This window comes from Phymastichus coffea, unplaced genomic scaffold (genome assembly GCF_024137745.1).
Source record: "Phymastichus coffea isolate CEN01 unplaced genomic scaffold, Cenicafe_Pcof_1.1 PCOF00078, whole genome shotgun sequence".
Classification (NCBI taxonomy): Eukaryota; Metazoa; Arthropoda; class Insecta; order Hymenoptera; family Eulophidae; genus Phymastichus; species Phymastichus coffea.
Genome location: NW_026706889.1, coordinates 857816 through 918763, shown reverse-complemented (window position 1 = coordinate 918763; position 60948 = coordinate 857816). Strand labels below are relative to the sequence as shown.

General features: G+C 37.0%; 7 protein-coding genes across 15 annotated transcripts in view; 3 read left to right on the top strand and 4 right to left on the bottom strand.

Moving 5' to 3' along the window:
- Positions 1-1862: 1862 nt before the first annotated feature.
- On the bottom strand, positions 1863-9647 carry LOC131668446 (sodium- and chloride-dependent glycine transporter 1-like). Of its 3 annotated transcripts, none has more exons than XM_058942623.1 (10): positions 8972-9647; positions 7253-7505; positions 6415-6573; positions 5595-5808; positions 5198-5369; positions 4339-4695; positions 4068-4277; positions 3645-3986; positions 3090-3285; positions 1863-2041 (listed from the first exon to the last, which is right to left on the bottom strand). In XM_058942623.1, the coding sequence occupies exons 1-10, from the start codon at positions 9023-9025 to the stop codon at positions 1869-1871; spliced, it is 2130 nt and encodes a 709-aa protein (XP_058798606.1). In that variant the 5' UTR covers positions 9026-9647; the 3' UTR covers positions 1863-1868. The 3 variants fall into 3 exon arrangements, with proteins under 3 accessions (XP_058798606.1, XP_058798603.1, XP_058798605.1); XM_058942620.1 differs by having other exon boundaries at positions 1863-2059; positions 8978-9647; XM_058942622.1 differs by having other exon boundaries at positions 8978-9646.
- Positions 9648-15541: 5894 nt separating this feature from the next.
- Positions 15542-20642, top strand: LOC131668542 (ubiquitin-protein ligase E3A). Its single transcript, XM_058942832.1, has 11 exons — positions 15542-15860; positions 16684-16819; positions 17037-17217; positions 17822-18187; positions 18267-18577; positions 18646-18846; positions 18919-19218; positions 19317-19517; positions 19596-19873; positions 19946-20395; positions 20511-20642. The coding sequence occupies exons 1-11, from the start codon at positions 15811-15813 to the stop codon at positions 20629-20631; spliced, it is 2595 nt and encodes an 864-aa protein (XP_058798815.1). The 5' UTR covers positions 15542-15810; the 3' UTR covers positions 20632-20642.
- A 1312-nt stretch (positions 20643-21954) lies between these two features.
- LOC131668543 (uncharacterized) lies at positions 21955-22910 on the bottom strand. The gene is made up of 3 exons (XM_058942834.1): positions 22766-22910; positions 22314-22451; positions 21955-22248 (listed from the first exon to the last, which is right to left on the bottom strand). The coding sequence occupies exons 1-3, from the start codon at positions 22818-22820 to the stop codon at positions 21971-21973; spliced, it is 471 nt and encodes a 156-aa protein (XP_058798817.1). The 5' UTR covers positions 22821-22910; the 3' UTR covers positions 21955-21970.
- Positions 22911-23025: 115 nt separating this feature from the next.
- On the top strand, positions 23026-35895 carry LOC131668495 (cyclic AMP response element-binding protein A). 2 transcript variants are annotated; one of them, XM_058942717.1, is made up of 7 exons: positions 23026-23071; positions 26250-26506; positions 30832-31111; positions 32597-32958; positions 33232-33522; positions 33619-33762; positions 33851-35895. In XM_058942717.1, the coding sequence occupies exons 2-7, from the start codon at positions 26432-26434 to the stop codon at positions 34028-34030; spliced, it is 1332 nt and encodes a 443-aa protein (XP_058798700.1). In that variant the 5' UTR covers positions 23026-23071; positions 26250-26431; the 3' UTR covers positions 34031-35895. The 2 variants fall into 2 exon arrangements, with proteins under 2 accessions (XP_058798700.1, XP_058798699.1); XM_058942716.1 differs by lacking the exon at positions 23026-23071 and adding an exon at positions 24651-25218.
- A 970-nt stretch (positions 35896-36865) lies between these two features.
- Positions 36866-39861, bottom strand: LOC131668533 (protein amnionless). Its single transcript, XM_058942809.1, has 6 exons — positions 39583-39861; positions 39051-39358; positions 38862-38988; positions 38552-38786; positions 38335-38488; positions 36866-37232 (listed from the first exon to the last, which is right to left on the bottom strand). The coding sequence occupies exons 1-6, from the start codon at positions 39859-39861 to the stop codon at positions 36908-36910; spliced, it is 1428 nt and encodes a 475-aa protein (XP_058798792.1). The 3' UTR covers positions 36866-36907.
- Positions 39862-40002: 141 nt separating this feature from the next.
- Positions 40003-46365, bottom strand: LOC131668479 (helicostatins-like). Of its 4 annotated transcripts, none has more exons than XR_009302272.1 (5): positions 46142-46365; positions 41595-41837; positions 41278-41452; positions 40715-40909; positions 40003-40534 (listed from the first exon to the last, which is right to left on the bottom strand). XR_009302272.1 is itself a non-coding variant. In XM_058942682.1 (5 exons), the coding sequence occupies exons 2-4, from the start codon at positions 41823-41825 to the stop codon at positions 40767-40769; spliced, it is 549 nt and encodes a 182-aa protein (XP_058798665.1). In that variant the 5' UTR covers positions 41826-41837; positions 46142-46365; the 3' UTR covers positions 40003-40534; positions 40729-40766. The 4 variants fall into 4 exon arrangements, 3 of the variants coding, with proteins under 3 accessions (XP_058798665.1, XP_058798664.1, XP_058798666.1); XM_058942682.1 differs by having other exon boundaries at positions 40729-40909; XM_058942681.1 differs by having other exon boundaries at positions 40003-40909.
- A 10330-nt stretch (positions 46366-56695) lies between these two features.
- Positions 56696-60948, top strand: part of LOC131668483 (uncharacterized) — a 9465-nt gene continuing 5212 nt past the window's right edge. For all 3 annotated transcript variants that reach the window (XM_058942694.1, XM_058942693.1, XM_058942692.1), the window contains exon 1: positions 56696-57059. In XM_058942694.1, coding sequence (XP_058798677.1) covers positions 56963-57059 — 97 coding nt within the window. In that variant the 5' untranslated portion in view covers positions 56696-56962. The remainder of the gene's footprint in view (positions 57060-60948) is intronic.

The following is a 60948-nucleotide window of genomic DNA, read 5'->3' as shown; positions in this document are numbered from 1 at the left end:
AAAAACTTAGTTATTTACACTCTTGCTAAAAAAAATACATCTATCATGCACTTTCATTTATCTATTGTTGAGCGAAAAATAGAATCTCTTTTTAGCATAATAATTCTATACTATTGTTCGATCTACAAGTTTTTCATTAAAATAGAAATATAATTCACGACTTTGCTAATGTAAACGTGTACAAATATGAAAATCAAGCTTTGTGTCGAGAAAATACAAAGTCAAGCTTGATTCCTTTCCAAGATAGACGATTTACAAAGTTGTAGTACGAGAAAAATAGTTGTCAAATAAGTTTAGGAACTTGTATCTATCAGCTAAAGACTTTCAGATTTTCATAGTTGAAATAACACTCTAGCAAAATAAAAAACATATTTAAAATACTACTCGTAGAAAATTAATCTAATGAAAAACAAAAAGGCAGACATCGATGGACGTTCATTTTTACATGAAAATTGTTCTGTTTCAGAGTGCGTGTGGATGATTTTAAAACGAGAGAGACAAAAAAAAACATTTGAAAAAAGTCATTGTTATTTCTAAATGACAATATGATTTACATATTTCACATGAGTACAAACAATTGTTCATTTTATTTGTCATAGCCATTGTAATAACTGTTTTGTATATAAACGAACGAAACTAATACGGAATCTAATAATTTTGCAACGTCTATGCACATTGTACGCTAGTATTACAGATAATAACAGACGCGAATACAACCTTGGAATCCGGTATTGTATCCTATTTATTTATTTGTTTGTTCGAACACATACCTAAACATTTTTATGTCTTCATATATTATATGTATATAAGTACCCAGAGCAAATGCTAACGGTTCACTTTGACAAACCAATAACATCTTCAACGAATGAGAGATCATGGTTCTGTTAAAACGGTTTCATTTCAGTATTGACTATCGACATTGAACAATGCAACTCATTTTTTGATTTATTTATTATTTTTTCTCTACAACTCTAAATATACAACATTAGCATAGTATTCTTTATCTTGCGTGTTTGTCATTGTGAATTGTAATTGCAGCTTAACCACCACAGCCCGATGAGTTTTGCAAAAAATTTATTTCTATTTTTTGCATATTCCAGGAGAAAATAAAACATTTACAGTTTTTTTTCAATACGATCAAGTTTAACATATAAATCTCCAATGTTCACCTTATATACGTAAACATACATTTAGCTATCTCATTAAAACCATACCTCTAAAGTAAACATTTATCAAAAGAACATATAATCCCCTCCTAAAAAACTACTACAAAAGTCAGGGTAATGAACTTTTATCCCTCAACATTATCATCGACTATAATAATTCTTTAACATAGCAGCAATAGACTCATTATAAATGTATAATATCTTACTTTTTGTTACTTCAAAGCTTCTTTGTTTATTTACAACTTTAAGCCAGTTTCCCTAAAAAAAGTCAGTTTCATTAATCTATAGAAAAAAATTGTCCCCCATATTATTACTACGAAAGTTACCCAAAGAATCATTAATAATCATTAATCATTATTACTATAACAATTGAAAGTTACTTTAATCAATAATGCCATTAAACTTTTGCACATAATAATAAATAATCTTAATAATTGTTACCGCATAACGAAGCTGGAAGCAACATTTTATAATCTCTACGTATTTAATCAATCAATCAATCAAGCAATTAAAGTAAAAAGACAAGCGCGCTTCTCCATCAAGATTATCAAATCAGCAATGTTCTTCGCTCATGCTGGCGATAGTGAAAGACGTATTTTTTGTAAGACTTGTCGTCGTCGGCTGGTTATCGAAAGGCAGCGGGCGCTAGAAGCCAAAAGTACTGAAGGTCAGGCCCTTGGAGGGATAATCGTCGTCCTCTTGTCAGACTTGTTGAGAAGTTATCAAGTCGGTCTTGCTCGAATTCTTGAGTATCGATGGGCCCGGTAATTTTTGCGATGAAGCTGGATTGTTGACGGCTGCACCCTGTACCGTCATAGGCTGACCATTTACCAAGACTATTGTGTCGCATACTGACTCATAACCGCAACCACCTCCTGCGGATATTGTTTTCACTTCGCATGTTTCGTATTAATTTGCTTGCACACTCAAGGATTTGTTGTTGTGGTTTTTCATTAGATTTGTTGTTTGTGTTGTTATTTACATGTGTCATTGTTTTTAATCTTTTCCATAACTTGCAATTTTCAAATTTATGTTTTTTTTAATTTCAATTATCTGTTTATATCTCAATCTCAATAAGTAATAAAAATTCTTATAATAATGACTATCCACATGGCCTTGGTAAGTAAAATACTAATATCACGAATGTAATTTAAACTTTACAGTATAGTATGCTAAACTTCTGAATAGATATCTAGGATAACTATCAATAGTTAAAATATGTAGAAACTATTATTACTTTCTATTTAAGTGTTATACTGAGAGTTCGATATGGAAAAGACTGATGGAGAGAAAGAGTTCAGGGATAGATTCTAGTCATGCCCGATGCAATCACACTTTCTAAGGTTCTCTAATATGAGTATGAAATTGGCATGCGGGAAATCTTAATGAAATGAATGTAGTCAGTAAAAAAAAGAACTGCACCGAGGTCACATATACATTCATTCAAACGACTGCAGTAATTAACATATCATTACTTGGATCTAAAATATTTTCGCGAGGCTCACGAGCAAAATGATAACGTCATGGACGAAAAAATTAGTAGAACAAAAAAAATTGCACGTTATCTGTCGGCGATGTAAGCATACACAAAAGAAATCCGTGATAATCATAACAAAAAATATAGTGTATGTAGCATTGATTATCACGTCAACTTCAACAATGTCGCTGCATACATCTGTTATACTGAGCTACGCAAATAAAAGTGAATTTAACCGACCACGCAATGAGAATTGTCAGTCATAAATCTGCGTGCACATAAAAAACAGAAAAACTTTTTCTCCCTTCAGGCTCGTCGTCGTAACTTTTCTATCCCCCTTGTATACGACAAAAAGCGGTCACACGCATTAATCTACGTCGGAAGGAGAAAAGCTGAGAATAAGCAATGGATGAGAGTGAAAGTCAAAATGGACGGTTCATAATTACCGGGTGAGGGTGTGTGTGGCAGCGTCCTCGACGGCGTGAGGGGATTTCGAGAAGCAGGACCCCAATCCGAAGTCGGTTGTAAGAGTTTTCTCGCTCGCTTCCACACACTTTCCGAAGCATTACCACCACGAAGGTCATCGTTCTCATCTTCGTCCTCGTAACCTAGTCGTTGACGTTTGCTTGCTAATAGTTGACTCTGCGGAAGTAGAAAAGAAATAAAGAGGGCCCAGGTTGAAATTTGATATTCATGTCTCGTGAAATGTATACATATATATCCAAATATGTTGCACTTGTCATGTGTACTTGATGAGAAAATCGCTGATGACTCTTGAGAAATATATTTTCTTTATATTTCAAATGATGTATATCTCCGATGACTTATTATATTTGTAACTACTGATCCACGCAGAATAATACTCGAAAGAAAATTATATGGAAATGTAATCCAAAAAATGGAAGGCTAGGATCGATTTAATATTATATTGATATCTTTATATATATCAATATAATATAACGTACAAGGTATGACCATCATAATAAATAAAATATACTTACAATAGCAAGGCCAACAATGACAAGAACAGGCACGAGACCAACAGCCCATCCGACGGCATCCGCCCATCTTGGATAGATATAAGTTCCATAAGTGAGTGGTTCGTATTCCACCCAGTTGAAAAACAATATAAAGAATAAAGTCGCTGGTGTGACGATCTTCCACATGGACTTCCAAAATATTCGCCAACAGCGCCCACGCACGCCAATCATTTGTTGCACGTCGTCCAGAAAACGATCAGCGCCATACACCCACGCAACCAGAATACATTCGCTTATGGCAATGAGAAGAACCGACCAATTTGCTGCGTACTTGTCCATCAATTGTAACCAATACATGCCAGCCTGTGGATTGTTAAAAAAAAACATTCTTACTTTCGTTCATTGAAAAAAAACAGAGATCATAGACGTAGTGATGAATTATACGTTGGTAGTAAAGATGAGTCCACCAGCATAGCCGAAGATGGCACAGCCAAGGACCACCCAGAACTTGTAATTCCTAAGAGCTGGTATTCCGTCCAAGATAGCAGTGGTTACAGTCTCCATTAGGGCAAACTGCGAGTCTAATCCCAGAGTTAGCAGCATCACGAAGAACAGCACTGACCAAAGTGGTGCTACTGGCAGTCTTGACACGACCTAACAATATTTAACGTCAGCATTGGTATTCAAAAGTAGAGATCAACATTAATACCTATACCTCGGGATAAACAATAAAGGCAAGCCCAGCGCCTTGATCGACAACCTGAGCGACGGGCACATCCAGTTCATGTGCGAGGAAACCAATGACGGAAAAAATGACGAGCCCCGCGAAGAATGAGGTGGCGATATTACTGATTGCCACGATCAGTGAGTCTTTGTAACAATTATTGGTGAACTTGTTGTACGAGCTGAGTGTGATCAAGCCACCCCAAGCTGGGCTCAACGCGAAGAATATCTGTACGGCGGCGTCGCCCCATACTTTTGCCGAGGCAAGTCGCTTCCAGTCGGGTGTCAAGTAAAACAAAATACCCTCATTTGCGCCGGGTAGCAGTATACCTCTCACGAACAGAGCGATCTACACAAAGTGAATAAAGGCGTTTCGCTTGAAAAATACTTACTTGCAAAATGCATGAATTGCCGACTTAAAAGTCAATATTTTTTATTACGAATGAATTTAGCGTTTATTATATGCAATTTCTCGGACATTCAAGCTGCAGTTACATTCGATAAAACTGCGTTTTTTGAGCGTGCAAATATATTTCAAAGTGATGCCGCGGCCGAGAGAGTATTTGCAGTTGAATCGTAAACCATTTAAATTCGCCTACGTTTATTTCAACGCTCATGCTTGATGTCTTATTTTTTATGTAAAAGTGCAAACAATATTTGCATATAATGGAAAAGTATTTATAAACAAATAATGAAAGACTTGTTTTGATAAAAGGTAAAAATTGCTGATATAGGCACTCTCATCAGTTACAAATTTTTTGCGATCACTCTGCTTCTTTTTACTTAGATAGTTATTTATGAAGGGAAGTGCGTGGGGGTCTCAAAAATGAAGTTCAAAATGGAAAGCTTACCAGAACGACGTATGGAAAGAGAGCTGTGAAGTAAACTACTTTGCCGGAGCTTTGGACGCCCTTGCTTAAGCAGAGGAAGACGATAACCCAAGCAAGAAACAAACAACCAGCCATCTTTGGACTTATTGTGCCGGTTTCTTCAATTCCACGGCTCAGCCGAAGCACGTGATTACTGTAAAAAAGGATTACAGTTTTACGTCATTATCATTCATCATGATTCAATCTCTCATCAAGACAATGGCTGTATTCAAGTTTTAATGAATGAAATGCCTCAGTAGCCAAAGTATGCACAGAGTATTTTTGGCATTCAAGCTCGTCGAATTTGAAAGGGCTTAAAATTTTCAAAGAGAACTCCACTGAAGCCAGCAAAAGAAGGAGAAAAAAGTCGGTACTTTACTTGAAGTACTCCTCTGCGGGTGGCTTCCTGACTGCGTGGGCGTGGGTAAGATTCACCTCAGTAATCCCAAGAGTCGCTAATTGGCTGGAGTTGAGGCATTTTCGCTCGTAGTAAGTCATATTCTGACTCATACATTGCAATGCGACTTCGGGCATGAAACACTCCAGTGTACTCCATTCTTCCTCGCATTTGTTCCACGGCAACTCGCCCATCTCTGTGGAAGAGGATTTCTTTGTTGACAAGTCAACTTTTTTCTTATCTTCGTTGTCACCCGGGTGACAATAAGAGGGGATATTATTTGGCAAGTTTGATTCGAGGGAACGGAAGATCAAGAAGTTAGACACTTTTTCAAGAATGTTGGATTTGTAACCACCAGCATTTATTACGTTCACTTTTGGTTATTTCGAACGAATATTAAACGAGAAGTTATTCGTGCTTATTATATTTTTAATGAAACTTTCCAACTGTAAAAATGTAAAGCTTTCATATTCCTCTATGTCCATATAAACTGTCTGCAATTGTTTACTATCACAAGCAATGACACGCGCAATAAATTACTATTTCCAAAAAATATATATAAAAACAAAAAATCTGCTTTCCGAGTAATGTTTATTAAAAATTTCTACGGAATCCTGACAATACTGGCACTTATATTACTCGATCGTCTCCGTTCCATAAGCAATAAGCAAATACTGCAAAGCGGTAATATTTATTTTAAAATCTCGATTCAAGATAATCCACTGGAAGTCGAATGTTACGTCAGTCGATCTACCATTGAATCTCTCGAAGGTAGATGATATTGAAGAGATCGAAAACTCACCAGCAACCGAGGCGAACATATAGAATAGAGTCCATCCGATGATGAGATTATAGTAGAGCATGACCACCGAGCTGACAAGTACCATACCGTAACCGAGTCCACGTAGTAGCGGGCAGAATCTTTTGTAAGCGGCCACTGGTCCTAAACTTGCATACTGACCTATATTAACAAAAGCATAGACTCCGCTGAATTTCAGGAAAACGAGAAGACTTGCACGATTTTAACTGCAACTAAGCACGCGATTCATGAGCGATGAAGGACTTACAACGGCAGTCGCGCGTCACGCAGAAGACGACAAGACCCCAATTTAGTATACAATGACGATGCGGATACATGTATTATTCAAATATTTTAAATGATTGATGATTATGTTAGTCGACACTTTCGTTTGATTTATTGGCGGGGATTTTCGGCTTTCCGATTTTGGGGGGAGACGTGTCAGTTGGTATGATAGGTAAATAAATACATTGATGAATCTGCCTGATTGATTTGTAAATTTTCATGTAACATATGGCTAATTAATGCCGCGGATCAACGACTTGCGCGGGGATATCTGTGATCAAATCTTATTACCTCACTAGGATTACGAGAGCAGTTGCTGTTCATTTGCAATACAATGTCGTTTTTATAAAAAATGAATCGATCTAACAAAAATTTTATACCTCTACAAATATTTATCTATTCAATAGATAGCTATTACATGAAATAGTTACATTGCAATACTCTAAATTATTTAATTGTTTACAAACAGTGCGTACGCATGCGCGTAGCGCTTTCTTTCTACAAAAAATGTTTCATGATAAAAAGTTCACAGCTCGTAATGATTAGTGAAACTTACCAAGCGACAATTCCATAAACATTAAAGGCAGCCCGGCAATGACAAGCATGACGGTAAAGGGTATGAGAAAGGCACCACCGCCGTTGGAGTAGCACAGATAGGGAAACCTCCAGACATTACCAAGGCCGACACTGTATCCGAGCAATGACAGTAAGAAGTCAAATTTGCCGGTCCATGTGCCACGTTCTGGATGCTCGTCCTCACCAGCCTGTAGAGGAGCTTGGCTATTTGCCACCGAATACTTGTCCTCGTTCTATAGCACCAACCAGCAATAAGACAGCATGTTATGTCAGATTCAAGTTAGACACACGCACGCGCATCGGGAAAACGATTACGCATGCCAACTCTCGTTGCATCACGCGAGTTCGCGCGCAAGGGCGTGTATACAAAAACCGCTTTCTTTTTATGATCTACTACTATCACTCGGTGATAATTACTTTGGTAACGCAGAGACTTTTTTCCTTCAAGAGGGGAAAAACGACGCGTCAACTTTAAAACGAAGAATAGAACAGTTTTTTTCTTCTTCATTTAGTCGACGTCTCGGAAAGCTTTTAGAGGGGCTGTTACGAAATCCTTTCAACGCGATGACAAGTTTTTTTCCCTCCCTCGTTTCTCTCTCTCTCTCTCTCTCTCTCTCTCTCTCTCTCTCTCTCTCTCTCTCTCTCTCTCTCTCTCTCTATATATATATATATATATATATATATGTGTGTGTTATATATATATTCGCGTTGGCTATGAATGCCTTTCGCAAACTACTCACGGTGTACAATGCACACTCAATTTATCGTAAGCCTGCTAATTTTAAAAGCTTCCTTTCGCGAAAACGTAAAAGAAGGTTTTACGTCTTGTTTCCCTTTGCATCTTTTGTGTGGATCTAATTGACTTATAATTCAACACGTGGCGTGTGCATCAACTTGTCTTTTAATAGGCGAGAGTAGTTTTTTCGATAATTTGTTGTTTATATCCTCAGAGCGTTGGGTAGTACAACTTTAAAATGCTTTTCTTTGAGAAATAGATTCGGGCACCAAGTAAAGCCAAGCTACATGATAAACTAGAAAACTTTGCTATAACTAGTTTTAACATAAATACGTGCTATCTTAGCTTGATTCGTTCAGTGCACATACTCTGATTATTACAACTTTTTGCAACAATATCGAATTTCGAGGTAAAGAGGGAGTGAGAGAGAGAGAGAGAGAGAGAGAGATTTTGTTGAGTCAATCAATAAATGAATTATTCGTGAGGCAAAACTCAAACAGCAATAATAAACGGCCAATTGCAAATACATTATTGTCGCTTGCTAAAAAATATTTTATAGGGAACGACTCATCACGAATAGTTTTCATTAATTTGATTCGTGCGTAGCATAAATAGGCAACTATTAATTAAGCAAAACATTAAGTGCCCCCAAGAGCGCGGTTATTACATAATCATCGTCGTTTTACAGATCGTCAATGAAATGTATCATACAGTACCACCCTCGCGGGACTACTAAAATACAGACGTCGATAAATTTTCATTAATGAAACTTTCACCGCGTCGCAAGCTCTCACGTGAGTTAATCGATACGATCGTTTTATAAGCTCTTCCGCGCAAGTAGTAGCATTCGAGTTTGCTCGGGCAAAAAAAAAACCATGTCACGTTACAACTGTCATATACGTCATTCACGCGCACGAAACTTATTTACACATACACTCTCAGGATGACGACGATGATAGTTACACTTACGTCCCAGCAATCAAGGTAAGGGCGTATCCTCGGCGATGAATCTTCCATGTTAACTTGTCGCGCTTGTTTGTGTAGTGTGCGTGTGCGTGTGTGTGTGTGTGTATAATTAAGGGTGATCGTCAATGTGTAGCAGTCTTCTCCTTTTCATCTCTCGCCCAGCGAGAAAGTCGACTCAAAAGTAACGAGAACAGTAACGTCAGCTTCGCCGTATTCGCCGCACATCCTTTGCGTTCGACGTTAAGAAAGATAGGAATGTAGCCAGCCCTCGAGGATGATGGTGATGCTACGTGTATATAGCTGACCTTGCAGAAGGCACTTCCATCGCGACCTTGAATGAACCGCTGCGCGCGCCGATCAGCTGCTGGCCGGCCGGTTGTGTCTCTCTTTTCTCAACAGTGCACTTTTTCTCTTTTTCGTATCAACACCACTTAGCTATTTATTTGACGCTCGCACTAGCACACTTCGATGACGACACATGCACGTTGTCATATTAAAACGTACACACACTTGTAGCAAATTGAAGAGTGTACAAATGGAGAGAAGAAGGAAGGAAAAAGTCGCGCTCGTGCGCCCGGCCAAGCGCCGACTGCGAGAACGAGTGAAAGCTCGCTTGGTGCTGGCGCGCCACGGAGGTCGATCGATATTACTGCTCCTGCCGCTGCTGCCGCCGCTACGGCCTCCCTTCTCCGTCTCCTCCTCTTGGTTACTTTTGCCTTCAACTTGCACCCACGGCCATAGGGGTACAAAACCTCCCCTTCTTTTACTGCGCAAGCTCGCGCATTTTCAGCCTGGGGGCTGCCGCCGCTTCAGAGATTTATGCCTCATTCAGCTAACGACGTATCTTCCAGCTTCCGGCTTTTGTTATCTCTGTACATGCATGCGTGCTCCTGCTATGCGATAGATATAAACATCGGTTTTTGTTTTTTTTTCCTTTTTTTCACTTGACGCATATGACGCATCGTCTATGTATAACTGCAGACAAGCTTTTCATGCAGCTCTTTATTTTTTTTCCTGAGATCCGTCTGAAGAGTTTGAGAGTACTTGCGAGAGATGGAGATAATAGACTTGTAATAAATGGACTTTTATTTGGACACTTTTCACATTTTTCACTCTATTCTTTTTGTTTTGCAACTTAAGACTTATTTTTTCGATTGAACGATTATTCTTCTTTGGGTATTTCAAGATGAATAGTTTTCAACTAAAATAGTTTTGAAAACACGATTTTATTTAAAATGTTCAAGCTATGATTGTTCGATCGAGTCGTGAATGCAGTTCAGCTTTTATATTTGAAATATTTTAACGATTTCCAAAAATAGTTGAACGCTATATTTTCTTCGCTAAATGATTATAATGAAAGTACTGCGATGTTTTTTTTATAAAGGCATAAGTTTAGTTGTTAGTTCCAAAAAATGAAAAATCCTAGCTCAAGACGATTGCAAGAAATCACAGTAGTTACAAAGTAAAAGTCAAACTAACCCGATTCCTGAACTCAGCTCAAAGGCTTAATTCAACTTAGCAATATGGTGAATCGCGCGGAAATACTTTCCATTTGTATAATGTAAAATGCCGGTGACTTTCCCCTCGTTGCCTTTAACTTCTCCAACTTAGAGGTTTGCGTTCGCGATTTAAGAAGAAGAGAGGAAAAGAAAAAAAAACACTACAAATGCCACGTAGGAAAATTTTTTTTAAGAACCTCCGTAAAGTGTCCTATAAAAAGATACCCCTTTGATCAGAGAAAAAAAGTAAGAAAAAGAGAAAAGAAGAAATGGAAACTAAGTAGCAAGGATACAGACAGGCAGAAAGGGGGACAGAGGGCGCGTGTTGGCAACATCGATCAGACATGACTCCGACTAAGCGGGAGGGGTGGCGAAAGCAGCAGCACGCCGCTGCTACTGGGGGCCAAGGTGTATTGATCATTTCCAGATAGGCGTCCGCGTCACACGCGCGCGCGCGTGGATTTTCGGCTGCTGTGACTGCTGCACCTATATCTATATATGTATGACTGTATCAGTAGCTACCTCGGTCTACCTCGAATTGAATGCTACTTTCACATCATCCATAGCTACTTTTTATCAGCATTATTCTCTAATTTGTATATTTTGCCTTAAAAAGAGAAGATATATACATAGCACTTGTTATGCCTGACTATGCACGAGCTTTTCTACTTTTCTTTCGAAAATCTATAATTTCTGAATTTTTTTCCCAAGCAGTTTGTTAGCATTTGTGTTTTTAGTCGATCAAGATATTGCGACTTTGACAAAATCATAGCTAGTACTATTCCCTAGCTAATCTAATTTTGTACAAAAGCATTAACGGAAAGCATTACCTTACAACAGATATTCGTCCTGACTTAATCAAGACTATCCGTACAAACAATCAAAACTCAGAAATCCTATATCCCATCATATAAATCCATCGCTAGCCAATTTTCGAGCACGCGCGCGCGCGACATAGAGAGAAAGAGAGAAAGAGAGAGAAGCTTTGATATATAATGCGCGAGCGTTTCCAATCCAATCATCACAGCTGAACGAGATAAGGAATCACGCAGTAGTAGCGGCGCAACGTAGCTAACGAAGGTGAAGGTCGGCCTCATTGTGAAAACAGCCTGGCGTGTTTTATTTCACAGCTGCTGGCTAACAGCGTATACAGTTGGGCAAAATCCGCGGTACGAAGCGTGTACGGCGTTGCCAAGTAGCACAATCAGTCGTTTTACTTTAATGTCTGTGTCTAACTGTCTTCCTATGTTTTGATCATTCGCTCCTGATGCTACAGGCCTGAGAAATAAGTTGGCCGGAGATATCCGATATATTGTTTTCGGTTTCATTATCTTTCGTTTTTTTTTCTTTTACGTAGCTTTTAGAGGAGATTATTAGAGTTTGCATTTCAATATTTTTAATTTATTTGTATAAACATTTGTGAGCTTATAGATGTTTTAAGAAAACAAAAACAATAATATTTAGTTTCAGATGGTTTATTCTCGCGACTTGTAAATAAAATAATTTTTTTATTAGAAGTTAAAACGGAAATTGTAGCTTTGCGATTTTATTGATGTTTGCAAATTATAGTTTGCATTTTAGAGCTCAGTTATTACCTTTAAAACTTGGACGCGTTATTGATTTTCATACATCCTAGATTCATATAGCTATTGGTTTAGTTACGATGGCTATTAAAGCCTTTATCGGCTTTAAAGTATAATGAACCAGTGAGACCGTTATAACTTTAGCGAAATACTATGTCATGAATCAATTTATCGATTCATAAAATCATAATACGAAAAGACAAGAGCTATTATAACAATTAACAAGCTTACGCACTCGCTTGTCTTTTTCTTAAAACACATCTACGCACATGTTAACAATATCAATTATAACAATAACAGCATGCGTGCATGTACACACCAATATCCAGTGATGGAATACAATGTGCCTGACCAAGCATTTGCTTATCTACTTACGAGGAGACCATTAGACAAGCTGATTTTATAGCAAATGAATAGGTACAAGTTTTTCATTTTAGTTTATATCTTTTTTTGAAACTTAATTCAATATATTGAAAAATCAACTTCTTTTTTTAACCTTAAGTCATCTTTACAGAAATCGTAATTTAAAGCTCATCAATAGAAAACCGAGATCAAATCCGTCTGTTTAAAACAAATTATTGGAAAAAGTTGAATTATTAAAAAGATACGCTCAAATAAACTTTTATTTAATATTAAGACAATTTTCTAATAGCAGAAATTTTTTAGGAATTTTATTACCAAGTTAAAAATGGCATGAATTTTGAATGATTTGACCTTTTCTAATAATTCTTAGCTAGCGAAAAGATTTGATCTTTGTTCTCTTGTGATGACCTTTGAATGGCGGTAGACTAATTTCTTTAAGAATTATTTAAGATTAAAGAGGATGATTGATTATTTCATTATAATAAATATAAGGCTTAGTCAGGTGCAAAAAAAAAAGACTTATGAGCTATAGCTTAAAGACACGTGTCTTTTTATAAAAAAGAAAAAAAAAGAACGACAATTTAGATTCTCGTCTTCGATTTTTATGCACGTGGCAAGTATGAAGTTTCGATCGCCCGCGAGGAAGCAATACAAAAGAGAAAAGAAGGATGCTTAGGTCGAGGCTCATTTTCTGTCTTATCAGCGCTTCTTCATCGTCGGGGGGTCCTCGATTAAGGCTTGTGCGCTCGCCTCGCTAGTCAATTTTCTCAATTATATTCGATCCAGCTTCTTGTGACTACGTATTCGTTGAATAATAACAACTTCAGCTTCATACTTACGGCTAATTCGACGCTTTTCTTTTTTTTTCTTTCTGACTCGGCATGATAGCAAGACTGTACTGTATGTATTTCATTTCATTATTTGAGCCCGAACGATACAACTTTTATTCGTGGCTCCCTGATTCTGCTTGACGTTTTATTGGATTTTCCCCCTTTTTTCGACTAACTTTTTCTTGCTCCCTAACTTTATGCTTGAGATGAAGCCATAATATTTCCATCACCCAAACCCCAAATGACGTGATTTCTTTTTGCTGTTCGGTTATTCTGAATCAAAAGGAATTGCACGGGTATTCGAGATATAAATTTTTGTTTGCAAACAAAATAAAAGTATAGGCAAATGAATATTTTCGACTGCATATTAAATAAAATGTATTATTTACATTTAACCCTCCCCCCATTCTGTGCACTAGATTAAAACTTTATTGTATCGTTTACACTTTTTGTTGGTAGGTGGCAAATGAATTAAAACTCTGTTAGAAAACATTTTTCCTCGTGCAGTACAAAAGGAAGAATCAACTTAAAGCTCATTAATATGAATAAAAGAATTAGAGAAAGAATAACCCAGTTATGTAAAAATATTATTTATACAATAGTCGTTCAAAGGAGCAACTTTTTTTCAAATAATTTAATCCTCTTAGCTGCACGTCTTGAAAATACACGATAAATAGCTTGTAATCTTGGCGTATGTACGAAATAATACATCTTCGAGGCTTTCACTCTATTCATTAAGCTTAAAGTCGTCAAATATTTATCGGTGCGAGTAACAAATTCTCAAAGGATATACAGATATACCAACATCCGGCCAGGATGATCCAGTTTTCTGTAAAATAGCCCGCGTTGTTTTCAAGAAGAATGTTACTAATATACATTCACATGCAGGTGAAGTCATCGCCTTGTTGGGTCAGGATGATTTTATTACCTATAGTTTTATATGTTTTCGCGCGAGTATAAATATTTCATCTCTGATTCGTCGGCATTCCCAAATAAAGTTGATGAGGGAAAGAAAAAATGAAGCAGTACGATGCTTTAGACAAATGAATGCAGACGATGTGATCGTGATAGGTCAATTTTGGCGCCAGTTCAAGGGAAAAATCCATCATTATCATTTACGTTATACAGACACACACACACATACACACGCGCGCGCGCATGCACACACACACACTCTCACACACACGCATTATATATCCATCATTTCAAATAGATGCATGGCTTGTTTAATAGCATCAGAATGAGACTGACAAATTAATTGAAAGTACATGCATTGATATGAATCAGTGTAAACATATATAAAACGTAAACTTCAATATGAGAGTTTTCGAGCTTTATTACCGTGTTGTCGTCGGTGCATTACATTCGATTGCATCGAATATTTCTAAATTTGCAAAAATATGTTTGGAGTATTACTTTTTTTGTAAAAATTATATTTTGCTACTTTGAAGCAATCTAAAGCAATCTTACAAAATCCAATCGAAAAGTGAACTTGAATTATTTATCTAGTCAGTAACGCTTGAAAATGCGTTCACATTTCTGAGAAACCATTCGATCGTACTTATTATTTGATAAAGTTACAAAATATAAATATAAATATGTTATGTTATTGGTTTCCCTTTCTTCTCAATAAGTCACCCTTTCAACTAACCCGAAGTTATAAATATAGAATCCAAAATTAACTTTGGACAAATATGTTGTGATTGAAACGCATATCAAGAAGAAACAAAATTATTTGTTAATCAATTACATAAAGAACACAAAATTATTTAATATTCTAAATGATACTCATTTACGTTTTACAATTCAGCGTAACACAATCAATTGTTGGAAGTTGCAAAAAATGTAATTTAAACACATTCAAATAAAGCTCAGCTTTCATATGTACTGTTGATAAAGTAATTTCCTGCCATACACAGCTGTCAGCAAAATGTAAACAATAAAATATAAACAATATGAAAAGTATCAAGATACAAAATAGTCGAAAGTATTATCAATTAGCTAATGCAGTAAGAATCTCGGAAATTAGGTAAGATAAATATCTAGGATCCTCATAAAATTAAAAATTAAACGATAAGGTCATCAATGGCGACAGCATCTATAAGAGGAGCACGCAATTAAGTAAACAAACGATAAAAATTCGCCGATCGAGCGAGCAAGCGAATGAAAACACAGATGAAACGGTAATAGAAGAGCGAGCGAGCGAGCGAAAGAGAGAGAGAGAGAGAGAGAGAGAGAGAGAGAGAAATCAGCTCTTCGTGCGCGCATACGGTTGCGCGTACGTCAGTTGCTCGTATGTGTACCAGATGTGTACATGTGTGGTTTCCGATCGTGGAATAAAAAGGAACTGCATGTAGCTCGGGCAGTGTCGTGCAGTTGATTTGTGTGGTGTTTGGTCCTCCAGGTGTTGTTTGTTTGATAAAAAATCATACTTGAGATTTTGCGTGCTTTGTCCTCACGAGGACGGATCTTCCCTATCAACACATTGAACAAACGAGTGTTTAAGGGTTTCGTCGTTGCATATTAGCGACGGCCGAGATCACGAGGCTGAGGCACGTTCTATGAACGCCAAGAGCCAAGGGGACCCTGGAGAAGATCGCGCATCATCCAGGTGTGTAATACCTAGCACACAAAATATCATCCAACAAATATCACGTCAGCAATACAAAGATAATTATGTAATGCTTTGTTGACAACTAACCTCTTTCAAATAAAAAAAACAAAAATAGAGAACTATACCGATTGTGGCGCTTTTTTGGATTAATTTTCCTACAGAAATGTTTGCAGACGATGCGCGTTATGAGAGGGGGGGGGGGGGGAGGGAGAGACAAGCATTTAAAAGCGGCTGCTCGTGCTGCCTACTGCTTCTGGCGTTTTACGTGTCTTTGTTTACCTTTGCATCTTCGTTTCACATTTAAGTTTCCAAGCGAATAGCCGTCATGAAAAGGAGGTTAATTTGAAGTTTCTTTTTAACAGTTTAATGCCGTTGTTTTTTTATTTCAATAGGTTAAATGATTTTATTTTAACAAATCGCGTTAATATATTGCAATGACTTTTCAACATTTCTATGTGACCTTAAGTTTATAATTAGTCCTGCTTTGTCTACGCGCTGTATACGTAGGTCCTCTCTTCTCTCTCCCTCTCTTTCTCTCTCTCTCTCCTTCCCTCTCCCTCTCTTCCTCCCTCTCCTCTTCTCTCTTATCCTCTTTCTCTCTCTTTCCCCCTCCTCTTTCTTTCTACTGATGTTTATTTTTATCATAAGAGAAATCTTTTGCCAAAAACTACTCTTCCTCTTACTATTAATACATTGTAAAATCGGTTCAATAATCTCTTGTGTTTTAACTGAAGAAAAATTTAGCTGAAAATAGATGTATATATTCAGATTTTAGATGTTCGGTGTTTGTGTTCACTGAATTATTTGTGAACATTTTTAGGGTAGGAGCAGAGAGCCCTTGCAACGATATGAAGCGAGCAGCTGCCAAGAAATTAATTGAACGCTACTTCTATCAGCTGACTGATGGTTGTGGCAATTCTAACTGTGACAATCAGCACTGTGCATCGAGTGGCAAAGTATGCTCATGTTTGACAGTGTACTTTTTCAATTGGTTAATTAACTTTTAGTTTATTTTGTTAAGTTTGAGTGAATGGTTATTTAAATATACAATGACAATTTCTCAAAATACTAATTCACAGATAATTACTTAGATAACTCACTGATCTGATGGAACTGATTTAATTATTCCATCATGACGTCAAATTTTTACTGTTTATTATTTTCTTGCTTCAGCTTCCAAATCTCACAGCAAACGAAGCAGCAGCACAGGCAGTTCTCTTATTTGCACAAGAAGCACGTTTGTGTGATGGTGTGCAGCCCAGTAAAGTAGCACGAACAACTCTGGAGCCAGGTCCTGCATCAGTAGCCAAAAGCCTACCAAGCAAAAATGTTAATCCTGCATGTTCTGTTGAAGGTAAGTTGAAAAAAATTATATTTACATCATTAATTTATTTTCAAATATTTTTGAAAATATAGAGATAGAAGCCACTAATAACCTCTTGCCAGAGGAGTCAAATGCTGTAGATTCAATTGTTGATTACTCTAGTGAAACTGATGACAGAAGTATAATACTTGATTTTATAAAACCTCTTGATCAAAGTTTGTTATCAATTCTTTACGATCATTTTGTGCATTTTTCATTTTCAAATGTTTCTGAAAATTTTAGATTTATCTGATGCATATACAAGTAAAAATAAGCAACGCAAACAATCAAGTGTTTCCAAGAAAAAAATTAAAAGAATAAATGCCAAGCTTCATAAATCTTCCAAAACATCTAATAACAATGATAATTCACTAGTTCATAAACTAATTGTATTGGCTTTGTATCTGAGATACGTAGATGCAAAAAATGTGATTAAAGAGTCAAGAGCCAAATGAAATTTTAGTTAAATTCAAAATTCATTGTTTGCTAAAAATTAATTGTGCATGTTAAAAATTGTGTTTGCAATAAATTACAGAAAAAGAATTTTAATATTTTATTTGAAAACAATTGGTATTCTTTATTTGTTTGTTTGCAGCTAAATCAGTGCCATACCTCACAGAAACCAAACTCTTGGATATTATAAAAAAATGCAAAGTGGAAGAAACATATTCACTTCTTATCAGAACATTAGGAGAAGTCTTTTCATCAGCACAAGCTTTGAGCCAAAGTTTTTTAAAATCTGAAAAAGATGATTCTCCTATAACAGCATTACTTGATAGAGCACCAACATCTTTGCTATGCCCCTTAAAAGAAATGAGCAAAGAGGCTGTTCGATCACTTCAAGGAGAAGATAAAGAAGAAGATAGTAGTGATCCTACCCCCATAGTTCCTCAACTTGATGATACAAATGTAGATTTACCAGCTGTACGCAGAGCTTTTGAAACACTTTGGTCTTTACCAGGTATATAGCAGATCGACTCAAAAGATTTTACAGTGTCAAATATGAGTGGTCAGTTATTTATAGATACGTGATATTTCAGGAGAAGCATTTGAATCAGCATTGGTACATGCTCTAGTCACATTGGCAGATAACATAGAATTGGATCTGCGAGTATTTGGTGGTAATTCTGCTGACAGCACGGATAGCTTGTTGAACGTCTTTTTAATTGTTTTCGAAATACCTGTACTGGGTAGCAGCGAGTATTTGGAAATGGCATTACATATGTTGTGCAAAGCAGCGGCATGTCTGCCCGTCACGGCTCAGGCCAAACTTGTGCGAATTTGGGCTCGTCACTGCAAAAATCGATTGCCAATTCTACTGCAAGCTCTTCAACAGCTTATTACTATTAAAGTAGCTCACTTTTCACATAATTTATGTCCAAGTTCGTGATATTTTATTAACATAATCGTGTTGTCTAGGTGATTGGTGGTATCTTTACTCGAGACTATTGCGTTCAAGATGCAGATACAATCACAGCCCCAACAAAAGTAATGAAAATTTTGTACTATGCAAGCATTATAGCTGGTGAGCTGGATTCACCAGAACTTTCTTGCGACGAGGACGACGGTGAAGCAAACGCTGCTGAAAAAATTAGCCAGAAAACAACAGCAGCTTTTCAAGTACATAAAAATTAAATCACCAAATAAATTATGCAAACTTATTTTTTTATTTACGTTGTGACGTCATTTCAGGATCCCTTAGCTGTTGAGTTGGGTATCTCTTCGTTAGATGCTCGTAATCCACTGATATCTTTTGTAGACTTTTACAATGAGCCTTTGAGCGATGCTGTTGAGATGGATAAAGACTTTGCTTACTACAAGAGTGAACAGCCAAAGAAATTTAGCTTTATGAATTATTCATTTATATTGACTCCCGCGACGAAAACGCTTGGGTTGTATTACGATAGTCGTATAAGAATGTACAGTGAACGTCGAATGAGCTTTTTACAAACAGTTGTTGGACGCCCTACGAATCCTTATCTTAGAATAAAGGTAAAAATCCATTTAAATCTAATAAGTTTTTTGATATAACATATGTTCTGAACTCGATAAGATTGAATTATTCTTATGTATACAATTTTTATTATTAGGTTAGAAGAGATCACCTAATAGAAGATGCTTTAGTCGAATTAGAATTAGTTGCTATTGAAAATCCTTACGACTTGAAAAAACAATTAGTAGTTGAATTTGAAGGGGAGTTGGGTGTTGACGAAGGTGGCGTTTCAAAGGAATTTTTTCAATTAGTAGTTGAAGAAATTTTCAATCCTGATTATGGCATGTTTACTACACAAGTATGTTTTTATAATAGATATTATGATATTTTTATTGCATTATAAAAAAATGTACAATACAAAATGACTAAATTACAGGAAGACACCCAGACTATTTGGTTTAATCCAACATCGTTTGAAAGTGACGCACAATATACTCTTATTGGTGTAGTTCTTGGATTAGCAATTTATAATAACGTTATTTTGGATATACGTTTTCCCATGGTAGTGTATCGTAAATTGTTAGGTAGAAAAGGTAGCTTTTCAGATTTGGAAGATTGGAATCCAACGCTATATCGCACACTGTTAGAAATGTTAGAATATACTGCTGACGATATGGCCGACACGTTTATGCAAACATTCAAAGTTGGCTACAAGTAAGTTTGTTTTAATGATAAATTTGTTTGGTCTTGAAAATAAATTTAACAAATGGTATTTAATATTTCCAGAGATGTTTTCGGCTCGGTGTTGTTTCACGACTTGAAAGAGAACGGTGATGAAATTTACGTAACACAAGAGAACAAAAAAGAATTCATGGATCTTTATGCCGATTTCCTTCTCAATCAATCTGTGGAGAGTCAATTTAAAGCGTTTAGACGAGGTTTTCAAATGGTTACAGATGAAAGTCCTTTAGCTTTACTGTTTAGACCAGAGGAAATCGAACAGCTCATTTGTGGTAGTAAAGTTTTCGATTTCTCCGAATTGGAAGCCGCCACCGAATACGATGGTTATACAGCAGAAAGTGATACAATACGAAATTTCTGGCAAATTGCTCACTCTCTGTCACCTGAAAGTCAAAGGAGACTTCTGCAATTTACTACTGGTAGCGATCGAGTCCCTGTAGGAGGCCTTTCACATCTCAAATTGGTGATTGCTCGACATGGACCGGATTCAGACAGGTAATGTATTGTTTTTTTTAATATTTTCAAAATTTAAACAATTTTCGTTTAAGTTTATGGTTTTTATCATTGTCATTATTTATCATTATTAATTTTCTATAATATGCCATTACAGATTACCAATAGCTCATACGTGTTTTAATGTGTTATTGTTACCAGAGTATAGTACATTAGAGAAATTGCAAGATCGGTTACTCAAAGCAATTAATTATTCAAAGGGCTTTGGTATGCTCTAAACGATATAAAGGCTTATTTCCCTCTCCCGAACTAGCTGTTACGCATTTTTTCAGGAGAAGAAAAAGCAATCGTCTTGTTTCAGATTTTTATTTATTCTGAATGTTATGCGAATCTTCCTCCTGCTTGTAAAATTATGTAAATTCGGCAATTTTTTTACAAGCCCGTGCTTGCGAATTGACAATTTCGAGTAGTCTCTTTTTAAACGAAGCACTTTAAGATTTTTGAAAGGTGACTGAAAGAAGCTATGTTAACATTTTTATTTTTTTCTATCTCGATGAAAATGAACGTGAAATAGGCAAGCACACAACGAAAAATCTCGACCCCCCCTCAAAAACAAAAAAAATTAAAGGAGTAACTGTGATGCGAGTATAAATGTCGAGCAATCGAATAATATGTACAGGATTTTTACATATGTACACGATTTTTTTCTAAGATGTATTAAACGTTTAATTTTTTGTGCATAATATTAACAAGTTAAAAAAATCTGCATAATAATGTTTAGGTTTGTAATATCTAATTTCAAACTAAAATTCAAATAGAAAAGAATCCCATTTATTGTTCAATATCTACATCAATTGGCTCTAAATTTACGAAAGTATATTAATAAGCGTTCTATATGTGTACATATACTTATAAATACAAACTCTCAAACAAGTAGTTTATTATAGCAGCACTTGAATTATGATAAGCCGAAGCGTGACCATAAGGTACACGAAATTGATATAAGAAATTATTGACGGTTAAGGACAAAAGTACGGAATTATTTGTAAAAATAAAATCAACTTTAATATATCTTTACTGTAATGATTATTATTTAAGCATGAGTCTCTTTATATGTTTTTACTTATATCAATATGAATGACAAAACAAAATTCTATACAGAATTTGTACTAACATTAACATATCTCTTGAGTGGTCAAATTGGAATTTAATATTTGGTCTTGCGACAATAAATCATTGTTACAATACAAATAACCTATTTACTGCTTATTAAAAAAATATACAAGTCATTTATCAAAACATTAATATCAAAACTTTACTATGCTATAAAGAAATCTTACTCTGCAATATCTTATTAAGATAAAGGCAGTGAATCTATGTTAATATTTTTGGTTAAACCAAAACTATACTTGAAATTACAAGCTATGATATTCCGCCTGTAGATTTGAATCAATAAATAAACGTTTTCCACTTTTGTGTAAAAAATGTATATAATTATTTGGCATAAAAGCATTGTGCCGAGCATAGGACGGAATGGTAAATACTAATATCACTATAAATTGTGATATTTTAAGATTCTTAAAGTGTAATTGACAAATGTCATTCTTTTTTTGTATATTAGGCAAATAACCTAAAGGTAAAAATGCTAACTATCAAGAGAATAGACATTGTTGTACTTGAGGCACTGTTACACCTATGATCAAAATAGCAGAAACACCATGTTGTCTCATCATAGTAATCTCTATGTATATCTAATTGTATAATTGAATTGTTCACATAATGCCCTAATCTAACATCCTTGGCGGCTGGTCTGCACCCTTCATATTTATCTGCTGGAATGTCAGTTCTGAATCCTCTCACAGCACTCAAACACTCTCGAGTAATAATTGTTTCAGCTATAAATAATTCATTTTAACATTATTTTGCAAAAGCCTTTATTTGAAAAAGTAAATGTATTTACCTCCTTTTCTTTCAATAATCTTTACGCATTTGTCATCGAACTCTGGACAAGTTTCTCCCCAATACCATAACCAGTTGAAGGGTGTACCACAGCCTGGTTGATTGCTATTACAGCGATAGCAGTATAACCATGTATCTCCTGGTAATAATATATTTTTGCAAATGTGTATTAATTGAAAACCATAGTAAAAATGACAGTATTTTAACATTAAAACTGAAGGCAATATTGAAATAATGTTATTTATTCTAATGTATAACAGCAAATCCATGGATATAATTATGGAAAAAAATATCGTTTGAATAAGTAAAGGATAATAGGTGATTCATAATTTCCGAAAAACTGAAGTCAATTGTCAAAGAATCGATTTGTTTACAAGAGCCACGCCCGTAATGGAAAATTGGTTATGAACGTACGACTAATATCACTAACCCCTAACATATTATTCAACTCACCTTGTTGCACAAAAAGTCCATATAGTAACATAAGGCACACTATGATTTTGAACATTTTAAAAACTCTGATAAAAATCTATTTACAAAACTATTTATAAAAAGCTAAGAAAACGCGCTCCAATCGTGCAGCGTTGTTATGATACTGTATTCATTTCCACCATTCAGGTGGTGATTACTCATAGCACGAAAACCACGATCGGTAAAACAGAGTATAGATCCTCGCTCACTTCGGGTTCAGCCGAGTGTGTGTTACATTTTCTTGTTGATCTTTTTTTCGATAAATAGAAGATATCACTATTATCTCAGGTAAATACTGCCTCATTCACAAAACATTAATCATTGTTGAAGTTGAATTAGCATAAATGCGAAGTAGTTTTAACTTTATTCAACCTATACGTTGGCAAGTGCTATGACGAAAGCATATTTACTTCTAGCTTACTATATAATTAGCAGTCGTCGTTTACAAATACAATCACTACCAACGATTTCTAATTGCAGTTTATTTTAACATTAACATCCAGCAACGTCGTTTTGTGAATCATAGTATCGATATCTTGTCATAATTTTGATAATATCTGCTCGTTAAAAAGCCCATTTTCGAGGTACTTAGCAGGCAGTAGCTTCTGTTTTGTTACATTAAATCTGTATTCGAAACCTTACGACTTGTAAAGATGGGCGGGCACACGCCCCTTGTGGCTCGGCCGAGCCGCGTAAAAATTCAGATTATCTTTCCTGACAGCATGCTGACCCGCATTTACGATCATCTCTACTATGTATACCCGTATATAATACTTGCATCAAAAGTGTGGTATTTTTTGGAATTAGACATCATCAACTCTTTTGTCAGAGCGAATTATAAACAGAGATCCTCTCGAGCAGACGCGCCTGCTTACGATTGCTGCCGTACGTGTGTTTAGTCTGCAGAACTGTAGACGCTTTTGCCCATCTGTTTTTCAATGAAAATGCTGATCGTTCGGGAAAATTTTTCGCTGTGCCTTACGTGTCGATGTATAATTATTACAATGATCATTCGTGTTACTGCCACCGGAAAAAAATAGCGGTATTCGTACTTTCACTCGAGGATGACTTTGAAGCAACGAAATTCTTACCGTTCACTTTTTGATTTTTAACTTTTTGCCTGCGGTAGCCTACTTATAAAAGGGCAGAAAAATCATTTGAATATAATTCGAAAAGCGAGAAACGCGCGTGATGTTGGAAAATGATTTCGGAGCAATTTGACCCACTTTATCACTAATCAAGATTCTGCAATCAGTTCTGCCAGTTCTTCTAGTTTCCAACTCGATTGCAAAGCACTAAGAACGGCAGGCCGACCGCTAATATCAAGCAACACAATAAGGGAAATAGTTTTCGGGACGATTTCAGCGGAACACATTGAGAGTGGGAAGAAAATGGCGAGCGCACGTGTCGACCATGCGTGGAGAAAAGAGACAAGCACCGCGGAAAAATCATGAGAATCGAGATTGCGTAAATCTGTCTCCGCGTGCACAACTGCAGCGGCCTGGTCAGCAGACAGCAATGCAATTCTCGGTGAAAGCCATGTAAATCGTTCTCTTGAGAAGCGCCTGCAGAGCTTACTCGTTGAAAGTTTCGTCAGTGCCATATGCGAGGCTCGCGAACGTGCCCCTAGTCTGAGCCAACCCGCATCTCGCGATGAGAAAGCACACGCACACGAAAAGGCGCATGATCTTGTTCACGGGCAGTCCACGGGCTCGCGAGCATGGCGCTGCCGTTGGGGGGCGTTTTCCCCGTGCATCCCGCGGCTCGCGGCTCGCGGCTCGCGGACTCGCAGAGACGCAGAGACGCAGCGTGAGAGAGAGGCGGAAAGAGCCGGCATGCAGGCGGCACGGCGCAAGCATAGCGTAGCGGCCACATGGAGATCGATACAGTAGCAGTACACAGAGTCGTCGTCGAGGCGCACGGCCGTATGGAGGCGCTTTGAACGCCACAGCAAGTCTCCGCTAGTAACAGGTGGTTCGCGTTGGTTGGTCGAGCGACTCGGCGGCTCGGCATTTTCTCTCCGCTCCGTCGTGTGCGCAATCATAGCAGCCGTGGGCCGCTGAGGCAAAGCGCCGCGGCAAGCAGCGCCAGGAACCGACGACAAAGACTGAAGTGCGAGTTAGAGCTGGTTCAGTGCGGCCGTAGTCCCACGTGCGTTCGGAGCTGAGGCTTCGCCGTTGTCGAACGATCGACCGTCGCTGCTCGCTCGCCGTTGTTGCTGCTCCTCGCCGCTGGCGGCTCGCCTCCCACTTCTCACGCGCATCACACAGGCGCGCGCGTCCGCCGCGGCTTGTTTTCCGAGCCGCCGCGAAAAATTCGAAAAGGACAACGCCCAGTGCTCCTCGGTCGCGCGAGTGTGTTGTGATCGACGCTGCCAAGAGAGTGCTTCGAGCTCGCACGTTTGCCGGCGATTCGGCGAAGCGCAAGCGTCACAGGTAACGTCGCCCATATGGCAGCACAACATTGCTTTCCTGCCTTCGCTGGTCCGCGCACGATCACGTGTGCGCGCGCGCGCGCGCGCTCCGCAGCTGCCGCGGATGCATATGTTTGGTGATTGGCGCCGTGCTTGCGCCCGAGCCCCGAGCGCCTCCGACCGGTCAACCCCTATCGACGCCCATTGTCCCCGTGCGCATGCGAGGCGACGGCCGACGCAGTACCAGTGACGACGGCTAATCGATTGTTTGCAAACAGAGCCTGGCGAGCTTGTTATTGCCGTGCGCGATGCGAGTGCCCTGTGTGCGAAAAAGGAGTAAAGCACGTGCTTGCGATCTCTCGTTCCAGATGTTGTACTTTCGACGCGGATCCGCGCGAGAAGGCGAGCCCCGCCGGCGCCGAGCACGAGAGCCCAACCGGTTTTTTTCGCGCAGCCTTTTCTTCTTTCCAGCGTCGTCACAGTCGCGCGCGCGCGCGCGCGATGCACAGCGCCCGAGCGACGCGCTGCTTCCGCTTCGCGGTCTATTTTCAGCGAGCGCGCTCGCCGAGTCTTATATGCATGCGAGCAAGATCGTCGTTGCCAATTGTTATTGATTCGCGTGCAAGTGGATCTCTGCGCGCTCGCGGCACAAATGGAAACGGGTTAACAGTCTCTGCGCGATAATCAGCTCAAACTTGACGCTTTGAATTAAGGTCGAGCGTCTTTTCCGCCTTCTATCTTTATAGCATTACGAGCTGGCTTATCTCCATTCCGCCGCGCTGTGCTTGCTGGCGAGAGACGACTCGCAGGCGCTGGCCATCTGGATGAGAGCCTTGTCGCCAATTTAAAGGGATACGAGCCTGCAAGTCCATTGACCGGTCTACCGGTGCGCACACGTGCCTGCTGTGCAAAAGTAGGCCGCGATCGAATCCGCGCGAACCTCTGTATTCGCTGGTTATAAATTATGACAAAAACCCCCGCTCTAGAACCCTCGTAACCCCCTTTTTCTCGGCACGCCAGTGTCATCGTGTATGTCGTATGTGCACATTGCAGTGAAAGGGCTCTCTCTCTCTCTCCCCACGATGCTGCGCTACTGCCGCTGTTGAAACAATCCGAGAAAGACCGCCGTTGAGCGACGATTGAAAGTCAAGAAGCAAGGAGAGGACGGGAGGGAAGAAGCCGGTTACATTGGCCGTGTGAGCGGAGCTTTTCAAGAGTCATAGACAGAGCAAAGGATGATGGAGTATTATGACGCTGGGACAAGCGACCTCAAGGAACTTTGGGGGGACTACTCCTACTTTGTCGACACGGTAAGTTCATGTAGATTTTGCGTGAACTTCCACTTGTAAGCCCTGCGCAACGTATTCGTACAGTTGGCGAGATAAGAGGTCTAAAATAAATCGAGGAAAGCTCGCGCGGTGCGTTACACTTTTTTATTGTTCAGCGTTATTCATGACTGCGGAGACGAGGCGCCTCGATAAAACATTCATTGCTCGCGTCGTCGATCGATACAGCATGAACATGGTGATAGCTTTGCACAGGTGCTTTGCTCTTAGCTGACTCCTTATCGCGAGCGCGAATATAACGCAGCAATGACCCGCTTCTAGCCGTCGGCCTTCGGCAGCTTTGGAAATAGAACAAACGATTATTCTTCTTTTCGGACTTGGCGGTCTGTAGCTTTTGCACGCAACGTGCTATTGTGAGCAAATAAACAAGAAACTTAGGCGAAGTTGTCGCCAGGCTATCGCAACGAATCGTCGATAAAACACGACGCAGCAGCTTTTCCGCTTCCGAGCACGATAAATAATAAAGCTCTCGTGAACAATCCATCGGAAGCTGCCTGCGATAAGTACTACGTGCGTCTCTAGTCACCGCTAATATTATGCGAAAAACCGACGACGGATAATTAATTGATCTTACGCGAGCCAGAAGCTTATCAAGAAAACAAACAAAAAGAAAAAAAGAGAATGATTCAGGTCTGAAGCTACATTTTATCTACATACGATTTATAAAAACGGCTCTTCATTTTGCGACACACGTAGACGATTCGAAAAAATAACGAAAAATCATATTTTATACGCGACTTTTCGTTTGCCCGCGCATTGTCACGAATAAACGTACAAGATAAAGTTCTCTTTTGATCATTGGAGCTTTTTTCGGAAAGGGGGATATCCGCGCCATTTGACACCGCGTAAACAGGCATTTTAGCTGGTGTAAGTAAATATTGCGTCATGACCGAGCTCTACGAGCAGCCGATAAATCAATAACTTCATATGGACTTCGTATGGACGCACATCCTTCCGGCTTTCTTCGATCATTGGCAACACAAATGTCCAAGTGGAAAAAGCAAGAAGTGTGGCATTACACGCAGTGTCTTTGGCTACAACGCGTGCGTGCAAAGGCGTTACAGTTAACCCACGCCGGCTCTTTACAGTTATGTAGGCGTCGTGTATACATACACACACACACACACATAGGTGTGCATGGTAGAAGCCAAGTGGTGGCGAGCTGCTGCTCCGTCGTCGCGGCCTTGAGCTCGAGCAATGCATCGCGCGCATACCATCGCAACGCGAGGATTTTTATGTATCGGTGAAGCAGAGTCTAGTTTTTTCAGCGCAGGGGGAAAAAATACAACGACACTCCAAGGTCGCACGTGTGACGCGGTGACGCGGAGCTTTCCCCTCGCCTATGTTCCGCGGACGTCGAACGAACTGCTGGTTTTCTGTTAATGTTGCGGAATTGTAATTTGTATTTTTATCAGGACATTCGTGAACGCTACTTTTCCGAAGGTCGAGAGAAGAATGCTCGTAGGCGATTGGAGAGAAACAATGCGCAACTATAGATAATTTATCTGCAAACACGTTAAAAAGCAATGAAAAGTAAACGCATTCTACTTCCACAACATAGTAGCCTCAAGCTAATTATTCTCTTTCAGAAGTTACCTCGCCGACCGTTCAAAATCCAAATTCAAAGGGGGTTTCATATTTTTTCTAGTCCCAACATCACCCATCCTTATCGCCACGTTCATTTCGACGCACATACGCTTTCCGCGATTAAAACGTTTTTTTAGCTGATATCTCCTATCAGCGCTGCGTACACTTTCTAAATTAGCAGTTGCATCACGACTAAAAATTACATCATCCTTTCCTTCAATTGATCAATACACGTATAAAGCCCGAGAATTGCGATGTTTGCCAGGCGTGGCTGGCATCGGCGCCCCTCTATGACCAACAACGAGACGTTTACAAACCGGTAGCGCGGCCATCTTTCTCTCTCTCTCTCTCTCTCTCTCTCTCTCTCTTTCGAGGCGAGGCGAGGCGTCCGAAAATCGTTTGGTCAGGTCCCTCGGTCTACATAAACCAGTTTCACACCGCATATAAAAATCCCTCGCATATACACACCTGCGTCTTGTATTCCCTTCGAAGCTGGATCTTTTTCAAGAAAAATCGTCGTGGAAAAGCTGTCATGCCGGCTCCCTTATTGGAATGCGTTTCGTTCCCACTCCTCTATTCACGATGTTTCAGCGTTTCGGCTGTCGAGGCTCAGCCCCCCCTCTTTTATACGTCTATCTCGACAATGGCATGCCGCGACGAGGAGGACGTTCACCTTTTTTCGTAACTCCGGGCAAAGCACCTGCCTGTGACTCGCGCTCAGCTTGAACGCTTCTCCACTCTCTCTCTCCCTCTCTTGACTTCCGCCCAAATAGAGTCCTAGCGCGTTAGTTTTATTTGTTGCCTTGATGCTAGGGTGAAAGAACTCCTTCTTCCTCTGCTCCTCTTGTCGAGACTTTTTTGGTAACCTCGACGCAAGAGAGAATTTGTTCTAGCCATGGATCGTACCGCAATAATCCAGTAATGTTTATCAACACCCGGCAATTGTATAAGCTTCCTTTAATTGAATCGGCAAGCTTTTGATTAAAAGTCGCCGAGGTCACAGCCGCAAAGTGAAATGACTTTCTTAGTTTTAGGGAAATTTGTCGCTAGAAAATGGCAGAAGCGAAAAAAATTGAGCGAGTGAAAGGAGGAGGAGGAGGAGGAGGAGGAGGAGGAGAGGAGGATGATGGCGTTTCCGGCGGATGCTCGCTTCTGGGCCGGGAACCTGCTGCACAAGAGTAAGCCTCTGCAGGGTCCAGTTGATAGGAGGTACAACAAGAGTGACCAAAAAAGGTTTCACGCCGCCGCGCGATAGCGCGCGGAGAAAGTGTCGCTTTATTTCTGTGGTGTAGCGCTGCTCTTATCTCGAGCTGAGACTATCATTAGGCACTTTCTACGAGGCTATTACGAACGTTCGAAAAACCGTTTTCATAGCCACTGTGAGAAGCTGCCGAGAAGCTGCTGGCATTTTTTTCTCCAAAACTAATGAGTTTGTATTTCCACATTCTCAATTCTCAAGGCGAGCAAAAGCTTTTTAGGCAACCTGTCCTCCAGCAAACGACACGTTCGGTAAAAATTTTGATTCGACAGCTCGCACAGGCGAAAATTACCATAAAAAGAAGAAGGAAGGATCGGCGGCTGGGCGTAACCGGTCTCACGCGCACTGCGTACATATAAAAAGTCGATGTTCCGAAAGCTCTGCTCGCGGGAACTGGTATACATGTGCATGTGCACGTACGTAAGAAAAGGAACGTTTCGCCGCGCAACTCACTTCGGCAGCCACAGCAAAGCAGCGACGCTGAAGCAAAGCAAGCGGTGCGGCACGCACGCGAAGACCTTCAACTTGACCGCGCGGTCCTTGACCTCTCGATGTAGCCTGCGTTCGCCGGGTACCAAAACTAACTGTGATCGGAAAATTTTTTTTCTCTCCTCTCCGCGCGGCCACTTTCAACCAACGATTTATCGCTTTATCGCTATGCCCACGAGTAGTGAGTTGGCAACCTGTCGCTGTGTAGACGTTGGAGTTTTTTGGCGAGGCGCGCTGAAGGACGACAAAATACCGCATTAAAATGCTGAATAGGCATAGTGTGCTGGAATACGAGACTCTTTCCGACAACGTCGGCGGAAAGGAAACGAGCGCGAAAGGCGCAACATGACTCAACCGCTCGCGAGCGGCTATTGCGAAAAGCCTGCCCCCCCTGCCACCCCCCGCCCCACTGCTCTTTCTTTCTCTCGCCTGCTATGCCTGCGCCTCGGCATTTATTTTTTCATTTTATCTACGTCAATTATTTCCTACTGCTCTTTTTGCCACTTCAGGCGCTAAATAAACAAATAATGCGCGGACATTTTTCGACCAAGTGATCTTTCTATTTTCGGTGAACAACGTTCCTTCGATTGCGCCTGTGTGTCGATTCCTGTAATTGGCATTTCGTCACCTCTGTAAAATCACACAACTCTGATCGAGCAGAAAATCATTTCTCCTCTGATCCGATTATACGTTTCATAAAATTCGTTAAACAAACGTAGAGGAAATGTTCACCAATCATTTCCTCTAATAAGAACCGCAAATTACATAGTTACGCGTAACACATTACCGGCAAATTACCGATTCACGAAAGCAACCATAACGACAAAAGAGACGACGCGCGCTCAACAGGCACACATGTGCATACATACTTCCACACTGGAATTCCGAAGTCCCGCTAGCAACTGCGACCCAAAGTAATATTAACGCGTTGGAATTGTTTGACTCTTGTTGTTAGAGCCTTGGTCAAGATGTGTTGATGTGCAAAGAAGACGATTGGATAATGGGACTCCGTGACAAGTCATCTTGTGGTGGGGTTGTACTTCGAGATCGACTGATGACCGATGCCGCACTGGGTGGACCAAAACCAATTAAAAACGAGCACAGCTACAGCTTACTGGCGTCCAGTCCACCGCGAACAAATGTCGAGAGCAATGGACCAGCGGTCAGGGTACAGAAGATTAAACAGCCACACCATCAGATTGTCTGTTCCACTAGTGAAACTAGCAGGATCGACGGTGAGTCTACTTTATCAATGCGGGAAACTCTTGAGTAACAATTTCAGACGGGCAATCCTTTAAAATTAGTTTGAGTGGTTGTAACACGTTGTATATTTTAGTATGAGAAACGATTTTTTCCATTAGACTATCCAATTCTATTAATTTTCTGTGATGCAAGCAATGCTTTTTTTTCGATCGTGAATTCTTGCCATGATTTATTAGAAAGAAAACGCGGTATAGTATTTTGAAGCAAGTAGGCTGTCAGTGTTATACGATATATATTTACATTAATACCAGTAGCTGACTTGCGTAATTTTGCGTATATTTACCTTGTTAGCACGTCGTTACCTACGAGAAAAGCTTACGCATTGATGTTATAATAATTCTAATATTGTAGAGGTTCAAGTCAATATTAATGTAGGCTTAGCATTATAATATTCTTTATTGCTTCCTGAAATTTTCCTAGATATAATATTCAATGGTTAATTGAAAATTTTACGAGATACTTTCTATTCTATTTGTATAGTCAATGTTCACAGTTAAATACCTTATGCGAGACGGTTTATAAATACTTATTTTGTGAATATAAAGTCTCAAAAATTAAATTAGACTTTATCAATAAAACGTAAAAATTTCAGTTTTTTGAAAGTTTACAGTACAAGTATTTACAAAAGATCTAAATTGTTACTATCAATTGAATTCTATTCAAATAAAATATAACAAGGAAAAAAGCTTTCTCGTCGCTTTCTTCGATGAAAGAGTCAGAGTACAAATCACGTACGTGTATAGAAAGTCACTTGAAAAAATGATCGATATCTAATCGATCCTCCTCCGCTGTTATTTTCTACAAGGTCACATGTATCTCCAGAAAATATAATATTCAATCGACAGTGTGATAATTGAAGTCGGGCCTCTTACAATACATCGTGGACTTGGAAGGAATTTTTTGGTCGATAGATCATTATCGATTTGCTCGATAATCTTCGGGAGATTGAGTAAACAGGCGAACTTGATTAAATGTCTATCTGTCTGCGTGCGAGTAAACCTCGATTTCTAAGTTAAAACTTACCAACATACAAACATTGCACACGCTGGTTAAATAATCAATTTAGTAATAGCGTGACGCGTCGAACCGGTTATTTTTAAAATAAATAAGGTTGTGTTACATGATGCATACAAAATTACCAGTGTTGATAACGAAAACGATCGCTGTGCTCAATTTCCAGTGTGAAAATGGGAACAGCAAAAATATGAGTAACAATACAACAGCAAATACGCACTAAATAATCGTCGATGACACGCGACGCAGCTCGTTGCCCGCAGATGCATTGTAAGAAAACCGAATGCTGCATTTTACAATAATCTAACGATCGTGCCATTATCGCAGCCTATATATAAATTCATATCCCGCGGCTGAAATGATCGCGCGATTTCGAAAGTTCCTATGAATCACTTGCGGGCTATAGGTCATGACTAAACGCGTGTGCATGCGTTGTATTGCAGTGACGGACATGGAGGAGGAGTGTTTCCCAGCAATCTCGATGAACACGGCATCTGGTAGAGATTCATTGCGCTCGACGCCGGAACCTTTTCATACGACGGAATGCAATGTCAGGCAGCAAGAAGAGCGAGAAACTGCCGATGCTGCCGGAGATGAGGAGACAAACGAGGCAACAACAGTAGTCAATTGCTCGGCCGTCAAAGGTGAACCACTTAGCGCCCCTTGCAGTCCTTGCGCCTCCGATCCTGCCATGCTTCTCGAGGAGAAGAACACCGTTGCTATATCGCCTCACAGTATACACCTTGCTGCTTTCGCTAACTCGCAGAGTAGTGACAGCGAAGAAGACGAAGAGGAGATGCCGATGGTGAGACACGTTTGCTTGCACGCGTCGCATATTTTTTCGAGTGAAAATTTTGGGAGCATAATTTCTTTATCTCGCTCAACAATATCACTTTGGATTAAGCAAAGCCATGTAGTTTGTAATCCAATCGGCCAGGCGAACGTCATTCGAAGCATGCGTTGTAGCTTTTTGCCCGCGATAAAATCGTAAACATCATTATCGAAGTGTCTCGGTATATAGGAAGCCAGCTGAACAACAACATCGCGAGCTTGAGTCTACAGAGTGTCAAATTTGTAGGAATTCAAAGTCGAGGATTATCACGTGATGGGTTGCGAGGACGACGCTGTTGATCAGACGTCAAACCAAGAATTGCCACCAACCCCACCAAGTAGCGCAAGCTCGGATAGCGAGGGTACGGTCTCGGCCTCGTGTTCGCCCGAGCGAAGGGATTCTCATGGCTCTGTTCACGTACAAAATCTCCGTGGCTTTCTACAGCCAAGGCTATATGTCACAGCCAGTGGCACTATAGGCCAACATGCCACTAGCACGCGTCAGCCGATACATACTCCACTGATTTCCTGCCAGCCGGTAAGATACCTCAGCTTTCCTGATTCGTCTTGCTCAACGGCTAGATATTGTTTTACAAACTCACTTTTGATCCGTCAATTTCCTTCACCACACTAGAAGGGTTCCACGGGCATCCTCGTGTTGACCGAAGAAGAAAAGAGGACACTGATAGCCGAAGGATATCCCGTGCCAACGAAATTGCCCCTCACCAAGCAGGAAGAGAAGTCCCTAAAGAAAGTACGCAGAAAAATAAAGAACAAGGTCTACATACTAATATTTTCTCTTTTGAATTTGAATCTTGAGTTAATGCCGATACTCATCTAAGCAAAACATTGCCATTCTCGTGCAGATATCCGCCCAAGAGTCTCGTAGGAAGAAGAAAGAGTACATGGACGGTCTCGAGAGGCGAGTAACGCTTCTAACAAACGAGAACAGCACCTATCGAGAAAAGTTGTCCACCCTGGAGAATACCAACCGTCAGCTTATGAAGGAGCTGCAACGCTTGCAAGCGTTGATCCAACGAAAGTGAAAGTCTTCCTAGATAACATGAAAATAAAAAAGAGCAGCCCCCGACGGTGCTTGTGAGCTTGTACTGATACGATAATAATCGTATACAGACTTGTTTTGTGGCCTTCGTAGTAGTAAACGTGTGCGTACCTGCCGCCCCAAAGAGAATGTACGTTTCTTATTAAAGGACCTAAAAAACAAATAACAAAAAAAAAAAAGAAAAAAAAAAAAAAGAGAAACAGAACGGCGAGTAAAACTCTTTCTTTTTTTCTCTTGCCATACATGGCGTTTTTATTAGTTAGGGATTTAAGGGTCCGCAAGGTATGCTCTTACGTGCGCTACAATTTATACGTAAAGATGATATAGAAAAAAAAGGGACGTCCGTTATTAAATTTTTTCTTAGTGCTAAGCGTAAAACTTTTTTCTTTTTCTTTTCTCTTGTCTCAAAATGATCCAAGCATTTTTTGTTGATGATCGACAGATGTTAAAAGAAAATGTTGCTGTTCAAAGTATAATACAGAAATGATGTACATAGAGAGTTTGAGAAGTTATATACAAGGCAACGAGTGTTGAAACATTCTTATCGAGTCATGCCTTATAATATAGCCCTAGTTTTGCTGCGCGACCAACAAACTCACGTCGTCATTAATGTCTTGATAATGGACTGTTGCCAAATCGCCCGGGAGTCGTGCAAAAGTGATTATCATTGTTTTATTGATATTGTTTCATCTTTACACATCATCCATTTATTCATTCCTTCTTTACTATTAATTTTACGATTAACGATTGTGTGATTAAAAAAAAACGCATTTAATTACTTGTTTACTTTTTTCTTGACGGAAAAACAGAATAGAGACAAGAATATAAGCTTCATATTAAATATAATTCTAACTGTTCAAATTTTGTCAATTTTCCTGTCCACATAATCTATATCGAAGATCTCGGTGTACAACATTATATAAAGATATTTATGCAAACAAAGCTTTTTGATATTTTTATCATTCGGTATTTATGTGTACATCTTTTTTCCACGTAATTGTGTCAGGAAAAATGCATTGATCTTTCATTTCTATATTTTAACTAAGCATTTGACAAAGTTTTTCGAATAGTTATGATTTTTTGTTTTAAAACAGGGCTGATGCTAATAGTATACAATCTACAATCTTAAAGACTTAATTTGTTGTTTGTTTTTTGAGAGCAAAAGACGAAATGAATATACATAAAGAAAAAGATAAATCATATATTCTATAACGAGATTTTATAAAATGTAAAATTATATTTGCGCCGCATTTTAAAGATATATTTCATATACATAATATATTTCACTTTACGTACATGTTATAGCATAGCACTTATATATATTTTATATGAACGTATATAAAATATATATGCAGAACAGAAAGATATATGAGTGGTTATATCATCAATTTTCCGATCTAAACAAAATTACAAGTCGTGTTGTTTTGTGTTACTTGTTGTAAACTATCGCATTAAACGATAATTTTTTTTCTTTTCTCAAAGAAGAACGCGTGTACCCAAAGCGTCCAAGCACGCGTCGCTCATATGCGCGTCATAAATGTTAAATATTTTATTTATATACTATAAGAGCGAGAGATGATTTAAAAGAAGAAGAAACGGAGAAAAAGTATATTATTACTATAAGCCGTATGCGAGGTGAATATTAAATTGTGTATATTATGCGAAAACTTTCAAAGGTTAATTAAGAATCTGTTAACGACATTTTATATGTTTTCAAAGAGTTATTTTTGCTGCATGTATGCTTAAGCGAGTAAATGATTGTCATAGCAACATACTACAACTTTCGCATACATACCTCACTGAATAGATTGACTGGGTGTTGTCTGACAATAAAAAAAATAAAAATCGTGTGGCTTAATATGACGTTCGTTTTATTTTTATTTAAATCCTGAACCCATTTTTTGTTGATCCAGATATAATCGTAATATTCAAAAGAATTGTACTATTTTAGTAAACTCTTACGTAATGGATGATCATAAAGTCACTTATTAAATAATTAAAAAACAAACACGGTTTTTAACTACGCTACTCAAATGTATGCAGTTAACCGATTACGAAATGATTTTTAATATAAATAAATTGATTATCATCGGACATGTTTCATTTTCAAATTAACATTGTATTGGTGAACACTACAATTGCGATTCGAAGGCAGCAATGATCTTCAATTAATGTCAATGAAAACTATCGGAGACGTTTGCAGAATGAATCGAACGACAACTACAGAAATAGCACGCGGAGGATCTATCCTGATTAAAGGGGACTAGAAAAGGAGTAGTTGACTTCGAGACGCTTAATCAAAATGAGCTTTTCTTGATTGTTTACCATTGCACGATCGACGGACGATCTTTGTCGAGTTTACCCTTTGTGTCGTTTATGTTTTACGGGTCAACGGATGTAGAATTAGCGATCTTTTTTTTATTTTTCATTTTAACTGAATTTTTTATATATTTAGAAGAAAGTCCTTGAAAACCGATAGATCATTTTTTAACATATTGCATAAATTATGCTTTAATATAACTAGATAAAAAAATGGGTAATTTATAATTTTTTTAATTGTAAAAGCTAATGGTAAATAAATTAATTCTTAATTTTATGCATGAGGAGCAAAGCCGGTAAAGCAGGATGCCGAAGGAAAAGATGAAGTTATTCTCTTTAGACATAACAAAATAAAACAAAATAAATTTTAGAGAGAGAACAATGGATTTTTATCATTTTTGTATGAGAAAAATTTCGCTTTCTCGAGGAATTTGTTTTAAATCCACGTTATCAACTTATGTAATTTAAGGAATCAGTTTACATTAAATTTACCATATAGAAAGCTAAACAACACTATTACAAATCCAAAATAATTATATTTTCACAAATTTTCAATATCCATCTCAATTTCCTCAGTATTATCTGACTCAGAAGTCCGTTGCAATGCCGCCAAACTGACTGGCTTCTGCAAGTCAAGTGATTTCTTGTCTTGACCTTTGCTTCTTTTGATCGATCTATACAGTGGATTTTCAAATCTCTCACCGCTAGTAATCGGATGATGAGTTTCCTCGCCGAGATGGACATTGCCTTCAGATACGTTCTCAAAACGTGCAAAAGAAAATGATTTCTTTCTAATATAATTACTGCCGTTTACTCGCTTATCTAAGAATATAACTGTAAAAATTTCTTGAGTAGCTTCCCATATTCTGTAATTGTGAAATTAGAGTGTTTATTACTATAAAGTCACGGGAATAAATGCACTTTTAATGGACATGGAGAATTAATGGCTGTTTACGGATTGTCAACGTTTAATTAATTACAGCACTTCTTTTAACGTAATAGTCGTTCTTTCAAGTTCAAGTGCTGATGGCCTTTTCAACAACATTTTTTTGAAGTCAAAATAAGCAAAAAATTATTTTACAAATAAAGTGAGTAATAATGAAACGTTGTCAGTGTCAATGCAAATCTCAACTAGGTCAACTACACTGCAATGAAGAATAATTAGCGTCACATATGTCCCTGAAAAGCCGAACCTGAGTTCACGGCATTTCGCAAGGCGCCATTCTGGAATATGAAATAATAAACACTCAGTTTAGCTGTGCGCACGAATTAATTAAAACGTGAACGCGCGATATTCGGAAACTCGAAACTTTAACTCGCCGGAGAAAAATGACAAATAAACGTAACGCGAGCTGCAATCTCAGCCGTTATATTCTGAAATTAAAATAAATCCAATCTTATTTTTCGTACAGGGTCGGTTGCGCACACCAGGTTTGTTTAATAGGCTGATTCGATACCCTCTATCTTTTTAAAGATGGATGATTTGGTACATACACACATATATTGATACTAACGTTTTTCCGTTATGTGAACTCGTAGGAGATTTAAAGTTATCCAAAAGACAATTTGATAATTTTGCAGGCTTGGCGATATTTGATTTATTTTTGGAAGATATACCTTTTTATAGATGTTTGGAAATGCTTTTTAGACTGCGTTATTGAATGAGAAAGTTTTCTTCGACAAGACATCACGATTACGTAAATTGAAAATACGTATACATCAACTAAATGTTGAAGCACGCTGATAGAAAGCTCATTTCACAACAGGAAATCGAACGTTTTCCGTGATGTACGTAATTAGCGCTTTCATTTGCTTTTTCTAGCTATAGATATGCAAGTCCCATGCGAGAAAATGTCTCGTATATCAAGAGTTCCGCGTTTATTCTCTACTTGCGAGCTTTCATTACTTTCCCTCGACGCATGAAACTTTTGCCGTGAATCCTTAAAATGTTTTATTCGCTATACTTACTGTGAGAATGAATAGCCAAATAAAATGCAGATGAGTAATGTTAGACATATTATTGCTAGAAATCCACCCAAGAATGGACCCAAAGCATACGCCAGTCGATTATCGTCAAGTGGATCGCCCGAATTTTCAATAAGTAGTATCTCTATCGATTGCTCTGTAAAACACAAATAGTATACTATTGTTGTAGTAAATATGATTTGTTTTGGTTAAAAATTACCTTTAAGAGCAGTTTTGAGCTCATCAAGAGCCAAGATGACATCGACGCCTGCATATCGATTTCGCTCTGTAACGAGTATTTCTTTATGACCTGTAGATGTGATTCTCGTATGCCAGTAGACCGACGTCGAGAAAGAACTGAGTACTCTGTCTGTTATTTTACGCGCAGCGCTAAGCAGAGCCTTCGCTGAAAGTGTGATTCTACCTCCGCAGTAATAGCAACAGTGACCCTCTACCTGTTCATATTTATTCGCAAACAATTAATTTTTGTCAACAAGTAATTTTCTTCATTTATTCTAGAGAAATATAACCGTCAAAGGATATTCGCAAGCTGGAATTTCACATCTGGGTCGCACGACGTCGCATATCTCCTCCCAATACTGAGTTATATCGCCTTCCTGGCAAGGACAATTTTCGCACCCATTAATCGGACTATATCTACACATAAAAATGTTCAAGTGAGTAATTAATTTTCCACAAAAGGTCGAGATTGTACTCACTCGATGGTAAACCTACTATCGAGAAATTCTGTTCGATCTCTCATCTCGCTCCATTCCCACCTTGTAAGACTTGTATTCTTATCGGCTAATCTTACTGACTGAACTTCAAGGTTTCTGGAAGCTGGTAGTCGTACACTAAACACTTCTGATTTTTTAGGCAGAACTACGATATCGTTTTGGCAAGGTAATCTTTCCAGATACGGTACTGCTTCATTCGTTACGTTCCACATGCGCGGCTCTACCCACAAGAACGTCATCTCCCAACGCCAGCGCGATTCAATGCTTTGATCAGAGCTCATGGAGCTTATCTAGTTAATTAGTTCATTTATTATATTGACAAAAGAATAGAATTTTGAGGCTTTCACAGATTTATTGTATTCATATGAAATGATGAATATCACAATAAAATATGTCAATAAAACGTAGAATGAATTTAATCATTCTGACGATGGAAAAAATGTCATAATCATGCATTTGGTTATTGTGGAATCAAAAAGAAAAGTTTAAGTATAACAAAACGTTTGATACTAACGATAAGACGGCCATTTTCAGGCAGAGCTACGAATCCGTTAGCTGGAAATTGAATTCCGCTAAATCGAAAGTGTCTGGTATTTGGAAGCCCAACAGCATGTCGCATCTCCGCCGGAAATACTATAAAATCATCTGATTCCGGTACTCGACCTTCGAGCCAGTTGTTTGGATTCTCCCAATCTACAATCCAATCGCCAGTCCATTTTTTCACTGCACCGTGGACTTCTTTAAAGCTTATTATTGTCGTCAATAAAACGATAACTTTACAACGGAGCTCCATGTTCACAACTGACTAAGTGACTAGAGTCAAGGGGGCGTTTACGTCCAAGTATCAAATATCATTTACTTCGTAGGTTGACAACTCGAGTATTCGAAAAAAACTTAAATATGTGTGGGCAATAATCAGATAAGTTTGTCAATCTGTATTGGAATTTTTCTTTATTCAATCAATTAATTTCTAAATATACATTTTCATTGTGGAGAAAGCGATTTGTAATCGAAATAAGACCAATTGAAAAAAAAATGTAGTACATCTTATCTAATTTACGATCTCAAGTGTTCTATAATGTACTGCAATTTTATTGATATTTTATGCCCTCATAACATCATGTAAAAGGTGATCAGCCAATGGAATTTGTAATGCAAATTGATCTAAAGTGGATTTTATCGTAAAATAACATTTAATTCGACAAGTACCATTAACGAAAATTCATAAAGCTTGTAGAACGTAAAACGCGCAACTACACTCTGTAATGGCAGCGAGATGCTGGAATAATAAATAAATAAACAAATAATACATTTACATTCTTTTTTATTACTACATAGCAGTAGCTATCGTGCACGTTACTCGATCGACACTCCAATTCAGAACATGCGAGCCTGTGCGTATATTATGGCACATCAGCGTAAAAGCATCCACCAATTCGCATAAAAACACGACGGTACGTATGTCTCTGAAATGTGCAAAAAAAATTTTTTTTTGTACTACAATCGCAGACTTTCTCTTCTCTCCTTTGCAATGAATGAACAAATAATTTTTAAGTATACACGTATGACTAGTGAATTATTAAATAAATAAATAAATTATGATGCTCAATAGAACAACAATTAGCTTTGGTAATTAGCAACCATACGTTGATTCTCTCACTCTCTGTACGTTCTCAACGAAATATCAGAATTCCTTGTTTATGCAAAAAACCCATTGCCGTCTTCATGCTCGTAGTTACGTTTGCCTAAACCAAATGGAAAATCAGCTTTGGCGTACTTTCTCGCAAGCCTCTTTTTGTGCAACCAGTCGTTGACGTTTCTCTCTCCACCACCTCGCTTCCCTGTATATGATGAGATGGAGAACACTTGAGTATATTGGCGAGATGTGATGTTGATTGCTTGTGACACGAAGGCGTGCAAAATTGACAAATTACGCGTCTAGGCGCGTGCTGCTATTCCACAGTTTTGACAGATTTTCTAATATGCAATATTTATGCTTATAAAAAGGTATAAGAATGATATTTCTACAATTATCTTTCTTTTTCTTTCTATATCTTTCTATTTTCTATTGCTCTAAGGCTAATGATAGATTCAAACTAATGCATCTATGCTGTAGATATGTTGCAAGTAAATCACAAACTTTTTTGATCCATTCAAGCATGTAAAATACGATTAGCATGAGCAGCATTAAAACTTTAGTGATCCTTACCCAAACCAAAAGCAAAGCTGCTCTCAGTCCGTTTATCCTGCACGTAAGCCTCGAAAGGCGAATTGTCGTATAGCTCATCTGAATAACCATCTTCGTCGTAGTCACTTTTTTTTCCAAGAACAAACACGCAGCTTGGCTTTCTTTTGCCCAAACCGAAACTTAATGGTTTTGCTCTCTGTAAGAAGGTAAACTTTTTCGCTTTTGTCGCGCAGAACATTTTATGATTGGAATCTTTCTTATTTAATTTGATAATACTTCAGATGACATCAGTTCATTTAGCGAATGAATGTGTGGATGAATATTTGACGATCACAAACCTTTTCTTCGTAACTCGGTGCCATACGCTTGCCTAGACCAAATTGAAATAGTGGTAGTCTTTTGTATTCCGAGCGATATTCGTAAGCTCTTTTCCCTCCAACTGATTGCTCTCTAGGATCTGAATAAGCACCATCATGTGACGATACTGAATCTTCTATCGCAGATGTCCAGCCGTGTAGGATGCTCAACGTGCACAGCAAAATCAAATGTGCCGTTGTCGTCGACTTCATCGTTCTATTATCCTGAAATCATTCAAAAGAACTATTCGCTATTCGCCACTATAGCTAAGTTCAAAGTAAACAAGTCATTTGTAAATTTTCAAATTCTAATGCTATACCACGTAGGTAGAAAAAAGTATATGACAATTTATGTATGGAGAAAGTATCTGTTAACTACTATCATTTTTATGAATCAAGTACGTGGCTAGTTTTAATGTCAGTTGAACTTGAATAGCGAATTAACTTGTATTCTACGGCGCTTACATAAAATTTTTCATCAAAAACTTTCGTTATTATATCATATCGCGCGAGATGTAGAACCTTACAAGCCAGCACAAAATCTGAAATATAAAATATGAATGTTATCACCACGTCACCGTTGTGAAGTTTTAACTACACTTATTTTTCTTCGTCAAACTTCTCATAGCATTGAACTTTCTATTTAATATATATATATATATATATATATATATATATATATATATATATATATATATATATATAAGGTCTTGTATTAACCACTCAGGTTGCAAATAGATTAAAAAATTTGTAAAGGATAACATCAGCAACTCAATATTGATCGAACAAAAACATTAAAAAAAATAGTTGTATCTTTTCTACTCTCTCTACAGCAAAATTTCGCATTATACGTTAGAAGAGACTCTTCAAAGCCAGGCCTCTTAACTGGTAAATATCCCTCAGGCGTTCTATGCTATTTTTTAACCTTTTTTTCCAGCATCGGGATAAAGAAGAGTGTTTATAGAGGATAACTATGTCAAATCGTTCTATGTAAGCTATCAATTTGCCAATATGTACAGAAATATTCTTACGTTTTATAATTAAAATTGCAATTTCCATATGAAAGAGGATCTTTTAAATGAATAATATGATATTATTGACTTTCAAAATAATCTTTTATTGCAAATTCATCGTAGCAGTATTTATTTCAGAAATAAACCTACGGGCTTTAATAATGTATGGTGTAATTTTCCAGTTATAAGTATTTCATATTTAACTATAAATTTTTTTACAAATTATAAATTTAAACTCTACCCTATTAATTGATAGTATTTATTAAAAAGTGTTACACGTTACAATAAATATACTTAAAAAAAGTTATTGCTAAAAAAAATCGAATTTGTGCTTGTATAGTTACTATCTTACGTTTCCTCGCGAGATACGATCCTTTTATGAAATTATGTCTCAGCTGGCCGTCACTCTAGTACCAGATCAGAAAGCATTGCCATCTCGTAGGTTTCCGCTTTCACCAAAATTATATCGTAGCTCAATGGGTTTTTAGAAAAATATATTACTCGGCGATAAAATAAATGCTTTGAATGTATCCCTTATTGTTTTTAAAAATGTTAAGGTGTCATTGAAAATGAAATCCTCAAATCCTGTGCTTAACACAGTTACAAATATAGTAAGAGAGTGGAAAGTAATTTCAAAACGAACTGATGTTTTTCTGTTTATATCGGCATATCAATTTTCTGTTAGTAGTATGATCGTAAAATTTGATTCGTTTACCGCTTTTATTAGTGTCACATATTTTTGTGTGGATACCTGCGTGTACGCCTCTAAGATTTTACTGTGTAGTTGTAGTAAAGTTCATTAATAAACGAAAAAATAAAAAGGTCAAAATCAAGTCTCTCTTCGCCATTATCCAAATTACTTGTAAAATTTTGATTAGACTTTTTTGGAAATATCGCAGCTTACTTATATTTCATTTTTTCAAGTTTTTATATTCACAACCAAAAATTTTCTGTTATTTCATATCAATTACATAACATTATGTAATTTATGCCAACATAAGTAATTTAATTTAAGCAAACGTTTGGCATTGATATATTATTAGCTCTTTATGAGAAGATGGTTGAGATGACATCTGTGCAACTGAATATTGGTCTAAAATTATATATCGTGAAAATTTCCATCTTATACATGTTATTAGGCCTTTCTAAAGTTTGGAAGGTAGTCGTATGGGGCAAGAGAATAGATTTTTATTACGAGAGAGAAACACTGATCTTAGCTACTTGTTATTTTTTTCTCTAGTCATTGGGGTATATTTCTTCATTAATCAACTAAAATGATTTTTTAAGTGATATTGACAATCCTTTTCATAAGTTATTATAATATTTTGCCTCAAATAGAAATTGAAGTTTCCATACTACGTAAAAATAAAATATAGAGCTTTTAATAACGAATAAATCCGTAGCGTGAGCTTCGACGATCTTTTGCCATATTGTTGATTAAATAAAATATGTTTATGAATCAAAACGTAACATACTGTCTTGAATTGTAACATACTGTCTTGTTTATGAATCAATTGAACATCAGTGTTTATCGGATCACGCGAAAAATTTTGTCGTAAACTTGAACAATTTTCACACGCATACATTATGCTTTTGTAGTACATAAAATAATCAAGTAACTATATTATTGTCAAATATTTCTTTCAGTTGACAATGTATATAGATATAAATGTATGACGCTAAGATAATATAATCTCCCGAACCTTCGCCACAGGAAAAAAATGATCAATTTCCATGAACCTCAACAATGGAAAGGTAAAGGTGTATATTTTTATTAGGCATACTGCACGTAAGGATCGGTTATGAAATTAACGTCGATCCGATATTCTCCGTAGGCGACTGACAACCCGTGAAATGAAATTGCAACTTGGTGTGCGCGTAGATATGTAGATGACTGGTAGATTTCTAGTAATAATCCTTAGACGACTATCGGCTTGTCACTCGAAGGTGTGACGCAGGCGCGCACATTGCAAATGCTTTTTTTCCCAATGTATGAAGTAATTACACTATATGTCCTCGGATAAGGTGAGCGACCAGCGCGATAGTGTTGATTTGACGATGTAATAGTCACAGGTTTTAGATATAATTACACCCCAGTCGCTTAGCTACAGTAGGGTTAATACCGATGTGTTGTTTGATCTTTCAAAACTTTTCAATTTGCCGTAACCAGAATTCCCATCATATCAGCCGCTGCGGCACAATACTTGGAAAAGTTTACGCACAAAAGTCGTTGGCTTATACTTTTACTTGTACTTATCATATGTATTAGACTGATATGATGGATTACGTGGATGGGACTTGGCGATACGTCAGTTGTTCTATTTTGCGCGAAAGCATTGATTGAAAGCGATGGTTGTTTATTTTTGAAAATTATTATCACAGTTTACCTGATTACTATTTTAGAAATAAGTCTCTCCTTATTATTGTCGCTTTGCAGGAAAAGCATTGAAATTCCGTGAGTCAAAATCAAAGAAATCCTTGATTTTGTATTTGTATAAAAGTGCAGCCATCATTGTCTGCCTAGAATACGTCATCTTGCGTTTTACGGACTTTCCGCAAATACCGACAGCGGTTAGTTAATAAGCCGTCACCCAATAGCTCACAAATTACGTTGGATTTTCAAATCTTTTATCTTCAATCCATTATTGTGGTTATTTTCAACGAAAAGCATAAATACTCACGAGTCTTACAATCATTCATTTTTAAATAAGCGATTTTCAAAATATTTAGTATCTATTTCATTGATTATCCAAAATAATTTTGTTTTTCTTAATCAAGTGTAAACTTTCATTTGTTTGATTCAAATTCAAACTAACAAAGTATCATTCATATTCAATAATGAAACAAAACTTACACAGATATTTGAAAATAGAACTTCTATAAACTACGACACTGCGAATTCAATCACATAAAATGTCTAATCACACGGAAGTGACGGAATCAATATCTTATGACAAGATGTCATTTATGGATCTTTGATAATGTTTATTGTGAACAGCAATAATGTTTTATTTAGTCTAATATCACCTTTGTCTAAAAGTAAAACAAATTAGAAAGATGAACCAAGTGTTACTGCCAATTTACAGCGAGTTTAATTAAATTACAAATATACAAAAACACGTACTAAATCTCACACACTTTGAAAAATCTATGAGATTATTTCTATGTACTAGTAAAGAAATGCAATTAAAAAATCCTTCTTTTATGGAATCTCTCGTAACTAAGTAACTCTCTTAACTTTCGAACAAATTCTGATACATAAGTCGTAATTAAAATTAAACGTAATTTATGCCGTTTTTTTTTCTTTTTTTTATTTTAGTGATTACTGAATAAAAGGAAATGGATTTTCGCAAGTTAAACATTCAAAGATAAGAACTTCACATTGAGAAAACAATTGCCCCCTCCAACAAAAAAAAAAGAAAAAGAAATAATAAAAATAATAAGAAAATACTGTAATGAAATAAAAGTATTACACATTAGGAAAATTGAAATGCATAGATAGGTGTCGAAAGGTACCTTAAAAATCGCCGACAACAACAGCTACAAAGCGGCGATTAGGCGATTGCTGATGCGTGTAGGTATAAGATCGTCGATGGTAAAGTCACTTGTTGCTGGCAGCGAGGCCAGCTCACACTTTACCAATACTTATACTCCTGTCTCGTTTCCTCAATACTCCTTCGCTCTTGTACTTTGTGTTGTCCCGCTCGTCGGCGAAATTACGAAAATTCGTCACCAAGCGCGCGTGCAGCTCTCACGGTGAGAATGAGGGAACCGACGACGTGTCAGCCAGCTATATAGGGTAGAGCGCTCTTTCTCTCTCCAACCCCCGGCGTGCGCCTACGCTGCGCGTTCGCTAGATATTTCTTATTTTTCGCCTGCAGATCCGAATGACTGTTACAATTTTTGTTGTCTTATTTACGGGGATTCTTTCCATAACTATGATAACAACATCTCAAATAATATTATCCGTGGCATTGCTGTAATTCAAAGCATGATTAATAATTCATAATTATTGATATCACAAGACAGTAATTTGTCACATTTAAATAAAGCACGCGTAATATTTTAATGTTTCCTTATTGACTATCATTTGCCAATATAAAACTGACACTTAACTATATTTTAAAAATGTAGTTTTATATTATTACTCTATTTCTATTAGTGTGTATCGTTGTTTCTTCTATCTTTGATTTTAACGAAAAGACAGATGTAACAACATTATTTATAATGTTAACTGTGAGTGTGTAATCGATATTACACACTATAAACTGATATTCAATAAATATCAATCATTGGATACCATTTTGTGTGACATCATAATATTATATGTTAATAAACTCTTACAAATCAAATCAAAAAATGACGTCATGATCGTTAGATCAGGGTCACCGCCATGCGTTTATACTTATAGGAGTTCCTTATTGCTCCTTGTCATTATTATATATTACGTTGATTTACATGTTATAATAATATATTAAGTCTCCGTACCCTGCAATGTGAGCATATGTGTCAATAACGTTTATTTACTTTGATAGGATAATATCTTTTCCTTTGGTAAACTTTATTGTCTACAAATAATTAAAAAAAAAGATATACAACAATAGATATTATCAGTAGTAGTTAAAAAATGTTGATCAAAAAATGCTGTTTTGTTAATTATGAAGTAATAACAAATAAAAAAATCGATCCTTTTACAACAAGTCGTGCTCATTGTCCTCATGAAAAGAAGAGCTGCCGAAAAAGATAAAAAATTAATTTAGCTTTACTCTCTGACAGAAAACCCTATCCAGTGAAAGGGATCAATTTTATGCGCGACTCTTGTACGCCTGGGAGAGATCGAATGATTTTCAGACTGACCGTAACTTCCGGATTTATTCGGGATATTCATCATTTATTATTTTAATGTAAAGTTGCATTTTTTATGTAAATATCCATTTAGCTCAGATTCAGAATAGAAATATTCCTAAAAATGCAGAAAGGATGTCTTCATGATTATTCTACATTTTGATATCTAGAATAAGTTTTATAAAACATTAAAAGTGTTAATATAAGAATAAATTATACTTTATTACATTCTTCTATCTTTTATCCGCATTTGAACATCTCAAGAGTTATATAAGGATTGCGCGTCTGTCGCTTAATTAATGAATCGTAACTCTTTGTTCTTACTTATACAAAAGATTTAATTTCATTCATCTATTCGAGAGATCTTCGTACATATAGACATGTAATTTTAAAAACTTGTACGTTTCTGCATTTGGTTCGTTTTGTGATTCCGTTTCAAAATTCTCGTCAATTCAAAAGAAGTAGACTTAAATATGCATCAAAATTATAAGGATCGTGTTGTTTTCAATAAAAAATTTGCAATATAAAACACAAAAATTCGTTGGCACTTTAGATATCGTGGTCCGATATCTCCGTTCATTAGTCGAAGCGCGACTAGGATATGAAAACGAGCGCAGATTATGGCTAGCAATATGAGCACCATTGAAGATGTGTTACAAGGTAAGGCATTATATTAAAAAATTTATTTTCTCTGGCTGAATTCATGATAATCGGATGTTTTCTCAAACAGTGTACTCTTCCAACTGCGAGTTTTTCAGGGCTTGATTAACCGGTAATATTACCTTATAAATGCACATTTCCATTGCTGCACGGACTATAGATCTGAGCTCTTCGGGTGTCTATGTTCTTTCGTATGCGTTTGATTAACTTTTATTACCTATTCTGAGAAATCTTATTACGAATCGCTTTGCTAATATTATATTCGACTATTATTCTGCGAACAAAAAGAGATTTTTTACATTTTGTTAAACTAGATTTTTTTACAAGTATGTCTCCATGAATTTCTATAAGAATTTTCGTTATTTACTTAATGTTTATTTACAATCTGTCTAATATATTAAGACAATAAGTAAATGAAATATATACTATATGAAATTCAGCAGAATATTCTAGAGAGTATTCTGTCTTTGTTTTAGAGTGTGCATGTAATAAATCGATTAGGATTTATTTATGCATTTATTAATTCGATAAGGATGATATGAAATTTTTATATGATTTTTCCGTGATAACATCAATAATTGTAATAAAATCTCAGATTGACAAGAAATATTACGAAATATAGATATTTTTATAACTCTCACGAGAAATTTTCAAATTAGATGAATAGTATTGTAAATACAACTTCTCAGTATATGCTACGTTAATAAACAAATATGATCGTAACCTTTTCCAACATTAAACTCAACATTATTTCACCTATATAAACTATATAATGAAAAATTATTTTATTTAATAGAAAAAAAATATATATATATATATATATATATATATATATATATATATATCGATAAAAATGTTTTACCAACTCATGCTTATTCAGTGTTGAGGATTAACTAGATGTAGAATGTCATAGATGGCGCCAGCGATCAAGTTTTGCCGTTTTTTTAGAAAATCGATATGAAATGACTTCTATATACGTATATATCTGACATATGTTATTACAAGTATTTAAAATTATGTTAGATAAATTTAAAATAACATTTGTAAAAACCAACTTCCATCAGCTACAATTAATAACGATAAATCATTTGTATGTCAGCTAAAATTGATTGAATCGATTATCGTTATGAAACATTTATTAACGATGAAAGTAGAATTGAAAAATACATTGAAATCTTAACCGACGGTATAAGGTTTGTGAAATATTGCCTTTCAAATAAAAGTATTCAAATCATAATTATGTGCTCCCAATATTCATGGTATCAAACAATAGGCCCTCAGTTCTGTTAATTTTTCCCTATACCAATAACCCATTCCCACAAGCGTTTCTGTCAGCGGCGATAAGTATGCACTCGGCCGTTTTTTGAAATTTCCCCCGAGGACTAAGACTATGTGGGAACTTGAACCATGCATTGCCTCAGGGAATCAAGTATACATATGGATATGCATGCAGGCTTGTGCAGAGGCTGAGCATGTAAATTTCTAATGTCTAAATTAGATTTATCGAAGTAATTTCAGGAATCGTCGCAACGATTAAATCTTAAGCTTTCGTTTGCATTTGGTCTTTGCATACTAATAAAATATCAGAAACTAATAATAAAAACGAGAAACTAATAATTTTGAATAAATCATTTGAAAAGATGCAAAGTTTATCGAGTAGTGAGTGCGCTGAATAGAATGAAGCTCGAATGCAATAACGAGCTTTCGGATAGAATCTCATTAGAAGTTGTGGGCAATGCAGCGAGGCGAGCGCGTTGGTCAAATCCACTTATTCGTGCAAAGGAGGGAGACAGAGACAGAGTACCTAAATGCGTCCCGATTAGATGCTCGTTTAATATGACGGATACATGCCCATATGCAACGCTCGATCGCGCTCGCGCGAGTCCCATCGTTCGTTAATTATTCAGCTTAATTAATAATTCAATAACCGCTGACGACTCCACCTATATACCGGCACGTATCTCATCGCGGCGCAGTGCTCGATTTGTTACTTTTCAAGCGATACTGTTCGTAGAATTTGTTTTCACTCTCTGATTATTATTTTACATTTATGTTCTGTTTTACATATAAAATATTTATTCCTGTTGCCAAGAAGATGCACAGAAATTGTTTTTCTCACTGCAATGTCAAAGTTGGAACGAAGCGAATAATGAAAGAAACTTCATTATTCGTAGCAAAGTGCTTCCGAAGAGCACAAGAATCGCACGAAGTTTACACGTGTAGCGTGGAAAATTCATTCAATAACGATAAACAATTTTCAAATGTGCTGAAAGCTACTGCAGGCTAATTAAGCCCTCGCGCATATTGTTTTCCTTACGCAGCAAATGCAAATGTAACAGCGGGCTGACCTAAATTCGACGTCGGGGCAATGTGCGCGCGTGCTTTCTGCAACAGGTTCGAGCGCTCTCGACGCTTAGAAAACAATATTTCGCCAACTATATATGCGCGCTCTCTGGGAAAGCTTTTAATAAGGGAACTTTCAGTTGGCCATTTGAATTCTTCGTTAGCACGCCTATCAGCATAAAACATCATGATACGTAATATTTTAGTACTAGACATACTATTCTTACAGTTATTTTAGTAAATAAGTCTTAAATTGATAACTGTCGAGCTTGCAAGCAACTATTTAACCAATGCACGTCGTCAAGAATGAGAACAGTGATGAGTGGTCGATTTGAACATATTATTTTTACACAATAAACTTCATTTCTAATTAATTATAAAACGAGATTCAACATTTTTTATATGAATAAAAATGTCATTTGTTTATATAATAATCAAGCATATTTATGACATTCTACCATTCGAGCATACTCCGTAGCTTATCAACTATTCTTAAATAACGGGCGATCAGACTATTGTCGTGAGACAAACTAATACTAATAGTTATTAGTTTCATCCATTTCACGTTAACTTCTACAGCAAACCATAACTCAACGATTAATTTTCACACAGAACATTCAAATAATGAACAGATGCGTGATAGCAGCATATAAAAGAGTCGACGCGTCTCATGACTACGTAAAAAAATTATTATCACACTTACGACAATAAAAGTACGAGGGCAGGTGGTTCTAGTTGTCATGTTCTTCTCGCATGCTCGACTTTCAATGAATTTAACGAATACATACACGAATTCGACAGAACGTGAAATATTCGCAATTCTCTTTCTATTATCAGTTTAGTAATAAAAAAGAGAAACGTGGAAAGGCATAGAAAACAGCGAAAATAGCGTAGCCAGAGATACAGCAGGATGCAGGAATCTCTTTACTCTTTGTCGGTCCGTGCGATTACGTGCAAGTGAATATACAATATCCTCGTCTTTGTGTTTGCACTTTGCCTTCTACGCAGGCTCGCATTGACTGGCTGTCCCTCTCTTGGCTATTCCTGTATTCTACAAAGACCTACTTGGCCGGTGCAGTTGTGATAACGACCAGATGAAATCCAAGACTGTCTCTCATCCATTTTCCCTTGTGATTTACGATGCTCTTCGTTTATTAGGGGGCTGCTGCGCGACGCGAGGTGTCATCGCTCAACGTGGCGGCTTGATTGTTAGCCTTGTTCAGAGATGAGTGTGGCCAACGGATAACCTATTTTCACGTGATATCTAAAACTCTACTATTTTTGGGCGGAGGTTTATGTCCATATAATAGTGGACTGTTCAGTAATAATATTTCAATAACAATTTTTGTTGGACGTCATGGAACTAACTTTCATAACATTACAGCATGCAGTCATGTTTACCGATTGACAACCTAAATTATCAGTGATTATCGAAGATTATTGAGCTATAAGTTTGGTTCAGGCCATTTCTCGTTTACACCAAGTACGTTAATATTATGGAGACCGAAAGATTTCATCGTGCCCTATCATTAAAGAAAGACCAGAAAATAATCTATGACTACTAATTTTCTTCGACGACAACATCATCGGCAATAAATGCCAGGCAAGATCACAAAGTTAGCTTGCTGCTGCTGGGCGGCCAAAGTGAATTCCCTTGAGGCAGCTCCATTTCCTCTATACCTTAGCGTGTGCACTTGAGAGTGCGCTTGAAGGATGGCCCGAATAATGCCATGGACTGTGGGGATATCCGTTTCGTCGTCGTCGTAGCCGATAAATTACGCAAGCAGTCGCACGCCTGCTATCCAAGTGCGGATGGGCGGGTTCGATGCTCGCGCAGAGTTGCGGCTATTGTGCTTGCGCGAGGAGACAGTATGAGAAAGAGAGAGAGAAAGAGAGAGAGAGAGAGAGAGAGAGAGAGAGATCTTGCGGCTGAGTTGCTGCTGCTTTTGCTTCTCAGATTTAAGATCAGCAATTCTACGTTAATCATGTCGCGACGTGTTCATTGCAATATCCTTATTTCGCTTCGTTTTTCTTCTTTGGTCGTTAGCCAGGTGATTTGGTATGGAACGGAGCCTCCAGTCGCATAATGCTGCTGCTGCTGCTGCAACGCATGGTGACGTATAATGTCTGAAGCACACCACAGGCATGGTTGGAATTGAGACAACCGTCAGACACAATACATTTATACCAGACGCATCGTTTCGCATATCGCGCTGGAGCACGAGAGAAGAGCATCCGAATTCGCACGAATTTAAGTTGCTAATACTTTGTCGCTAGTTGAAAAGGCAGAAAAGCTAGAGATTACTTTAAGAGTCAAATAGTTTCATTCAAAAAATGCATTCATTTAAATCAATAGGTTCATTTCAATTTTGAAAAGTGGAATATGATGCCCTCATTGTTATAAGCTCACAATGTGAAATAGAATATGTGTATTCATATTGCTGTAAACATTGTCGACGGATGCACGGTTCATGTATAGCGATAGACGATAGTGATAATAGACTGTTTATCGATGCTCGTTCAGCGTTAACTTACGGTTATCATCCACGAATTCGATAATAAGAAAACAAAGTTTGCTAAAAGCTTCAATCCCAAAACATGAAGCTTCACTTCACGTCTAGCATAATCGACTGAATAATATAATGTTAAGCACAGTATTTACTTTGAAAAGCTTCGGAGGGTTCAAAGTAATCAGTGCATTAAATAATATCGTCATGTCATGCCAGCTTTGATTATCGCTTTGACCTACATAATCCAATTAACATCCTTCAAAAATTAGATTTCATGCTACGTTTCCGGACAATTACTTTACTCAAACTATGTTTGACTGCCTTTGAAAATTACGTGACGCCATGAAGGTTTTGGCTTATGAAGACATTTTAAAGTTGTAAGTGCCAATTGAAAAGTTAGGATTTATAAATAATTCTTCATAGATTTCATCCAATATTGTCGTATAAAATATTGCATCGGAAGCAAGAATTTTGAAAAATAGAAAAAGGAAACCTTGATTAAAATAATTCAATGTAACAGCTAAAAATTAGGGAGTGCTTTTTTACAAGTGAGAAGCTAAAGTACGAGGTACTGCGGGGGTTACTCGCAAATAAAGTAAGTAATAGATATGACGCGGCAGTAGCCGTTCATTAGCCGAGTAATAATTCAGTTAAAGCACGCAATTGTCTTGCTAGGGTGAACTATTATAAAATCAAGTAAATTCTATTAAATAGGATGCAATCGGAATAATGAGCGTTTGCGGTTGTTTGCGGTTGTCACGTGTTACGTTGATCAACGAAACCGATCAGTCTGCCGTTCTGATAATAACCAAACGTAATTCATTATTTCATTAGATGTATGATGTTGACTAGAATGCCAAATTCTTATAAAATGTTAATTTCACTGCAGCTCATTGAATGGGACATCTAGTAGATAAGTTGCGGCTACATATTCGAGAGTGTATTATACTTGAGACATATTATTACAACTTGTTAAGTACCTAATGTCATCTCGAATTACTTGATCTTAATGTTCAAACTGCTGAAATTGAACGTAAGGATTTATTTTTATTTTACTGTATAAGTGTACATTCATCAGCTAAGAAAATGTTGCTTCTCTGAAGTTATTCTAGAGAATCTTAAAACAGTGAAAATCCCAAGGTAACGAGCTAAGCGTGAATCAGGATATTTTATTCGCACGTAAGATAGCTACTAAAATTCCAATTAAATTGAATTTTCTCTAAGAGTTATTTTTCAAGAATTCGCTCATCCGAAGATTCCGAGAATTCGTTGTGGCCTAAAAATCCCATACGTGTTGACCAAACGACTATAACGTATTTGACGTACAAGTATGAACAAAAAGTAGACTACACTCCTCGTAACACTACACACCCTGCAACAGATCTATTTGCTTTAAAAACAACGTATTCTTGTAAAAGCTGCACCTTGACGAAAAAAAGTCTCGTAAGTTCAGTTTGTTGTGTCCATCAACGAGAAGAAAAGCAACAGCGTCAGTTGAAAAAATCACGACATTAATTTATTCGAGCATGTGTGCATATAGAAAATGGAGAAAGCTCATACCATTACGATCCATTCAACTTTTATATTATATTACTAGCAATTTATTGTCCAAAAAGATGCGTTTCTTATCGTTTCCATAACTTGTCTCATAACAAGTAATGTTCGTATCTACTAAGAAACAAAAAAATGAAACAAATTTTTTTACCCCCTCAGCTTCCCCAGTAGCATATTATCGTCACTTCAAACCCTTCTTCCGAATATAAAGTGGCCATATACTTTTTCGCACATGAGCTTCAGGCTTCTCATAAAAAGCTTAAAACTTTTCCTACATGTGCTTAATACAAGAAGCGAAAGGGAAAAAGAAAGGGTAGCTCGAAGAAACATCTCTGGTAATACTAAATCATCGGTCTACTTACACGTTGGATACGTTCAATTGAAACTCACGAACAGGTTGGCAAGAATGAGTATAGGTAGCACGGATATTCTCGCTGAGGAGAGAAATACGATCTCGTGCGCGCTCGCGAGTCCATTAGCAGCTGCCAGCGACGCTCGACAGGACTTTCCAGTTTACGCGTACATCAACCCAGGAAACGAGGATCTTCGCTCCACAAGCACGAACTTGCGGATGGAGGAAGCATTGTAGGTTCGTTCAATATATAGGCAAAGATTTGCTGAGTAAGAAAGAAAAGTTATTTTACAAAGAAAATGGACCCGTTCAAGAAGCGAAATAAAATTCAAGCATCTATAAATCAACGAAATATTTTATAAACGGACTTCTAACAAAACAATTTATAAATACACCTATGAAATTGTACAATACATCACAATTTCTATAAAATTAAAATAAGCAATACAATCAATTCACCTTCATTATAAAATTAATTGGGATTTTTGCTCTTTCAATTTTGAAAACTTTTTATGGTAAAATATTGATTTATCAACTTCTTTTAGAAATAAATTTTGAATAACTGACGTTTTTTATTATAAAATTTTCGTCGCTTAAGATTTAATAGAAAGAGAAACATTAATTTTTGTTATTTCCATCGAAAATCCGAAAACCCATTTTCAATATGCACTATTTCATTTTTAAAAAGCTAGTATGATTAGAAATTTTGTAAAGTTTTATAATCTTAAGCTTTTATGAATTCAGCATAATTTTATCTTTACATAAATATAAAATACATTAAATTATAGTGAAATGTTTGCAAGTATTACTTGTACATTGCTATTGAATTACTGTGAACATTGTTCTGTTTTACGGAAAAGTATATTTTGTGTGAAAATGAAGAAACACCACGAAAAAGTAAAAGCCTGTAAGGCTTCGTATCCGTAAAATGTGGCCAAGTCTAATAATCGAGGTAAGGAAACGTGTATGAAAGTTAGTCGTAGCCAAAGCCCCTTGATCCGAATTAATTGGTTTACGGCTAGGAACGGAAGTCCAAGCCACGCGCACGTGCACATGTGCTTATAAAAAGAACGACGTACACGGCTTACTCACCGCGTGTACATATGGGAAATTGGTAGACATCTGTTTATTGACAGGAAGGGGCGAGGGAGAAAGAGCAAACGGGATGAAACTTGGGTTCCTCAAAGAGAAGGTTGAGTAATTAGCTGTAATGAAATTTTATTTCTAAAGTAATGAAAACTTGAAAATGTGGCTTCTTGAAATTTAAGTAATTTCGAGATTAAGGTTTACCGAATATTTAAACAAAGTACAGAAAACATTATAAAAACTTGTTATTATTAAATGTAAAAGCAGTGTAGCTTTTATAAAAGATTTAACAAAAATGAGGTTTATCACATAAGTAACAATTTTAACTTGAAAGTCTGATAGGATATAGAGATCGCCGACAGATTAATTAATCATTGAAGAAACTACCCTTATTCATTCCCTTCAGTAGACAGTCATAAAACAGCAGATTCAGTATCCTAAATCCGAATAACGACATTTCCAAAACTAGCACGTGACTGAAATTGAATAATACTAATCCCCTTCGAAATAAAGTACTGACAGGGACGCATGCCTCGAATACCTCGTGTCGTTTTCGCGGTGTTACATACGGGTCTAATTGTTCGAACGCGCCGCGGGCACGTGGATCGGCGTCAAATATACGCGACTGCAAAGCACGTCATATATATCAAACGGGGCATGCGCAAGTGGGATTGGCGTTGCCGGGTGGTGCGAGAGGCACTAGTCTGTGTCGCGGCAGCGCGCAAGTCGAACGTACAACTACACTGCGCTCATTCATGAGCTTTTGTGTGTTATGAACTATACAGTGGTTTCGCTATTTGTATTTTTCTTTCAATTTTCTTCGTGGTGACACAGTGTAACGACAAAATATGTGTGCACATTACTGATTACAAACAGATGTTGACAACAGTTGCTCGTTGTGAGAATCAAGCATTGCTTGGAGGTTATAACAAAGAAAAGATGAGGGAAGTTTCGTGGCAATAACTATACAAGTCTGATAAAGGTATAATGATGACTAGGGCTGGTGAAACGTGCCTCCTCTTCCTCCTCGACAGGTGGCCGAGCGCAATGCGACTCTTACTACTTGTCGCCGCTCTCACCACAGGTGATTCTATTTTTACTTTGTTCTTGTCGCGCTAGGCTCTTTTGCATGAACGACCTTTTTTTTTCTTTTTAATTCAAGTAATTTTAATTTTACAAGATTATTACGCTAAATACAAAATTGCTACCTTAAGTAACATTAGTCTTTGCAATAGTACTTGAATACATTGTTTGTTAGTTGTGTTCATCGTATTTACAGTGATAGTTTACAATCAGTATACCTTATTTTTATTTTTCTTCTGCTTCTTTCTTCTCACTGTTCCTGCGAGCTGACAGCGGGAATGTTTTTATGACTAGCCAGCGAACGAGAGGCTTTTTGTTATGTTTCTTTGAAAATTTTTATTATTTGCAAGTTTTATGTATCCGCGATAGATGATGCTAAAAACCTTTTAGCTTCGAAGAAAAACTTTTAATTGAAAAGTTTGTGCGATCTTCATTGAAAGAAAGCTTTTCAAAAATTGTGCGATGTGTCGCATCTAAATGATTAGGTACGGGAGTTAAAGAAAGGAACCTTTTACTTGTTTGTCACGTGGAAATTTTGGCATATTATTGGCACCTTTAAATAAAGTTACCATTCATCGTTACATCATCAAAGTTATGTTAAAAAACCTTTCACAGTTCTCATTCTTTTATGGTATGCATGCGCTCGAGAAAGAGAGAGAGAGAGGGGAGAACGAAAATTTTCTTGAAAAGTTACACTTCCTATTGAAAGTTATTGGAGTGTGCAATATTTTTCGTGAGAAACTTTGAACGTTTGATCATAAAGTTCAAGTGGAATTTTCCCTCTCTCTCTCCTCCCTTAAAGTGGATTACACTAAGTGATTTTTAATTGAAATTCTCACTGAAGTTGCACTTTAATGAACCTCGCAGCTGAGTTGAGTACGTAATTATTTTGTGTGAAACTGGATTGCCAATAAATTCATCAAAAAACTATGGTGCTTATGAAGTTTTAAGTATTTAACTTCTGAGATATTCCAATGAAAACTTTTCCATTCCACCGCTAATCTTAATTATTATATTACTTTGTAATATGGTAACGTAGCGCTATCGATTATGAAAATAGTTGAGTAACTCAGTAACTATACCGGATTTATCGATATTATACTTTATAGTTCTTGATAACTATTCTAACGTATTTTAATTTAATAAATAATATTTGTTATGTAGTTTAACTTTTTTTTTATTTAACGTCGCTCTATTTATGCTCCATCAGTGCTAATCAGCGACGGAGGCTTGCAATGTGTTTGAGAATAAAGCACATGAAACTTTTTTCAGTGGTGCTTGTATCAATCAGCAGGGACTGGGAATCGAACCCGGGCCGCCTACTGGGTGCGATTCCGTCGCCCTACCGACCGAGCCATTGCAGGCCTCTAGCTTAACTTAAAAAAAAAATGAATTTCAAAAATTGTAAATAAAACAATTACCGACAAAATTTATTATTAATGAATTTGTTATTCTTATTATATTTAAATACTTTAGGAATTATGTGGAACATAAAATGAAACAATAAATTGATGATATGTGCGCCATTTTTATGCATTCATGGAATTGGAAATTACTGAATCTTATACGAGTAATCTGCTTAAATTATTTTTTTAAACGAACAAGGTTGAATTATACCTTTGTTCTTTAATGCTCCATTAATTTTCTTCTTAATCCTATCATGAGTTTCTATATTTGATTCGGATTACATCTGTCCGTGCAGTATTTGAATAACTTAATACATTTTTCCATAAAATGAATTTGAAATATATTAATTACAATATATTTTGCATTAATAAAAAGTTCAGTTTATTAAATATTGCATAAAAATTACAAAATCTATTTGTGCTTATTCAAACCGAATATTGAGGAAAATATATTTATTCAGAATATTTCATATCGTCTCTTGAAAAATCAGTTTTCTTACAATCCTTAATTTTTTTACCAAAGAACGTAATTTTATTGTAATGTTTGTCTTACGCGTTTGATCGAATTTCATTTTTTTTTATCCTTTTCCATTGATGTGTGTCATTCACTTCATTTTATACTCTGTAACACTAAATTTATCGACTATGATTTCATTATTTCTTGATTTCATTTGATATTTACTTTCAGAGTGATAATAATCTTCTGAGTCAGATTATTCATCCAGCTACAACTTCATTGCAATTTTCGTTTGCTTGTTAATCTTCTCAGATAGCACTATTATCCTTATAAGAGCAAATTATTATATATTTTTCCTTCGTATCTTAACTCGTCTCCCGTACTCACTACTGATGTAAACGAAGCGAGTGAGTCTAATAAAAATTACATACTCAAATAAACATACCTTACGTCAAACGGATTAGTCATAATAAAAAGATTCGGTTTTATCAAATAACTCTCATTTTTTCAAATCATGCATGATATTTTTCAAATTCTATTGTGATTCAGTTTCGATATTCGACTTGTGTTAGAGCTTATGATAAATTTATTTTTTAAACTTTGATTTGTAATTTGTTATATTTTTAAAACTTCTGTATCGGCTTTACTGAGGTCAATTTTCACTTGAAAAAGAGTAAAACATTAATTAGATTATTATCAATTTTTTTTGTGATTATTGTATTATTATTTATATGCGCAAGAAATTTCATAAATTTGAAAGCAGTTAGTAAAAGAAATTCAATTTATAGTCCATTTACCCTTCATACAATCGTTTGGCCCATTTTTCGCAATAGCGACAAGCGTTAGACGCAGTAAATATTCGACCGTTCAAACTGACGGTAAAAAAGCAAACTTCGGACACGCACGCACGCCCTATTTCACAAAGCATAAAAAGCGTGGAAAGAAAGACTAAAGTGGCTGTTTTTTTCTGTTATTGCTATCTGTGAAACGTTGCACTTGGATTTACAAAAAAAATATCTGGAAAAATTGTGCAATAGGTATTCAAATCTGATAGTTGAAAAAAATATTATAATAATAATAAACGAATAAAAAACGTATATTAGTGCTCTTTCCGGTTTCGAAGAGAACAAAAAAAGAACTATGAAAGAGCCAATTAAATAGTGAACGGTGCATAAGAGAGAAGAGAAGAAACAATTGAAGATCTCCGACGTAAAAAATAAGTGGCCGCGCGGCGCACGGGCTTATGCGGAGATTTAAAGGGAGACGCAAACGATGAGGGTGAAATTGCCATGTGCGCGCTTATGATAATTGCACGACGGTTCCCAATATATACTTATTAAATAGAGGACGTACTTAGTGCTCGTCAAGGGCCTCTTTTTTCTTCTTAATAGTGACCAATTGATTTGAATCTTGCGATTGTTTGTCTGATTCGAGGCTAACAATAAAAGCACTTATTTATTAATGACTCAAACAAAGATTTATGCACAGCTCTATGTCAAGGCAAAGTATGATTTGCATCGATTGTCATGCAGCCTAGGAAAGAAGTGATAACTGCCTTAAACTTTATACTTACCTTATCTAAAATACTGGCTTATTAGTAATTAGAAATTAATCCTCGGCAGTCACACATATGCGCAATCACACCCCGTGGAAGCAAAGAGGACTTATAGCCATATCAGACGGAATAATCGGGAATTTATGTAGCTGACGAACGAAGCATTCCCCGAGGCACTGATAGTTCGTAGACACACGCGTTCCATAAAGTAATTACGTTATCGGAATTTCATTTGGCCTACAGGGTCGTCCTCCTTCTCTCAGCTACGAGCGGATAATCAGCCTTGTATAAACGCAATTGTCGTATACGGCAACACAGTTTCGTTGCAACACATATAGAACAGACTTGTTCCTGTGGCAAGGCATCATAGCAGAGGCGCATTCAAATTTTGACGAGGTATTGGGGCAAATCCACGCGAGTATCGAGATGAGGTGGTTACATATAAGATGACTGTGTTGTGATCATTTGGTGC

Bases quoted from the DNA above. Each gene is read 5' to 3' on its own strand.
- LOC131668446 (XM_058942620.1), bottom strand. From the start codon at position 9,025: ATGGAAGATTCATCGCCGAGGATACGCCCTTACCTTGATTGCTGGGAC. The intron at 5,370-5,594 runs GTAAAGTACCGA...CCTTTTTTACAG, and splicing joins CCCGCAGAGGAGTACTTCAA to TAATCACGTGCTTCGGCTGA. The intron at 4,696-5,197 runs GTAAGCTTTCCA...CACTTTGTGTAG, and splicing joins TCTTTCCATACGTCGTTCTG to ATCGCTCTGTTCGTGAGAGG.
- LOC131668542 (XM_058942832.1), top strand. From the start codon at position 15,811: ATGAACGCCAAGAGCCAAGGGGACCCTGGAGAAGATCGCGCATCATCC. The intron at 18,578-18,645 runs GTAGCTCACTTT...CGTGTTGTCTAG, and splicing joins AACAGCTTATTACTATTAAA to GTGATTGGTGGTATCTTTAC. The intron at 19,518-19,595 runs GTATGTTTTTAT...ACTAAATTACAG, and splicing joins ATGGCATGTTTACTACACAA to GAAGACACCCAGACTATTTG.
- LOC131668543 (XM_058942834.1), bottom strand. From the start codon at position 22,820: ATGTTCAAAATCATAGTGTGCCTTATGTTACTATATGGACTTTTTGTG. The intron at 22,452-22,765 runs GTGAGTTGAATA...TATTATTACCAG, and splicing joins TGGACTTTTTGTGCAACAAG to GAGATACATGGTTATACTGC. The intron at 22,249-22,313 runs GTAAATACATTT...AATTATTTATAG, and splicing joins GATTATTGAAAGAAAAGGAG to CTGAAACAATTATTACTCGA.
- LOC131668495 (XM_058942717.1), top strand. From the start codon at position 26,432: ATGATGGAGTATTATGACGCTGGGACAAGCGACCTCAAGGAACTTTGG. The intron at 33,523-33,618 runs GTAAGATACCTC...TCACCACACTAG, and splicing joins CACTGATTTCCTGCCAGCCG to AAGGGTTCCACGGGCATCCT. The intron at 33,763-33,850 runs GTCTACATACTA...ATTCTCGTGCAG, and splicing joins GCAGAAAAATAAAGAACAAG to ATATCCGCCCAAGAGTCTCG.
- LOC131668533 (XM_058942809.1), bottom strand. From the start codon at position 39,861: ATGGAGCTCCGTTGTAAAGTTATCGTTTTATTGACGACAATAATAAGC. The intron at 38,989-39,050 runs GTGAGTACAATC...TTTTATGTGTAG, and splicing joins GATAGTAGGTTTACCATCGA to ATATAGTCCGATTAATGGGT. The intron at 37,233-38,334 runs GTAAGTATAGCG...TCACAATTACAG, and splicing joins TTTGGCTATTCATTCTCACA to AATATGGGAAGCTACTCAAG.
- LOC131668479 (XM_058942681.1), bottom strand. From the start codon at position 41,825: ATGAAGTCGACGACAACGGCACATTTGATTTTGCTGTGCACGTTGAGC. The intron at 41,453-41,594 runs GTTTGTGATCGT...ACCTTCTTACAG, and splicing joins CACCGAGTTACGAAGAAAAG to AGAGCAAAACCATTAAGTTT. The intron at 40,910-41,277 runs GTAAGGATCACT...CATCATATACAG, and splicing joins CAGCTTTGCTTTTGGTTTGG to GGAAGCGAGGTGGTGGAGAG.